This window comes from Diplotaxodon limnothrissa, linkage group LG4, assembly GCF_057381915.1.
Source record: "Diplotaxodon limnothrissa isolate DT_005_m linkage group LG4, D_limnothrissa_male_GT1.1, whole genome shotgun sequence".
Lineage (NCBI taxonomy): Eukaryota > Metazoa > Chordata > Actinopteri > Cichliformes > Cichlidae > Diplotaxodon > Diplotaxodon limnothrissa.
Genome location: NC_140599.1, coordinates 3637974 through 3710062, shown reverse-complemented (window position 1 = coordinate 3710062; position 72089 = coordinate 3637974). Strand labels below are relative to the sequence as shown.

Genomic DNA, 72089 nt, shown 5'->3' with positions numbered 1-72089 from the left:
CCTCTGCAGTCTCAGATATTTTTGCACATGTGGCTACATTTTCCTGGGCGTGTACTATATTTATGTGGTACTGAACAAGAAAACAATCCATGATGCAAAATTAAACCAAAACATAATAAACTCAAAATACTGGGTCCAACAGGCCCAGAACCGTGACAATTAAGGCAAGGCAAGGCAAGGCAAGGCAAGTTTATTTGTATAGCACAATTCAACAACAAGGTGATTCAAAGTGCTTTACAGAGACATTAGAAACAAGAACAAATAAAAAGCATGATTTAAAATTGATTAAAACAAGCAAATAAACTAACTAACTAATTAACAAACAAACAAACAAACAAACAAACAAACAAACAAACAAACAAACAAACAAACAAACAAACAAACAAACAAAACAGTATATAAAATCAAAACAGATAAAATCAGAACAGTAGATAAAATCAGTAGTTAAATGTAAGTTTTGAAATTTAAGCTTAAAGTGTGGATTTGGTGCTTTATTCAAATGCAGCTGAGAACAGGTGAGTCTTCAACCTGGATTTAAATAAACTGAGTGTTTCAGCTGATCTGAGGCTTTCTGGGAGTTTGTTCCAGATATAAGGAGCATAAAAGCTGAATGCAGCTTCTCCGTGTCTGGTTCTGACTCTGGGAACTGATAAAAGACCGGATCCAGATGACCTGAGGGATCTGGATGGTTCATACTGGGTCAGGAGGTCATTGATGTATTTTGGTCCTAAACCATTCAGAGCTTTATAGGCCAGCATCAGAACTTTAAAGTCTATCCTCTGACGGACAGGCAGCCAGTGTAAGGACCTCAGAGCTGGACTGATGTGGTCCACTTTTTTGGTCTTAGTGAGGACTCGAGCAGCAGAGTTCTGAATGAGCTGTAGTTGTCTGACTGATTTTTTTAGGTAGACCTGTAAAGATGCTGTTACAGTAATCAAGCCTACTAAAGATGAATGCATGGACTAGTTTTTCCAGGTCCTGTTGAGACATCAGATCTTTTATCCTTGATATATTCTTGAGGTGATAGTAAGCTGATTTTGTTATTGTCTTAATGTGTTTTTCTAAGTTTAGGTCTGCATCCATCACTACACCCAAATTTCTCGCCTGGTTTGTGGTTTTTAGATGTATAGATTGAAGTTCTCTGGTGACCTGTAATCGTTTTTCTTTGGCGCCAAAGACTATTACCTCAGTTTTGTTTTTGTTTAGCTGGAGAAAATTGTGGCACAACCAGTCATTGATTTCCTCAATGCATTTACCAAGAGCCTGTACAGGGCCTCGGTCTCCTGGTGACATTGTGATATATATTTGTGTGTCATCTGCATAGCTGTGATAGTTTATTTTGTTGTTGTTTATAATCTGTGCCAGTGGGAGCATGTAGATGTTAAACAGAAGGGGTCCCAAGATGGAACCTTGGGGAACTCCACATGTGATACTTGTCTGCTCAGATGTGAAGTTACCTATTGATACAAAGTATTTCCTGTTTTCTACGTATGTTTTGAACCAGTTTAGTACAGTTCCTGAAAGACCTGCCCAGTTCTCCAGTCGTTTGAGTAATATGTTGTGGTCAACTGTATCAAATGCTGCACTGAGATCCAGTAAAACTAGGACTGACATTTTTCCACTGTCTGTATTCAGACATATGTCATTAAACACTTTGGTCAGAGCGGTTTCAGTGCTGTGGTTCTGTCTAAAACCTGACTGGAAGGCATCGTAGCAATTATTCTGTTTTAAGAAGTAACTGAGCTGTTGGGAAACTGCTTTTTCAATGATCTTACTTAAAAACGGGAGATTTGAGATCGGCCTGTAGTTGTTCATTTGTGTCTTGTCAAGATTGTCCTTTTTCAGTATAGGTTTGATTACAGCAGTTTTTAGTGATTCTGGAAACACACCTGATAATAAAGAAAAGTTGACGATCTGTAACAGGTCTGACTCTAAAGTCTTTGAGACCTTTTTGAAAAAACTTGTTGGCAGGACATCTAAACAGCAGGAGGAGGAGTTCAGTTGACCTAAGATGTCCTCCAGGTCTTTGCTGTTAATAGGTTGAAACTGTTTCATGGTGTTTAAACAGTTTTTTGGTGGACACAGTACATATCCTGGATCTGCTGTTGATGTACCAATTGCTTGTCTAATTTCTTGGATTTTTTCAGTGAAGAATTTGGCAAAGTCATTGCAGGCCATGGTCGAATGAAGTTCAGCTGCCACTGACACAGGAGGGTTTGTTAGCCTGTCAACTGTAGAAAATAAGACCCGAGCATTATGGCTGTTTTTAGTGATGATGTCAGAGAAGTAGGACCTCCTTGCATTCCTCAGTTGTAAATTATAATTGTGAAGTTTCTCTTTATAAATGTCATAATGAACCTGGAGGTTTGTTTTTCTCCATCTGCGCTCAGCTTTCCTACACTCTCTTTTTTCTTTTTTCACCAGTGTGGAGTTTCTCCATGGAGACTTTTTCCTTCCAGAGATAACCTTCACCTTAATGGGAGCAATAGTGTCCATTACATTTAACATGTTAGCATTGAAGCTATTGACGAGCTCATTGACTGACCCTCTGGGCAGGTCAGGTGTTAATGGGAAGACCTGGTTAAAAATTGAATGGTAAATGGCCTGTATTTGTATAGCGCTTTTCTAGTCCCTAAGGACCCCAAAGCGCTTTACACAACCTGTCATCCACCCATTCACACACTGGTGATGGCAAGCTACAATGTAGCCACAGCCACCCTGGAGCGCACTGACAGAGGCGAGGCTGCCGGACACTGGCGCCACCGGGCCCTCTGACCACCACCAGTAGGCAACGGGTGAAGTGTCTTGCCCAAGGACACAACGACCGAGACTGTCCAAGCCGGGGCTCGAACCGGCAACCTTCCGATTACAAGGCGAACTCCCAACTCTTGAGCCACGATCGCCCCTTACGCCCCTTATTACATCAGGACTTAGTGTAGCACAGATAAGTCAAAAGATGTAGACCAAAAACAAACACCCATTACAGAGGACATAAATGAATTGGCTGGTTTTCAGGAGTCTATCCCACAAATCAAGTCAAAATAACTTTGAAGGCATCAAAGAAGAAAACACAAAAAAAGTCTTTACTCAGGTAATATTCATTCTGTGTGAACGCCGCTCATGCAGCTGTGCTGAATTTGTCTAAATGCACATACAAAAAAAATTGCATGAAGTTCAACAGTGCACTGGAAAAAAATCCTCTTTGCTAAATTAAATCTGATAAGCACAAGTTAGTTCATTGCATTTTTAAAGCGACATTGCTCAATACTCATTCAAAAGATTATTATCATTTTTACATGACACAGCATTTTCTTTTCCAACTTTTATTGAACTTCTGACATTTTAATATGGGTACCACTGGGAATAATCTCAGGGAAGTGTCTCCTCCCCTCTCTCGTCCTGGCTGTATCGTCTCTTTGGCTCAGGATTGTACGCCTGTTTCTTCTTCTTCTGCTTGCCTCGGTTCAACTTGGACTCCTTCTTTTGCCTTATCCCCTCTTCCTGGTACACCATCCATACTCACATCTGTCCAGCCTTCCTGATCACTCGTCCTTGGATAAATTCAGATTGAACATGTGTTTTATGCTTATATGATTAAATGATTATATGATTTAGTTTTGGATGTTAACCGCAGGTTTCAGCCTATACTACAGCCCAATACAACGTGAAATGATACACATGAACTGATTGTTTCTCTGCCCTTCATGTACATTTATGTAAATGCTATTTTTCATGATTTGTGGAGCTGACTACACTTACCTTTAAGCCATTCTCAGAGTGTGACAGTCAGCTGTCTGTGCTAAAACAAGAAATGCCTGCAGTGCATAGCTTTCACAGTGTATACTTAAAAGATGCTCTTGCAGAGCACTCAGAGTCACTTGCTGTTCACAAAAAGAGAACGCAGTTTGGAGAAAAGCTGTGTTGATAACATCATGGGACATATTTAGAGATCATATCAGTGTTATAGCTACTTGGTCAAAGCCCTAAGCTTTAGCTTCTTTTAATAAACAATATTTATCATGTCCAAGACCAGCGGAGATCCTCCCTGCGATGGGATGGTGGGAGAGGGAGAAGGCCTCAGATATTGTTGACCTGCCTGTTGATTGTGTCATCTGAGCTTTTGTCTATTAACTGCTGACATTTTACTTTCATGAAATCAGCATCCTCAAAGACAACTAGCTTTCATAATGGACTTCGTATGGCACATCAAATCCTACTTCTTCTCTCAACGACTTTCTAAATGGAAGTCGTTACAACACTGATCTAACCCTGAAGCCTTAACATGTCATCAAGATGATGTTTAAAATGTGAACACTTTGCTTTTGCAAAGCACTGGCCACGGAAACAAGTTTTATCGGTTTTGTTTTATTATTGTTTATTATTTAAATCTGTTTAAATCTTCTGTGTGTCTGTGTCCATAATATACCTTTCTCCTGCTTTTTTTTGTTTCACTGTAGTTTGCAAAGATCACAGAGGGCATCATGATGTCACACGGCTGTTTTCTCTGCCTGTTGCTTTTAAGTGTGAGTGTTCTCTTTGCAGTTTTACTCTATTTGCTTTTATATAAGTGCTGTAAAATGTGCTCTTGGTGATCCGAACTTAATAGTTTCGAGAGGAGCGCGAATGTTTTTAGTTTTAATGTTTTGTTGATTACTGTAACTTCTGGTTTTATTAAAAAGCTATGAGACCTAAAGTACTCATTAGTAATTTTTTTGGTAGCCTGTCCTCCTTAAATTTACATCTGCATTAGTTTAGTTTATATAGTGTTATACAAGTTATGTTCATTATATGGTGGTAATTCTGTCCGTCTAATTAAACAACCTTTTGTCTACCAGGTAATCCTGATCGAGCCATCAGAAGCAGGTTGTATGGACCACTTCACAAAAAAAGGATTGGTAAGAAAAAAACATGTTCTTTTCCCTAATTATTATAATTTCTTAATAGGCTGATCTCTAATGCTGGATGACAAGGCTGCTAAGATAAAAGGTAATATGAGGATGATATAAATCAGATTTGGGTTTTGGGATCAGGCTTTTGACAACCTGCAGCCCTCTGGGAGCCTCTAACCCCAGCAGATTTGTGTGTTTGTATATTTAACTCTCTTTGGACATGTTGCAGTTTTAGTTGTGATGATCACTCACTAATAATAAACAAATATATAACTAATGATGTCCTTTGCTTCTTTACCATCTCTCTGTACTTGGAAGGCAAACGCATCAAGTGAGCTGCCAGAGAATATTCCTGTCAAAATAATGAACAAGTCTGAGGTAACTTTGTGAAACATTGTTTAAAAACTAGAAAATGTCCAAATGTATTTAAGTTTATGTTGGAGTGACTTATATTTGGTTAATGATAAATGTGCCCTTCTTTCATTGCAGGACATCATTGTATGTAGTTTAACGGAAGCTGAAGACTGTGATAACAGCAAAACAGAAAATACCTGCTTTCTACGGGACTGTTTTAAGGACGAGAATAACATGGCAAGGAAAAAAATCTCTTCTTCTTCAAGTTTTGTTTGTTTTTTCCTGCTCAGGTTAAACAAGGAATATATCTGATAAACATGTTGTTTGTCCTGCAGGACTATAAACCGCCATGTAACGAGGCGGATGAGAACATCAGTGTCCCTTTCTACCACTTCATGTGCTTGACAAATATAGCCAAGGGTCTACGAGGTATCGCCTCATTTTGATACTTGTCTAACATTCAGCTGTGGTTAGTTTAAAGACTTGCTGCTTGAATGTCTTTGTGAGAAGCAACACTGTGACACCGACTGTTGTAACGAGCTTAGACGTTTTAGAAATTCAGAGGAAGAAAAGGAGCAGGTCTTCCTCAAACCGTAAAATGTGGATCTCCTACAATAAACCTAAAATGAACTTCTGGTTCTTACTGCTAATGTTTTTCTTCTTTTCACCAAAGATAAAACAAAACCACCTGAAGTCTGTGAAGTGTACAGTAAGTACACACACACACACACACACACACACACACACACACACACACACACACACACACACACACCATGAACAGAGACATTCAAAACATCAAGACTTTGTGTGTGGGTGTGTGTGATGTGTATCCATGCTGCTATTGTGTCTGTCAGTGTGGATGTGTGTACAGGTACTGAGACCTACATCCACATTTCCTCTTGTTTTGTTTCGGTGTGCTGATTTTAAAATTCACAACTTGTTGCTTGTATTTTTCTTTCTTTTTTTCTTTTTTTGTTTAGAAAAAGTCTGTGGGGAAGATTCTGCCACCCCAGGTAGGAAACACATTTTATTTATAGTTTTGTCACAGTTTTACTTTTCTCATTGTTTTTTACTGGAAAGCACTTTGGTCAAAGATGATTTTAAAGTGCTCCAGAAATAAAGTTGGCTTGGACTGGATATTAATGCTGAAACAGTACATGTTTGTGTTTTGCTTCTAGCTGATGTTAGATCTTATAAATCACGCCGACTGCCGCACTACTGCTGTTTCCCATCTTAAAATATACTTCAGCTCTTTTTGTGTAATAGCTTTTGCATCTTATTTATTTCCCCACTTTCTTGAATCAGGCTTTCACTCAACATTTTTTTGCTACTTCATGCATTCTCTCTGACTTCCACGTTGTGGACAGACTGCTGCTCTTAGTGCAGCTTTTCAAGTAAATATCACTTTAAAGGTACAGGACAGAAGATATACAGATATACAGAGAGATGTTTTCTCAAAGAAGTCAGGACAATTTACTTTACAAAAACAAAAAACGCCCAAATGACCCTCATATGGCCATAAACGTTAAATTCGACCAAGATTAGTCATTAAAAGCAGAAAAACTAAAACACATCTAAAAGAGGACACACATACACGTACAGTGCTACTGACTGTCAGGTTAAAATTGTTAAATGTTGTCATTGTGTCACTTAAATTTGTAAGACTTAAATTTGTAAGTCTTAGTTCGAACTATATGATTAAAGGCATTCTCTTGTTTCTGACTCCCCCCCCCCCCACACACACAGTTTTTTTAACCTTTTGTGACCATGGGGGGATTTACAATGGGTGTTTGTGTAAACTGTGTGTAACAGAATAAAAGGCTGCTATGGGGTGATGGTTCTTTGAAGTGGTCTGAGACTGAGGGCAGAAGGGCTGCTCTGAGATCCTTCCCTTACTAGCATGTGAAAAACCGGTTGAACTGTTCGTCTTGCTTCCTTACTTCGTTAACGGGAATACGTTTCAAAACCAGTGGGGCCTGTGGAAGCGCAGACCAGACACTGACATTTTATTGCAAAAGACGAATATTTCACCTTTTTTTCAGTGCTTGACAGCTGCTGTTGTCTTTCTATTCTTTGCCCAAAAATGAGATTAAACGCAGTCAGACTCCATCCATTCAAGAAAAATGTTTAAAGAAACCTCCAAGGGTTTTTTTTTTTCGTAAAAAATATTTTGACTTTAAAGAAGCTTTGAGTTTCACACATGGACAAAATACATATTTGATCATATTTACTAAGTATTATCTGTTCAGATTAACATTTCAATGACAATTCAAGTTTTGTTAGTAAGTTTTTCTTTGTTTTGTGCTAGAGAACACCAAACTGTTGTCAAATAGCTAAATAAGCATTTTGTAACAGAAAGTTCTAGTTTTTTAAGGATCTGGTCTCTTCGAGTGGACAACAGTCATTTGTAAAACAGTGTCATGTTTTAAATGTACTGGTCAGTGTGCAACCCTTCACAGAAGGGTCCTCTCTGTGATCCCTACAGACAGTTACAGTGGGGCAAAAAAGTATTTAGTCAGCCACCGATTGTGCAAGTTCCCCCACCTAAAATGATGACAGAGGTCAGTAATTTGCACCAGAGGTACACTTCAACTGTGAGAGACAGAATGTGAAAAAAAAATCCATGAATCCACATGGTAGGATTTGTAAAGAATTTATTCGTAAATTAGGGTGGAAAATAAGTATTTGGTCAATAACAAAAATACAACTCAATACTTTGTAACATAACCTTTGTTGGCAATAACAGAGGTCAAACGTTTACTATAGGTCTTTACCAGGTTTGCACACACAGTAGCTGGTATTTCGGCCCATTCCTCCATGCAGATCTTCTCGAGAGCAGTGATGTTTTGGGGCTGTCGCCGAGCAACACGGACTTTCAACTCCCGCCACAGATTTTCTATGGGGTTGAGGTCTGGAGACTGGCTAGGCCACTCCAGGACTTTCAAATGCTTCTTACGGAGCCACTCCTTTGTTGCCCGGGCGGTGTGTTTTGGATCATTGTCATGTTGGAAGACCCAGCCTCGTTTCATCTTCAAAGTTCTCACTGATGGAAGGAGGTTTTGGCTCAAAATCTCACGATACATGGCCCCATTCATTCTGTCCTTAACACGGATCAGTCGTCCTGTCCCCTTGGCAGAAAAACAGCCCCATAGCATGATGTTTCCACCCCCATGCTTCACAGTAGGTATGGTGTTCTTGGGATGCAACTCAGTATTCTTCTTCCTCCAAACACGACGAGTTGAGTTTATACCAAAAAGGTCTACTTTGGTTTCATCTGACCACATGACATTCTCCCAATCCTCTGCTGTATCATCCATGTGCTCTCTGGCAAACTTCAGACGGGCCTGGACATGCACTGGCTTCAGCAGCGGAACACGTCTGGCACTGCGGGATTTGATTCCCTGCCGTTGTAGTGTGTTACTGATGGTGACCTTTGTTACTTTGGTCCCAGCTCTCTGCAGGTCATTCACCAGGTCCCCCCGTGTGGTTCTGGGATCTTTGCTCACCGTTCTCATGATCATTCTGACCCCACGGGATGAGATCTTGCGTGGAGCCCCAGATCGAGGGAGATTATCAGTGGTCTTGTATGTCTTCCATTTTCTGATGATTGCTCCCACAGTTGATTTTTTCACACCAAGCTGCTTGCCTATTGTAGATTCACTCTTCCCAGTCTGGTGCAGGTCTACAATACTTTTCCTGGTGTCCTTCGAAAGCTCTTTGGTCTTGGCCATGGCGGAGTTTGGAGTCTGACTGTTTGAGGCTGTGGACAGGTGTCTTTTATACAGATGATGAGTTCAAACAGGTGCCATTCATACAGGTAACGAGTGGGGGACAGAAAAGCTTCTTACAGAAGACGTTACAGGTCTGTGAGAGCCAGAGATTTTCCTTGTTTGAGGTGACCAAATACTTATTTTCCACCCTAATTTACGAATAAATTCTTTACAAATCCTACTATGTGGATTCATGGATTTTTTTTCACATTCTGTCTCTCACAGTTGAAGTGTACCTCTGGTGCAAATTACTGACCTCTGTCATCATTTTAAGTGGGGGAACTTGCACAATCGGTGGCTGACTAAATACTTTTTTGCCCCACTGTATAGATGCAAATCCCAGGAGATCAGCAGTTTCTGTAGTACTTACACCAGCCTTTTAAATTACCCTTCTATTCAAACTAAATATAAGTAGTGATATTGAATTTTAAATAATTAATTTGGAAACAGTCTAGAATTTCCCCAAAAATGTAATTTTATGACCGCTAACATAATTAACACATGAAAAAAAATAGCTACAAACTCTTGTGTTTACTCAATCCACCTCCACCAACAGCACCACCAAAACCTTCACCGACAACACCAACCATTGAAGCAACACCATCAACAGCACCAGCCATTGAAGCAACACCATCAACAGCACCAACCATTGAAGCAACACCATCAATAGCACCAGCCATTGAAGCAACACCATCAACAGCACCAACCATTGAAGCAACACCATCAACACCACTGCCAACAACACCAACCACTAAAGCAACACCACCAACAGGACCAGCCATCGACGCAACATCATCAACAGCACCAGCCATCGAAGCAACACCAACCATTGAAGTAACAACAAAAAACCCAAGCACAGCATCAACAACAAAAACAACAGCACCATCAACGACATCGTCAACAACAAGTACAACAGCAGCATCATTCCTGGTGAATTCACGTAAGTTACGTTAATAGAACTTTATTTGATGTGTCATGGAAAATATATTGTAATAGTTTTAGTTCAAATAAATAACTTAAGTTTAACAATGATTCTGAAAAACTCTCCACATGGACGAGTAGAGAGTCTAATCTGATAGGCCAGCCACCTTTGGAGCAAGCTCATTACCACTGCTTGTATTCGGAGTCTCGATCTTCCAGTCACAATCCAAAGCTCATGACTGTAGGTGAGGGTAGGGACTTAGATTCGCTTTTGTGTTCAAGTCCTGGTCCAGGTTCTGGGTGCAAACTACACAGTGTTCAACAAGACTATTTTCTTTTTAACAGGCCTTGAAAAATAGTCAGTAATCACTGTTGGCCTCTGAGGTTTTATTACAACTATTCATCTGCAGCATGTTTTAAAGCTCCGTTTTTAAAACCTTAACGGCAGCTGAGGATCAGGAATTATATTATATCCAAAACCATGCAGCAGTATATTAATGACTAACCTCGTATTGTGGATAGATTATATCAGGTATTCTCCTGGCTGAAGTTTGGTCGTCTTTCATCCTTTTTCTGTTATGTGATTGGGATCAGGGACCCGATGTTTTGTATTGTTTTTTTCACTTTTATTGGGGGGGGGGGGGGATTGTTCATCCTCCAGCATTACTGTGATAATGTGTTTATATTATGCTATCCATAGGCTTGCTGGCATATAACGGTGGCTGGCTACAGAGCTAACTTCAGTAACCCTACAAACTTTACTGCTGTTTATTTTACTGTCTTTATATATGTCTGAAGCGACAGCAGAGCTGTACATTTTAATTTTTCAAAAATCCCTCAGTAAGAACCTGGTGTATCATCTTTAGATGGAAACTAACCATCTACCCTAACCCTAACTCCCTGCTAACTTCTAACTCTGTTAAATTTCATATTTCATAAATTTCATAAATCCTGTTTTTAAGGGATGCCTGGATGTTAAGCTTTATTGTTTCATCTAGTAGAGCAGCCACACTGATCATTATATTGAAGATGAAATAATTTAGACAGATTTTAACTCTCAGTGAAGCCCGCAGTATTTGTTTGAGTTTGGCAGCTGAAGAGAAGTTTGGACCTGGAAACATCTAATGATGTGAGATCTTATAGGAGGATATGATGATTAGTCTCCGGAGTGTCGGCCAGTGAGCACAGCGCCCACTAGAGAACTTCAAGCCACCCTCATGAAGTCTGTTCCTGATTTTGTGGTCAGAGACATTCACACCAGTGACCTGCTGGAGGTCATTTTGTAGCTCTGGCAGTGCTCATCTTGTTCTTCCTGGCACAAAGAAGCCGATACCTGCCCTGCTGATGAGTTAAGGATCTTCTCTGTCCCTGTCCAGCTCTTCTAGAGTAAAAACCTATCTCCCGGATTCTCCTCCATGCTCTTGAGATTGTGCTGGGACACAGCAAACCTTCTGACAATAACACGTATCCTGGATGAGATGAACTGCCTGTGCAACCTCTGTATCCATATCGCCTCATGCTACCAGCAGCCAAATGCAAAACTAGTGAACAAACAGTAAGAAAAGATGAGAAGGGAAAAGTGTCCCCCACATGTGAAACCATTATCTCTCATTGCTGCCCTTGTAGTGCACCAGTCGTCAATTTCTTTAACACTAAAGCAGATGAAACTGATCCACATCCCCCCTCTGGTACTTACAGCTGAACAGATCAGTTTAACTAACTTGATGCTGTACTCTGATTTAAAAACTGTTCCTTGCGATTGTACTCATAGTCTTTCCTTTCTCCCATAGGTTCACAGGGAGGAATTTGTAAGTTTTTTGAATATACTTTTGATACTGAAATTAAGAGTTACTTTAATTTGCAGTTGTACTTGTATAGTTTTATCCATCCATCCATCTTCATCCGCTTTGTCCGGGGCCGGGTCGCGGGGGCAGCAGCCTAAGCAAAGAGGCCCAGACCTCCCTCTCCCCAGCCACCTCCTCCAGCTTATCCGGGGGAACACCAAGGCGTTCCCAGGCCAGCCGAGAGATATAATCTCTCCAGCGTGTCCTGGGTCTGCCCCGGGGCCTCCTCCCGGTGGGACATGCCTGGAACACCTCACCCAGGAGGCGCCCAGGGGGCATCCTTGTCAGATGCCCGAACCACCTCAGCTGGCTCCTTTCGATGTGGAGCAGCAGCTGCTCTACTCTGAGCCCCTCCCGGATGGCCAAATTTCTCACCCTATCTCTAAGGGAGAGGCCAGCCACCCTTCGGAGGAAGCTCAGTTCTGCCGCTTGTATCCGCGATCTCGTTCTTTCGGTCACTACCCACAGCTCGTGGCCATAGGTGAGGGTAGGGACGTAGATCGACCGGTAAATTGAGAGCTTCGCTTTTACACTCAGCTCCCTCTTCACCACGACGGACCGGTGCAGCGTCCGCATTACTGCAGCTGCAGCCCCAATCCGTCTGTCGATCTCCGGCTCCCTTCTCCCATCACTTGCGAACAAGACCCCGAGATACTTGAACTCCTCCACTTGGGGCAGGAACTCATCCCCGACCCGGAGTGGGCACTCCACCCTTTTCCGGCTGAGAACCATGGCCTCAGATTTGGAGGTGCTGATCCTCATTCCCGCTGCTTCACACTCGGCTGCGAACCGTTCCAGTGCGAGCTGGAGGCCCTCACCCGATGAAGCCAACAGAACCACATCATCTGCAAAAATCAGAGATGAGATTCTGAGGCCACCAAAGCGAAAGCCCTCCGCCACTTGGCTGCGCCTAGAAATCCTGTCCATAAAAATTATGAACAGAACCGGAGACAAAGGGCAGCCCTGGTGGAGCCCATCACCCACCGGGAACGAGTCCGACTTATTGCCGGCAATGCGAACCAAGCTCTTGCAACGGTTGTATAGGGATCGAATGGCCCGTAGCAATGGGCCAGACACCCCATACTGCCGCAACACCTCCCACAGGATACCCCGAGGGACACGGTCGAATGCCTTCTCCAAGTCCACTTGTATAGTTTTAGTTCATTTTTATTGTTTATTAATATTTTAGTGTTTATTTGGGTTGATACAATTATATATATTAACAAGATTGCACTGGCATTATAATTAACATTCTATAACAAGCTATGTACTGAAAGAAACAAACCGCAATACTCTCGACACACGTTTAGTTTGCAGATGTTCTCATACAGTCTTTCCTGTTTTTTCATAGGTTCAGAAAAAGAAACGGGTAAGCTTGTGTTTTTTGTTTATTTATTTATTCTTTGCTTCAGTAAAATGTATATTGACAAGTTTGTTGTAGTACCGACATTCCAAAAGAGCCCAAGTCCTCATTTTCTTTTTCAGGTTCCAAAAACTGATAAAACAAATACAGAATTCAACATAATTGTTTTAAAACAACCATATAGCATGTACGATATTTATTAAATGTGTGAATCTTACAGATTGGCCACACTATAGAAAACAAGACAAAAATTAATAGTTCATGCACTTTAAAAACTTTATTCATGCATAAATATGTGTTATCAAGGGAGTGTTACTTTGAAAATTAATACATGTTCAACTTCTTCTCAAACAGGAAGTGACATCCAAAAGATTTTAATAGGAGTTCTTATCATGACGAACATCATTGTCCCCATGGCAATTTATCTGTACATGCGTAACCAGATTCAGCAGGTGAGTGGCAGCTCAGATGTGAATGTTGCTTAATGCAGGGATGTAAGGATGTTCAACTACACATTTAATTTAATACAATAAAGCAGGACAGCAAATGCTGATAAAAATAAATAAATGTGTAAAATTCCAGATAAAAGAGGGTAATTCCATAAATTTACCAACATTTCCTGTTTAAAAAAACAAAAAACAAAAAAACCCCACTGAAAAACAAAATGATTGAAGACTCCGGTTAGAGTCTTTGCCAGACTGATTCTGGGCCCTGGGCCGTGTGTGTGATACATGTGGCTTAAAGAATGGCGTAGCAGCATGTACCCAGACATATATGGGCTCACATTGTGGTCATAAATATTTTGTACTTGTAAATCACAATGTGTAGTTGTGGACTGAGTACTTTGTAAACCAAAATATCTGAAAATTTTATGTTTGTGATCGATGAGAATTTATGAGTTTGTAAAAACTATTTACACAAGTTACAAATATTTTTGTTGAGGTCTGGCTACAGATACAAAGCAAAAAACTATGTGTAAAACTGCTCTCAAGGCTGTGTGTGACTTTCAACTTGCAGTTATGAAGTTTGACCCGGTTCCTTTCAGCAGATCGGTCAATGTCATGTAACAAATTTAACAATCCAATCAGATAACAGATGGGTGGGCTTTACTTAGCCTCAGGCCCTTGAAGGGTAAATGCCCTTTCATGTGCCAGTGTTTTCCTTCATCACCACGAATGAAAACATTTTGTGCGTGTCTGAGTTCGGTAAATTTTTTGAGTCACAGGTTTATGTGTTTATACAGACCCAGAGCCTTTTCAACTGCTCACTTCAGGGGGAGAGCAGTGCTGTGGAAACAACAGACTCCTCACTAGTCGGGACAGTTACAAAGCTTTCTTCATTATGAATGAGCGATACGTGTTTTATTGAACATTTCAACATAATACAACACAAATTCTTGTAGAGGATATAAAGTAAGAGAGGTACATGTTTTGAAACGACAAGGAGCAGGCGCATCTAGTACACGAAGAGCTGCTGCAAAAAAACGACAGCGGCCAGCGCAACAAATGTTGGATCCTTCACTCTTAGTTAGCGATGAGTGCAGCGCATGCCGTATCTGTTGTAAAAGGGCCTTTATGCTGCACCGTGTGACTCACAGCAAAGGTCCCGGGTGAGCCCTGACTTTGTGTTAACGTAATACTAAAGTAAATAATGGTATTTCTGACTGGTATAGCACAACTTTATCTTTCCAACAGCTACCGAAAGTTAAGGGACCTAGCTTGTATGAGCCTCATGGGATATTAATATAGAGATCCTCCAGCTTCAAACTGTATCACCCTTCCAGGACCTGAAGCTCAGTAAAGCTGAGTAAGCCAAACTCATCTGATTTCTGATTGTCATGGCAACCACAAATTTAACAATCCAAAGACCAATCGACTTAAACGAATTTGTACTTGCAAGTTGAAAGTCACACGCAAGCGAGGGAACTTGAGAGTTTTACACGTAGATTTTTGATTTGAATCAGTTTCTGTGAGAACATGAGTATGACAGAGTGTTAAACCTTTTATGTAATAGCACAAATTTGTCACATTGATGCGGAAATGAAGGTTGACCATGGCTTCTGTTTCATTTCTGCTTCAGATTCCAAACTTGAGGGAAGAAGTAAGAATGACAGAGATGCAGGTATTTTTGTAGAATGTGGATGCTAACTCACTGTAACTGAAGCACAGAGGATTAGGATACAACTAAACTTGCAGTTATTTGATAGTCTTACTTAGATATTACATTTCATTAATAAGAACAACAGAAGTGATTTATCTGTTTCTTAACATTGGTAGAGAGTCAACTTTGTGTTAAACCCTGGTCTGCGTGTTTTTGCTTTAACAGTATTATTTTCTTCTCTTTTTAGCAAAACACATTTCCCAGGGATGTTGAAGAGGGTCCCATTTTATTAACGGTAATTTTTACTGTACTACTACTTTCATAAACGGTGCCTGTAAAAGACTTAATGTTTCAAACACGTGGTTTCCTTGACTGATGAGACCAGACAAGACCCGAATGGAAACACAGCCTTGACTGATTTGATATTTGTTCCCACTAAGTGTGCTTTTTTTTTTTTTTTTTTGTCAGCAGAGGTCCAGCTGTAACTACAAAAATCTATTTTTCCAACAACTGTAGGTAAAAAAACAAAACAAAACAAAACTGTGTCTGCTTATGTGCTCGATACTGGACTTCTCTCAGCTGGGAAGAAACGCACAGATCACTGGGTTAAGTTTCCTTTGTGAGGAGCTGATTAAAAAAACGTTAGACAAAAGTAGCATTTTCTTATTTTTTGTGACTAACAATTTCATGTTGAAAAATAATCTACCTGTTTTATTTTGCATTATTGTGAAATTCAGCAATACACCATTCAGAAATGATCACCAGCTGACTTTTGCAAGTCTTTCTATTGAGTCTGTTCAAATATGGGTTTCTGCAGGAGTCCCCAAATTTCCACAACATCTTTGCCAACGACGTGAAAAAAGATTTAGGCCACATGACACAACACGGATATTTTGTTTGATGCGTGTCTTTTGGACTTCACATTCATTTTAACTGGCTTTTTATTTTTTTGTAACTTGACTCTCACCTCTGTTTCTATTGTAACTGGTCTTTAAGTGATGACATGATGAATCCTGCTAATGGGCCCAAACTACTCTGCATTTAATAAGGCTGTTGATCAGAGATGATCACAAGCTGACTTTTACTATTATTTTTTACTAGTGTCTGTTTAAATATCTTTCTTTTACATATTTTCAACTAGCAAGCACGCAGACATTTTTTTAAATGTCCCAAATTACAGATCCAGGTTTATTTTGATGGCAAGAAAGGCCACTGAAAATGTTAGTATGTAGTATGTAAAGTATGTGTGATATTTAAAGCTAAAATTCTACAGAATTTGACACGAATGACTCTACCAGTTTGGTCAAGGAGAGGGTTCAGATATCCAGCCATAAGACCGTTCTTGGCTATGAAAAGCACTTGGTTGATGTGGCTAAAGGACATTTACATTAATATTAATGAGGGTGGCTGATCTATATATTGGAGCACGCATGTATAATTCTGACACAGTGCGGATTAGAGAAAGTCCAAAATAAATTCAAACTTGTGCACCAAATACTTGTTTTCATAAAGTTATAAAAGATGTACGCTTTTATAACAGTCCAAAGAAATCACGGTGTGAAAAAGACTTTCAACGCAGTCATTTAGTTTGAAGCATGTCTTTTGGACTTTTTATTTTAAATGTACTTTCACTTACTGACTACCTCTATCTCTATTGTATTGTCTGATACATGGAGGTCTAAGCAAGAAAACTACTCAGGTTTTGGGAAAAGATCACAGTTCAAATACACAGCCCAGGATGCTCCATTTGAAAGCTTACCCAAAGATATGGACTACTCAGTCAGATCTTTGGGACTGATAAGAGCTGACTACAGTCACTCTGCCACAGAAACCTCCATTAAAAATTATCAGCCATGCGTTTCGCCAGTCAAGCACACACTTGACTAAGTGCTTTTCTCTTTCTCTTTGTCATACAGACGCCCGAGAGTTCCATCATCATAAATTCACCTGAAAACACCATAATTTAAAGCCCTTGCCCAAATAGAACACACCATTAGAAGTTCTGAGCTGCTGAGAATCTGGATAAATCTGGATATGAGGATCTGCCTTACACAGATCTGGACTTACACAGTCCAGGTGAAGTAAAGGTGGTCTGTGAAGGCCTCTGCGCCCAAAGGTGGATAAGCTTCCAATGTGAAGAAGAGTGGGACCAAACAAGCCGCAGCATGCCTGTTCATGTAACTGCTCTGCATTCGCACATCAAGATTGTTTTCTGTCCGCCTCATGCAAAATGTTTTACTGCTGTGCTGGTTTTAAGTGACCAAAGTCTTACCAGAAGAAGTGCACTGCAGAAAATCTGTTTTAACACGAACAATAACGAGTTGGTTTTTTGTCATATTTAGAATAATTTTAAACACAAAGACACAGATTATGCATGTAGTCAGTAAACATATATATGTGTGTGTCTCTGTGTGTTCAAGTGTTCCACTGTGCAGACTACTATATTTAGTGCGACTGCAAAAGAAAAAAGTTACGTTTTTATGGCTAATGGACTAATTGCCTCTGTTCATGTGTGCATATTTGGGGAAAGGTTTGGTGGCTTTTTTTCTATTCCTTGTATGTATTAAGTATGTTGTGATAAAGCTTCAGCTGAAAAGCTAAAAGTGCCTAAAAAAAATTAAATATTATTATTTTTTTATTGCACAATGCACATTAAGCGAAGCCACCATAAAAAATTGAACTTTTACCTTTTTCTAAGCCAGCTGTGCTAGCTTTACCCCTAAAATGTGATCTTATCTGTTAACAGTTGTTCTAGATAAGTTCTCACTGTACAGTCCTCATACATCCATCGAATGTGTTTGTGTTTCATGGAAGTATAAATAGAAAATTACCTACCGCAATGCTTTTATTATTTTCATAAATCACTGCAAAAACAAAGAGATGTGAAAAAAGCGGTCTTCTCTGCACGTTTTCATTTTCATACTGTCACGTTATTTCACTCTTATATATGGTAAATGGTCTGTATTTGTATAGCGCTTTACTTGGTCCACTCTTGTGTATGTGTAATTATCCCACATATCTGTCCCTCACATATGGAAGACTGTAGACATTGTTCTGTGTTTTCAGTTTTTGGCTTTTGATGCATTTGTGGAATATATTTTAGTTTTTGTTTATGTAAAAATTTTTATTTTTATATATTTTTTAAGCCAACCACTTTATTTATTGTGTTTGTAATAGAGACTGAGTAGGAGTTTTTTTGTTTTGTTTTTGAATGTGTAGATGTGAGTTTAGACAAGCATCTATGATTCCCATACATACTCCTTGGTGTGGAACAAAAATGTCCAGACTGAAAAGAGAAAAATGTAAGCAGATAATAGAACGGACCCGGTGAACATATCTGAGCACAGGAGCCAGACTTGTAAAGTGTATAAAAAGCTATATTTAAAACCAAGTAATAAATAAGAAATGAATAAAAAAGAAAAATCAAACAAAAACATTTCTTTAATTGAAACAGTCACATTAAGGATTCATCTACACCAGGGGTCCCCAAACCCCGTCCACAAGGGCCGGTGTCCCTGCAGGTTTTAATAATAATAATAATAATAATGGATTGGATTTATATAGCGCTTTTCAAGGCACCCAAAGCGCTTTACAATGCCACTATTCATTCACTCTCACATTCACACACTGGTGGAGGCAGCTACGGTTGTAGCCACAGCTGCCCTGGGGCAGACTGACAGAAGCGAGGCTGCCATATCGCGCCATCGGCCCCTCTGGCCAACACCAGTAGGTGGCAGGTGAAGGACACAACGACCAGGACAGAGAGCCCGGGGATCGAACTGGCGACCTTCCGGTTACAGATGCGCTTCCCAAACCCCTGAGTTTTAGATCTCACCCTGGGTCAACACACCTGAATCACGTGATTAGTTCATTACCAGGCCTCTGGAGAACTTCAGGACATGTTGGCTGTATCCCAATTCAGGGTCTGCAGCCTTAAAGTACGCAGCCTTGACGGTCCACACGGGCCGCGTACTCAAAGACTGCTAAGGCTGGAAGTGCAAGGCTTCTGAAATGGGACGGTCTAGCCTCCGTTGCGCTGCCCAGGTTGCCTAGCAACCATGACACTAACTGCTGGAAACGTTTCATACAGCTTTGTTTGACAGAAATGAAGGAGAAAATCTTTTGTTCATTTGTTTGTTTGTTTCTACATGAGCTTTGATTTGATAAGTATCTGAGGCTGAGACCACAGGACTGTGAAATCATGATTATTGGGCTTCACTTCTGTACTGAACAATCATTTAAGATTAGCTAGTAAATAACAATTAGCTAATGTTGTTCATGAGACTAAAGTCATCTCACTTTGGTGATGCAAATATAATAAGTTATTATTTCAATCATTATTAGTTATTACAGCAGTGAATGAACTCTGTTTCAAATACTGAGCTTCAGTATTTATTTATATTTCCTGTCACCTTAAATCTTCATTCAAAGACAGGTTCCTTTGACACTGTATGTATAAATGTATTATATATAAGAGACTGTCAAGAGATGCATTCTTAAACACTTTTTCAGTTGAGAATCAGAGAGGAGAAACACAGTTTTACTTGTATACAAGGGCAGCACAGAGCACTCGCACTGAGAGTGAGGGCTCTGAGACTCGCAGCTCTGTGACTGCCCTGGTCTTTATTTATATATCGGTGGGTGTTTGTTCCTTACATTGGAATGGTTGGTTTCACCCAAATGTATCAGTAAGCCTAAATTTGGTCAATGGCTGCACTGCAAAAACAGCTATACTTGAAACACGCTAAATATTCTTAAATCTGACAAAATTTTCTTGTTTTGAGCAAAAAAAATCTGCCAATGGGGTAAGCAAAAGTTGCTTGACTAGAATTCTTAAAACTAGCAAATTAATCTAACTGCCATATGCCTTTTAACTAGACAAAATTGTCTAAAATGTATGCTTATTTGAAGAAAATGTGACTTATTATAAGTAAAAGACACTTTGATATTTAGAAAATATGTACCTAAAATGAGTATTATGCTTTCTTGAACAAGCTGTTTTCAAGAATTATTTGCTTACTTTAAGATTCTACACCTTAATTTAGATTTTTCACATAAAAAAAACACCTTACTATAGGACAAATTTTCTTAAAACTGAATTGTTTCTTTCTTGATTGAGCTAACTATAAGAATTATGTTTCGACTCTGAGAACAATAATCAGCAAAAATTCCTGAGAATAAGACACCATCTCTTCAAAAAGCTACTAAAAATAAGGGAATTCATGTTAAATTAAGACAGCAAAAGCACTCTTAGTTTTTGCGCTTTTATTGACACAGCAATGGGTCAGTAACTCACTGAGGTCTGTTCCAGGAGAATCATGTCTAAAATTATACATTTCAACAGGGTACTGTGTAACATGGCCAATATAAGAAGTGCATATTCCAGATACTCTTAACATGAATAATAACAGTATAACACACTCATGGCTGGTATCAAAAATAAATTTTGCTGAAGCTTAAAACAATCACTATTTCAAATCCTATATTACATAACATTTTAGAAGAACAAGTTTAACGACCACACAAACAAACATGTGTTTTACATTTGAACAACTTTTCTAAAGAAAAAAAAAACAACCTCACTGACTAACACTGAGTCTGATAAACAAGGCAGATGGAGTCTGTCATCTGAGAGACTCACTCAATGAATGACTTCCACTCACCAAGCGCCTTCTTGTAAGAAGGGGTTGAATCTCGGTCATGGATGGAGTCTTTGAGTATTTCAGTTTGCAAGACAGACAGCAGCGTGGAAATGCACTTTGGATATGTGAGGTGGAGGGCATAGTAATATGCCATCAGATAGAGCAGTCCCTCATTAAGATCCTTCCGGTCAAAAGTGCTCACCGGTGTGGTTCCAACAGCTATCATGCAGTTGCCTTCAGAGACAAGCAGAACTGGACAAGCCAGGGGTCGCTGACGCAGGTAACCTTCAGGGTCTTCTGAAGTCTACATGACAGAAAAAAAGAGGATTAGAACAAGACCGCAAGAAACACAATTTTTGAGTTTCATTAGAGTTTAAAATAGATCAACTTTTTTTGTAGGTTTTACTAACATCAACATGTTATGGGGATCTGAACTTTAAGAATATTTGACTGACTCCACAGTAAAATATATAAAATGAAAACATGAGTAACTGCAAAATTCAACAATATATACACATAGAATATTCCAGCCTTACCTTTAGGACATGGAAAAAAGCCTCACTACAGATGCCCAGCTTCTTAGGTGGTACTGTGCTGGAAGGGAAAAGCACGGGAAGGGCTCTGAACACAGCTGCTGCATGTTCCACTGGTTTGAAAAAAGAAAAATAAGACAGGGCAACACCATTAAGCATTGCAAATAATGTAATCTGCAAAGCATAAATGTAGACAAATCAAGATACTGTAGCATTACCTCCATCCAAAGTTTTTGGCGGCTTCATAACTTTCTTCATGACACCATAAAACTGCACCTTCGAGTAGAAGATTTCCCATCTATCCTTCATCTCAGAAATGTATTTCAAGTTGGATGGTTGAATAATTCTCCGCAGCTCATCAAGGACCTGAAAAATACAGACAGAAACCCAACTGAGATAGATCTGTCTAGCTCTGTATCTGGTCTTGACAATAAGTGATAACAATTTAAACATGAGGGCCAGTATTTAAGAAATTTGAAAATCATATCAAAATGTCCCCAAAGGAATAACAGGATGGCTAAAAGAAATAAGTGCGGCTTACATGATCCAGTTCTCTGAAACAAGGATATGCCTCTAGTATCTTCACTGCTCTGTCCTGCTCCTTTATAGCATCAGAGTTAATGAATTGTCTTCTAGACTCAAACTCCAGGTTCAGCAGTTGGGTAACAGCAGCTTTGTTTGGTTTTTTGGGCTTGTATATTTCTTGAAGTGTATTGTAGTGTCTTGCCTGGGTCTTTTGGCTGTCAAAGAAGTCAGCTGAACCAGCTAAACACACAGAGCAGAGGTGTGCAAATCATTTATTGCCACAGTAAGGCTTTATATATATGTTATTGGTGCAAAACAATAAAACAAAAATACCAAAATATATCTGTAAATTAGATCAACAAATTAACTAACCACCTATCTTAAAATTGTTCATTAATCCTGTGAAGTTGTCACTATTAAATGGAACACAAAGACTCCAAGATAAACAGTGAAGTAATTGTGTTCCATTGTTAGCAGAATTTTTAACAAAAAAACAAAAAGTATCGTCCAAACCACATTTACACTCAGGCTGTAATAAGAGGGTGCATCATATTATACTTACATTCTTCATCACTGCCATCCTGGTGGTGCACTGGGGTGCCCATAGATCTAACTGGTGATTTATCTAGAATAATAGTTGATGCACTGGACTCCCCACTGCTGTCACTTTTTGCAACGCTTTCATTCCCATCCTTTCTTGGCTTCTTCGCAGGAGGTTTTTTGTCTTTCCTTGGACATTTGACATTGGAGAGTCTCTTCATTAGCTTTTTATCAACATGCTCCAAACAGGTACAAACGGTAAAAATTAAAAGATGATAAGATACATCACTCATGATTAACACAGAGTGATATTGAGCAAATGCTACTTACCCACTCACCACACGTTTCTTTAAGCATTGGGTAGTACTCCATTAATCGCTTTGCCATGGCATCAACCTCATGTTTGCTGGGGTATCTGGAGTCGTCAGCTGCTCTTGCTATCGAAATCATGTTTGTCATGGTGTTTCTTACGAGTCGACAAAAGAGTTCCTTTGACAAAGGTTCAGCACACTCTGTCCCCAGCCGCTTCTTTTCAAAGTAAGAATGTCGAGCTTGCTCAAGTTCACTGTCTGTGAAGACTATGTACTCTGGGTTGGACATAGTCACAAACTTAGAAGTGCTGGGTTCCTCTCTGGAGAAGTCACCATCTCCAGTAGTTGTTAGCGTTTTTTCAGCAGCAGTCTTGTTCTAAAATAGTGTACATAGGGCTAATTTCACATAAAATTGCACAAGAACTTTAGGTCTCTAAATATGAAAGAAAGTACAACAAAATATCAGTAAAGTGTTGAACAATAAAAAATATGTATATTTAACAAATGTGTAGGCCACTTGATTTAAATCAAAACTAAAGAAGATTCTACTGTCTATCTGTTAAGTGAGTATTGGTGGAATTACTTGAAACTGCATAAAACAAGCTGGTGTGTTCTCAGTTTTATCACACAGCGATAGGACAGAACTTACTTCTTCACATTTGTGCACTGCAAGCCATAGAGCCCGACGCCTGAGGAAATGTTCAGGACCAGGAAACAGATCTTTGATGTCATCTCGTGAAAGTGATGAGAGCAGGTCTTCTCCAACATTTGCTTCTGCAATAGGAGTTTCCAATTATCACTACATTGCATCATCCTCATGTGCAAGCCAGCTGACAGCTTTGCTTGGGTAACAAACAGGATACACAAGAAACATAATTTAATATTTACCATTTAAAAACAATACTCTATTCCATTATATTCCCTCCTGACTGCTCCACAGGTTCTAAATTACCTTCCTCCCATTGACTGGAAAAAGTATTATATTTGTGATTCGCTTGCACCTTCCGTCCACACATAAACGGCGTTTTTGGTCACTGAAAACGGAGATTTCTAAAAACGCTTGCCAGGGTGGATATTTTCGAAAACTCAGTTTTTGCATATACTGTAGGTGCGGATGAGAAAAACGGAGAAAACGTAGCGTCAAAGGTGTGGGCCTTTTTTGACGTCACACTGTGCGCTGCGTTATTGTTTCGGTGAAATGAATTTCTACAATACTGTTACTGTTAATTGTACTCTCTGCAGTGTTTAAATGCTTACATATACACACACAGTTACTGTCCCTACACACATAGGACTGGGTTCTGCTTCTATGCCCCATCTTTCTTTACTATTTCCCACCGAGGCTTCTAGACTTCTGATTGGCCAACATGAGAGTGAATGAGAGTGCGAGCTGAGCTCAATCAGCACTCCTCCCTCGTCACTGGACCTACTGATACCTGGTGAAACACCCCTTACACTCGTGAATCTCTGCTGGTCTGGGCTTCAAGCTCTGCTTTCTTGCAGTGGCTCTGATGAATCCAAAATGGTCTCTCTGCAATTTTACAGGCTGTGGGTGTAGTCAATGACACTTGATAAGAACCCAATCGCCTGGTTTCAACCTGCAAGAGACTGGAGAAGCGTCGCACGGCAGTTTATTGTTCAAAACAATATCCCTATTTTCTAGTAGTTTTGCCATCCATTCTGCCAGAGTTGTTTCTCTGACAGAGTTGTCTAGTGGTTCACACTTGCATCAATTCATGCATCTTTTCACTGAGTTCTGATTCAAACTATCTCACTTCTGATTCTTTCCAAAAATTATTTCACATGTAACAATTTGTGTATGTGTGTTTTCTATTCATTAATGTAATTGTTAGTTATTTTCTCTCTTTATTTTACCTTCTTTTTGTTTACCTCTTTGTTTGTGACGTGGACATCCCTAAACCATCCTGAGTTCCGGCTTCAATTTCAACCCAATTTTACCCTCTATTCTCGCAGTCGAACTCGTCTGGGCTTCACCTCTCACTGGTCCCTGTCCCTCTCTTCACAGTGTCCTGTGTGGCCGTCAAATCTCCAACAACACAGTCTGTTTCTTCTCTGTTTCTCTTCAGTATTTTCTTTTTAGATTAAGTCCCAGCCTGGCAAAATATCACATTCAGTGCCTTTAAACAGTTATGTCACACTGTTCTTACCAGCCTCCAGTTCACCGTGCATTTTCCATCACGCGGTTTCTTCCATCCTGCTGCTGGTATCGTCAGTTGCACTGTCTTTTTGTCTGCTGTTAATTCTTCAAGTCCACGATGTTCTGTCGGTCTTCATCAGGAGATTAACTGTCCTATGAGCTTCTTCTCAGGATCGGGACAAGTGGGAGGTCAAGCTGTAAAATTTTAAGCCAAAATCTGGCCTTGTCACGGACCCGGTTCCGGGGACTCGGGGTTCGTGAACAGTGTGGACCTTTATTGTTATTAGTGTATTGGATGTATGTTTGCTGCACTGTGCTCTTGTGTTCCATGCTGGTGTGTGTACACGTGTGTGTGTGTGTGTGTGTGTGTGTGTGTGTGTGTGTGTGTGTGTGTGTGCGTGCGTGTGTGTGTGGCTGGAGGATGAAGGACAGCCACCTGCAGGCTTGATGGGTGTGGCCCTGCCAGCTGCTGGTCACGCCTAGCTTCCCACACACCTGCTTTTGATCAGGATCGTCGGGGGAGCTACTTAACAGAGCGATGGAGCTTCCTCCGGTGCAGGATCGTTGAGTTAGACTCCACGTCAGTGTCTCTAGTGTTGTTAAGTGTATGCCTGCCGGAGTTGGTGCCATAACGGCTGTGTCTGTTTTTCCTCAGGAGGACAGCGGAACATAGGACTGCAAGACACACGGGGTGTGTGAAGGCACAGGGGCAGAGAGCACGGGATACCAGCACTTGGGAGAAGACACGTCACGGGAGTCGAGGGAGCACTTTGGAGAATTATTGTGTGGTGTACATTTACCTCACTGTGAATAAACGCACTGCTTGAACTTTGAGCTCCGCGCCTGGGTCCTCCTTCCCCACATCCCCACGGTCTGCCAGCCAGACCGTGACAGACCTATTTTTCCTCCCAATTCTGTTAATCTTACACTGTTAATCTTTTGCCTCTGTACTCATGTTTTTAGGTTGAGAAGACTCCACCTGTATTGACACACTAAAACATGTAATTAATATCATTTTATTACTTTCTAAGACATTCAGTCTCTAATTCCTCTGTTTTCATCTTGCAACGTCTGTCACCAGCTCACAAGCTGTATTCAGACTTCCTGTTTGACACACACACACACACACACACACACACACACACACACACTCTCTCTCTCTCTCTCTCTCTCTCTCTCTCTCTCTCTCTCTCTCTCTCTCCCTCTCTCTCTCTCTCTCTCTTCTCTCAGACTTCCTCTTTTCCCAAGAGTATTTTATCAAACATACTTTGAAAAGTAACTTGTGGGGATAGGTTAATTGGATAATCCAAATTGCCACTAGGTGTGAATGTGTGAGTGAATGTGAGTGTGAATGGTTGTCTGTCTCTGTGTGTTGGCCCTGCGACAGACTGGCGACCTGTCCAGGGTGTACCCCGCCTCTCGCCCTATGACAGCTGGGATAGGCTCCAGCACCCCCCACGACCCTGAAAAGGATAAGCGGAAGCGAATGGATGGATGGATGGATACTTTGAAAAGTGAAAGAAAAACAATTTAAGCCTCTAATAATTCTCACATCACACACCAAAATGGAAAACCTAAAACACACCAGCATTTATTGCTGAAGAGAGGTTACTATTGAAAGTAATATATTGGTCTTAGGTATGTACAGTGCACTCAATATATATCAAAACTCAGTCAATTACTATAAATATAATGCAAAACTCAAAACTTTATTTATAGCCCCCTAATAAACTTAAACGGCGTCTTAAATACACGCATTCAACAATGTTCACAGCACCATTTTTGAAACCAACGGTGGTTTAAGCAGTTCACAGCTTCCACATTTGCATTTTCACACACACTCTGAACATAGCATCAGTCCTTTCACTCACTGTCAGCTGACAGACTCCCTCCACATAAGAATCTCTTATATTATATTACAAGGACGTCCAGTAATTACAACAACAATTATCAGGCCTGACATACTTAATTCCGAAAACCTACACAATTTTGACTAATTTAAATTAACCATCCAACAGATAAAAGTCCAACTTTTTTGTGATCAATTAACCAGTATCAGTTCCAAACTTTCTCTGGCCTCATTTAAACCCTAAGTGAATTTAAAAGCGTCGAACGCCCAAGGTCCAACCTCTGCTGCCCAAAAAAGTGCATATACCGTTCCAAATGGCAAAGTGATCCAATCACTAGCTATTTTTAACCAAGGTCCCAAGTCATTGGCAGGTGCTACCTGGGATAATCCTCACGCCGGAGGGTCCTTTTACACGTCTGTAAAGATAAGATACTAAGATACTTTACTTTAATTTGAAACAACAATCAAAAGTCCACCAGAACTATTTGACCGATGCAGGTCCAACCTTATGATCAATAGGGACTCAAACACATAAAAATGACCAATTACCTAACATCCTAAACACACATTACTTCTTTTTCCTCTTTTACCATGAAATACCATATCCCTTTTAACCCAGTACTGTCATTCTCCAAGTTTCATTATCATTACTTCAAAGTTTCTCATTGCTTCAAAGTTTTACTTTATTCTCAAGAATTTAGTTTTACCACTACTGAGCCAATTTGATAGTTAAGATCATCTACTCAGCGAACAGATAATTTAGAATTCATCCAATATGCACAGATTTGCTTTTTCTCTGAACAGGTTTGTGCCTACCTTTAAATCTTTTTAGGCCAGTCTTCTGTTCGCCTCGTATCAGATCCAACCTTCGGCCACATTTGTTTTCTCTGTTACACGAAGAACCGGGCGGAAACACCAAATATTAACCCCGATTCTTTTGTCCCCATGATAGAAGAGAGAAAACCCGACTCATAGTGGTCAAAACATTTTATTTTTCTTTTTATTCAATCATCTTCCGGAAGAGAGAGACCCCTGCACAGCCCAAATGCCAGTTGCAGGATCTCTAACATTAGAATTTTTGTAAATAAATAACCTTTTCTGCTTTAAAAACTTTCCTTTTGTGATGTACTGGAGGAGAATGGTGGAGCAGTGCAGCGATGCAGCTTTTCAGGAGTGGAGACGTTACAGTTATTTTTATGGTACAAAACGGCGAGTGCACAATGGCACAGTGGAAACTGTCCGGTACAGAAACAACCACATTATACTGCTAACACAACTCCTTGCAAAGGATCTGCAGTGACCGCAGCTTATCACAAAGTTAGATAAGAACCCAGAGTAATGATAACACTGAATAACCCCAGCCCCACAACCAGACCCTGTTGTTTACTGGTGATTTAATGAGCTCAACTCCCACCATATTCTAGAACACAAATATGGCCTTCATCAAATCAGGGAAGATGTACAGAAGGAAGATCAGACGCCAACTAGGAAGAAGCAGAATAAAAGCAACATTGGCTTTCCTTCTGTAGTAGGTTTGTCCAAGGATCTCCTGAGTATGTTTAACAAGCATGGCATTCCAGTGCACTTCAAACCCAACGACAGCTGCAGGACAAGGTTCACCCCATGGAGTGGTGAAACTGAACTCTGCTTTCCAGCTTTCCAAAAAATGTGGTTAAATCACAATTCATATTAATTTGGGATTTAAGAAGATGGAGACTTACTTTTTCACATAGTTTCAGTTTTCAGTTTCAGTTCTATTTGTCATATGCAAGTTAGCACAGGGTCAACATCGCAATGAAATGTATTTGACGAGCAGAAGACAGTCACTCAGCAGAATGGTACAGTAGAAAAAAATAAAATAAATTAAAATAATAAAAAATAAATAGAAAAATAGTAAGAGCAAAATATTAATAAGATGTAGTAAAAGAAAAAAGAGATTTGTAGCCCTCACCTCAGTAGTGATGAAGTGCTTTGAACGCCTGGTCAGAGACTTCATCATTTCTTCACTACCAGACACACTGGACCCACTACAGTTCGCTTACCGTCCAAATCGTTCCACAGACGATGCCATCTCTCATCTCCTCCACACATCACTCACTCACTTGGACACTAGAAGGGGGAATTATGTTAAAATGCTCTTCATAGACTACAGCTCTGCATTTAACACCATAATTCCCTCCACACTCACCACCAAGCTGGAGCATCTGGGACTCAGCTCATCTATGTGTCAGTGGATCTCCAACTTCCTAACTGGCAGACCACAGGCAGTAAGGATGGGCGGACATGTCTCAGCCTCCACCACTCTCAGCACTGGAGCCCCCCAGGGGTGTGTTCTGAGCCCCCTGCTGTACTCTTTGTACACATATGACTGTGTGGCCACTACCAGCTCCACCACCATCATCAAGTTTGCTGACGACACCGTCGTGGTGGGCCTGATCTCTGATAACAACGAGACGGCCTACCTGAAGGAGATTAGGAATCTGGAGAACTGGTGCCAGAGGAACAACCTCCTTCTAAACGTCAGTAAGACAAAGGAGCTGATAGTGGACTTCAGCACTAAGCAGGAGAGGAACTACCAGACCCCCGTCATCAACGAGTGCCCAGTGGAGAGAGTGGACAGCTTCAAATACCTCGGAGTTCACATCACGCAGGACCTGTCATGGTCCTGTCACATCAGCACCGTGGTGAAAAAGGCCCGACAGCGTCTCTACCACCTCAGACGCTTGAGAGACTTCCAACTGCCCTCCAAGGTGCTCAGGAACTTTTACTCGTGCACCATAGAGAGCATCCTGGCGGGAAACATCTTAACCTGGTTCGGGAACAGCACCATGCAGGACAGACGAGCTCTACAGAGGGTTGTGCGGTCAGCTGAGCGCACCATCCGCTCCGAGCTCCCTGACCTGCACTCAATCTACAGCAGGCGGTGCTGGACCAAGGCCAGGAAGATCGTGAAGGACCTCAGCCATCCCAACAACAGACTGTTCTCTCTGTTGAGGTCAGGAAAGCGATTCCGCTCCCTGAAGACCAACACAGAGAGACTGAGGAGGAGCTTCTTCCCGCAGGCGATACGGTCTCTCAATCACACCACCACACAGTACTGACCCACACATATGGTTCTTACACACACACTGGACTTTCTGGACTTTGGTTTTGCACAACACTGGTCACTATATTCTTCATTTCCGGTTAATACTTGTACAGCTGCTGTTATTGTGTATATATTTATTTATATTTAGATTTCTTCATACATTCTTATATAGTTCTATATTGTGTATTGTGTATTTTGTTGTAGTTATTTTATTTTCAACTTTAATTTATATATTTATCTTTATCTTATTCTTCCCAGTTAAATTTACCCTTCATTCTAATTTGTGTTGTACAGTTATTTCATTTTTAACCTTAATTTATATTTTATTCCTTCCTAGTTAAATTTACCCTTTTTAATTTTTCATATTTATTTCCTATCTTATTCATAGCCTTTTCCTTTTTTGTTCTCTTTAGGTCACGAGCAGTTGTCCAAGCATTTCACTACATATCGTACTGTGTATGACTGTGTACGTGACAAATAAAATTTGAATTTGAATTTGAATTTGAATTTGAGATTTTCAGTTAACTGACTAAATATATATATATCTACAAGGTGGGCCATTTATATGGATACACCGTAATAACATGGGAATGGTTGGTGATATTAAAGTCCTGTTCGTGGCACATTAGTATATGTGAGGGGGCAAACTCCTCAAGATGGGTGGTGACCATGGATTGTCTATGGTGTGAAGATACGAGATGTGCAGCACCTGAAACTACGGATACTGGATGCCTGTGCTGGCATTTTTCCTGCGGTGTTGCTATCAGTGTGTGAAGAGTGGGAGAAGAGGGTTGCATTGACAATCCAACACAATGGGCAGCACATTGAACACATTTTATAAGTGGTCAGAAACTTGTAAATAACTCATGAAAGAATAAAGTTACGTTGAAACCAAGCACACCATTGTTTTTCTTGTGACATTACCAATAAGTTTGATGTGTCACATGGCCCTCTTCCTATTGAAAAAACAAAAGTTTTGTCCAAGATGGCCGACTTCTAAATGGCCACCATGGTCACCGCCCATCTTGAGGAGTTTGCCCCCTCACATATACTAATGTGCCACAAACAGGTCTTTAATATCAGCAACCATTCCCATGTTATTACGGTGTATCCATATAAATGGCCCACCCTGTATATACAAATATATGTACACACTAGTGATTAAATAAAGAAAATCTTAAATAGGAATGTAAGGGGGGAGGGGGGCCAGATGGGATATTGCACAGGAATGAGCAGCAGTACAACTAAACAGTACAAAAGTCTTTCTTTTTTGTGGCAGTTGTTACAGTATTGCACTTTTTAAAAATATAAATATCAACAAAGTGGAGTGACCAGTGCAGATTATACCGAGTACTTGTGAAGGGTAGCTTCTGAGTGCGTCCTGTGGAGTGTGTGTGTGTGTGTTTAAGTGTTGTAGTGTCGTATGGCTTGATGGTAGAAACTGTTTTTGAGTCTTGTAGTCTGAGCAGACAGGCTACTGTAACGTCTGCCAAATGGTAACAAGGAGAACAGCTGATGTGCTGGGTGGCTGTGGTCCTTGATGATGCTGTGTGCTGTACGGAGGCATCGCTGGAGATAAATGTCCTGAATGGCAGGAAGCCTCGTGCCAGTGATGTGCTCTGCTGCCTTCACCACCCTCTGTAGTGATTTACGGCTGCTGGCAGAGCAGCTTCCGTACCAAACTGTGATGCAGCTCGTCAGCAAGCTCTCAATTGCACACCTGTAGAAATTTGAGGTGATGTTGGCGTGCATGCCAAACTTCCTCAGCCTCCTCAGGAAGTAAAGCCGCTGGCGAGCTTTCCTGATAGCAGCGTCTGTGTGAAGGGTCCAGGAGAAGTCCTCAGTGATGTTGACTCCAAGGAACTTGAAGCTGCTGACCCTTTCGACCTTGACACCGTTGATATGGATGGGCTGGTGTTCTCTGACTGGGCGTTTCCGGTAGTCCACTATCATCTCTCTAGTTTTGCTGATGTTGAGAGTCAGGTTATTTTCCAGGCACCACTCGTACAGCGCCATCACCTCCTCTCTATAGGCCGTCTCATCATTGCCTGTGATGAGACCTATGATGGTTGTGTCATCCGCAAACTTGATGATGATGTTGGACACGTGTTTAGCAACACAGTCGTGTGTGAGCAGGGAATATAGGAGGGGGCTAAGCACACAACCCTGTGGCGTACCTGTGTTCAGGATGAGTGATGAGGAGGTGTGCTTACCAACTCTCACCACCTGGGGCCTGTTTGTGAGGAAGTTTAGAATCCATCTGCAGATCGGTGTTCCCAGCCCAAGGTCGACGAGCTTCGTGGCAAGTTTTGAGGGGATGATGGTGTTAAATGCCGAGCTGTAGTCGATGAAGAGCATCCTTGCATATGTATTCCCTTTCTCCAGGTGAGTGAGGGTGGTGTATGTTGCCAGGGCGATGGCATCCTCTGTGGCTCTGTTTGTCCGATAGGCAAACTGAAGAGGGTCCAGTGTGTCAGGGAGGGAGGAGCAGATGTGACCTTTGCCCAGCCGCTCCAGGCACTTCATGATGACGGATGTCAGTGCAACAGGACGGTGGTCATTCAGACAGGAGACCACTGATTTTTTGGGAACGGGAATGATGGTGGATGCTTTGAGGGACGTGGGGACCACTGACTGCCTCAGGGAGAGGTTGAAGATGTTGGTGAACACCTCTGCCAGCTGGTCGGCACACACTCTGAGTAGCCGGCCTGGGATGCCGTCTGGTCCTGGAGCTTTGTGAGGATTTGTGAGGACTGAAAATATAAACGGACCGTCTGTGGTGAAAGGCAGAAGAAGCCGTCCTTCAAAAAGAAAGATTCCCTCTGCTACGTTTGAGGAGTTGTCACCAGTGTTAGACACACTTCAAAAACACAATAAAGCAGTGTGTTTGTCTGGATTGGAGAAATACTACACATCACACACTGTACAGTCATCCACATTACCACTGTCTCTGGCGTGTTTGCACAGCACAGGTGCACAGTCCCTTGGCCTTACCGAGCTACAACTGCACTGCGTAAAGTACATAAACACAGCTAAAGTAACTGAAGAACAGGCAGAAGCTATTGAGGTACGCACAAGACTGCAACACAAGAGCCCAGAATGGTATGTTTGGCGTGCTGGGAGGATCACAGCTTCAATGATGCACGCTGTGTTTGCCACCACTGTAGAAAAACCCGCCATTACTGTGGTTAATCGTGTTTGCTACCCTGTTAACTCTGTCTGTAATGTGCAAACAACTTGGGGACTGGAGCATGAACAGGATGCTCGACATGCCTACACCCAGACAATGTCAGCATGTCACAACAACCTACAGGTCCGTATGTGTGGTTTTCTTGTTAACATGGCTTTTCCTGAAGTAGGAGCATCTCCTGATGGACTAACCACGTGTGAATGCTGTGGGAAGGGGTGCCTATAAATTAAATGTCCATTTAAATACAGATGTGACAGCATTCAGCAAGCGTTGAATGCACATGACAAAGACTTCTGCCTCGAGTTGACAGCAAAAGGACTTAACTTGAAGAAGACACATCGCTTTTACTCACAAGTGCAAACACAGGTCTTTGTGGCCAACGCAAAGCACTGTGACCTCGTGGTATGGACACAAAAAGACATGGCAATTTTACGCATCTTCCCAGATGTGCACTTCTGGGAATCACATTTAAAGAAAGCTCAGGATTTCTTTCAGAAGGTGTGCCTTCCTGAACTTGTAGGAAAACATTTCTCTAAGCGAAATGCAGCCCCGAGTGGTCACAACGTTTTTTCTTCTGGTGTCTAGTTTTTTGCCAGAAGTGCATTGAAATATGTATAACTTGATTTCAAACGTGCAGCACTTACCATGTACCAATTGTCAAAGTGTGAAATAAAGAGTGCAAAGCAGTTATTTGTTATCTTGCTTTTATTATAACGTAATTTTAGTGAAACAAAGAGTTCAAAGTGATGATAAACTTTCGCTTATAGTATACAGGTACAGAAATGGTTACATAACGCAATGTCAATGTGTTCATACAGTCACACATACAAAAAACTAAAAAGGTTTTCCTTTTTTAAACAATTATTAATTAACAAGTACAAGTCTCATGTGTGCCTGGTTTCACTACCACACTGGGGCACATGTTAACCAAAACACAACACACCCTCACAATTTTATCAAGGAATGTAACGTCTTCACCCTCACATGGAAGAAGAGAACGGATTGGCATGGTAGTATGTAGCATTTTGAATTTGTTGCGCAAACTGCCAATTACTCGTTCAACATGGATTCTTAGGTGTGCAATGGCTCGTGTATTTTCTATGTCCTTGGCATCTAGTTGACAGAAGCCCCTTGTAAATGCTGGGATCTTTACCTCCGCACACATCATTCCCACCGCATCTCTGATGTCAAAGCCTCTGTCAGCCAAAACTACATCCCCTGGTAACAGCTTGTTAAGTATGCCACATTGCTCTGTGATGTGTTTATCTGATGACGGCCCCCCCACCCCTTAGAAATGAATGAAATTGCACCTTGTGGAGTAATCCCGATCAGATATTTCATGGTGTGTGTACCCTTGTAGTGTGAGTACGTTTGAGCACGAGCCTTTAAATTAGATGGTCGTTCTGTACGAATTTCAAAACAGTCTACAATGATGGCTACACGATTTCCAAAAGTGTCCGTAAATTCTGGTGGCATTGTTGCTTGCAAACAGTGCCTCTCTGGCCAGTGTACAAGTATTCCAAAGCGGGCATACAACACGTCAATTGTATCAGAAAAGACAGAAGAAAGAGTTTTGTGGGAGACTTTGAATAGATAACTAAGATGCTGAACAGGAAGATCAAGTCTAAGTCGCATAAGTGTGAGTAAAAGCATTTGGAAATGTGACAGTTTCTTTGATGCTGGTAGGAAAGCTTTTACATTCTCGAGCATGGACATAAAAATAGCAAAACAAGTAAAACCGGTGTAATATTTCACTTTTTCCGTGTCACCCTTTAAAAAGTTTTCATTCAGCTCTGTCTTGTCCAACTTTGATTTAAGCTTTCTGTTCTCCTCCAGCAGCCGGTTTATTTCTGCTCTGCTCTGTACACAGCGCACACAATCATTTGTCAGTTGTTGATCTTCTGTCTGTTTCTCTCTGATATCAATGTTTTCTGCATCTGCACCCGTTACCTCTGCTTCTACTTGTCCAGCACAAATTTGTCCCTCAGCCAAAATAACAAGGTTGTTATGGTGTTGCTCTTCTGTGGTGTCCATCTCTGGCTGCTCTTCTGTGGTAACTTCTGCTGAGGCTTCACCTTCACACTCTGCTGCTCCATTGTCAAAGCCTGTCCAATAAAAAGAGTGCAAATACACAAGAGAAGTTTTAAATGGTTTATACATTAAGGCCGTATGAATACTCAAAAATGTTTGTGTTAATTGACTAAGATCAACTTTTAAAATAAGAGACTGTGGCTGGGGGTGCGGTTGTCGTTTACCTCCAAATAGTACTTTATTTTGTTGACGTTGTGTTCGCCTCCTGTGACGGTCTGAATGTGATGTTCGGGTTTCGGAGTGCCCCATGTGTAGCGTTGGTACCCAGTCTGGATTTGTTTGATCCATTTCATAGGCAGGCTTCCCTACAGTTGTGCGAAACAATTAGCGAATCGTTACATAGCACATATGTCTGCAAAGTCACTCCATTCGATGTTTGATCGCTATTTCTATAACTTCCGAGACCACCAACGGTAATATTATTCAGCTATAAAGTGTGATAAGAACATATTTAGAACTTACCGGAATGAAAATGTCGTGAGCACACCCGCTGATATCTGGAGACGTAACAGAACTTGATATCAACTCGTCTCACGGCTGCTATCCAGGCTAGACGCCTTCGTTTGGTAACATCCGATACATGAGCTCCTTCATGTTGCTTCCAGGTTGGGAAAGCATAAAAAGACAATCCAACCTTATTCCCGTCCGGTCGTAAGATCGAACATTGCAGCCGAGCACACAGCAAGTACGAACCATGGCTATGCTATCGCTCCTAGCTTAGACCCCCAAAATGGCGAATCGGGCTAAAATCCTTTCCACGCCCACCCCCGTGACATCACGCTCCAAAGCCCTATTCTGTGGATTTTTCTTCCACCACTAGGGGGACTCTAACCAGAATTAGAATAAAAAACAAGATAGATGAAAAATCAATGCAAAGAAGAATACTGTAACGTTCACAAGAACCAGACGGTTGGGGTCTCAGTTTGTCCGTTTATTCGGCACATAAGCCAGCGGGTTGTTAACTCAGGGGGAAGCGCTCTTGAACTACACCTCTCTTCAGCCTGGCACACACACAGAACAACCAGGTCCCCCCACCCCTTCCTGTACACCACCCTCACTACTTCCTGCAGCCCAACCAAACACGAATCTTAAAGCAACAACAACAGTGTGCAGAGAAAACCAACATGTCACTGTCCAGTAACACTTAACCATCGTTACACTGCCCCCCCCAGCAATAAGTTCCTCGTCCCCGAGGGAACGACACAGTCTCTGAGGCGGGGCGGTAGCCTACGTTCCCTCCTTGACCTCCTGAGCCCCTGAGGAGGACGCGGAGCTTCGGGGCTTTGGGGTGAAGAGTCCGAGGGGGGGGAACGCAGCCCCGGTCGGGGGCCCCTCTGAGCAGGGTCATGGATGCTCTGTACACGTCCCTCCGGAAAGGAGGGGAGGGACTGTCCTCTGTAGGGGGCCATCCGGTCTCTGTGCAGCGCTACTATCCTCCCCCTAGGAGGCAACTGCACCCTGTAAACAACCTCCCCCACTCGCTCTAGGACGCTGCAAGGCCCCACCCAGCTGCTATCCAGTTTAGGACACCATCCCTTCTTCCTCTTTGGGCTGTAGACCCACACCAGCTCCCCAGCACGGAAGTGCCTCCCTTTAGTGGTGATGTCGTAATTCCTCTTTTGGCGCAGGCCTGCCTTCGCCAGCTGCTCTCGGGCGTAGGAATGTGCAGAATCCAGCCGGTCCTGCAGCTTCCTTGCGTAGTCCCGGCCCGGTGGTGCCTCTGGCGCGTCCGGGGGTTTCCCAAAAGCCAACTCTGCAGGAGTTCTCAGCTCTCTCCCTAACATGAGCAGGGCAGGCGTACATTGGGTGGAGTCCTGCACTGCCGACCTGTAGGCCATGAGGGTAAGGGGAAGATGGTAATCCCAGTCCCGTTGGTGTTCTGAGGTAAGGATGGCTAGCTGCTGGGCCAGCGTCCTGTTAAACCTTTCCACCAGCCCATCGCTTTGGGGGTGAAGTGGGGTGGTGCGGGTTTTCTTAGTCCCAAGGCGTTCACACATGGCAGCAAACATCTGGACTCACAACTCCAACAGTTTTATCGCCGATCTCCGACTCATCCCAGAGATCTCCAGAACACCGGAGGCTGCCCACTCTCCCCGGCCGGGCGGAAGTGCACGCAGACGGCGCCGAGATCGTAAACAAAGGCGAGGTAGGCGCGGAGGGCTACGGGCTAAGCTAAAGCTAACACCACACCGGCTGCCTTTACCCAGTATTTTCCTCGCCAATATCCGTTCTCTGGCAAACAAAATGGATGAGATACGGCTCTCCATCTCTAACAACAGACGGATTATGGACTCAAATGTCATGTTTTTCACCGAAACATGGTTGAACAACAGCTGCCCGGACAATGCTATCGAGTTAGCAGGACGCCACACACACCGAGCCGACAGGCTAGCAGATGACTCCGGCAAGACCAGAGGTGGAGGTTTGTGCATTTATATTAACAATGCTTGGTGCATGAACTCCACTACTACTGAGAGTCACTGCTCACCTAATGCGGAGTTTCTAATGGTCAAATGCAGACCTTATTATCTCCCCAGAGAACTCACTTCAATCATACTCACTGCCGTGTATATCCCCCCCGACGCTAATGCTAGGTTAGCCATGAAAGAACTTTCTGCAGCCATTAACAAACACCAGAACAAACACCCCGAGGCTGCTTTTATTGTTGCTGGCGACTTCAACCACACCAACTTAAAGACAGTCCTCCCCAGATTCCACCAACATGTCTCCTGCCACACCAGAGGAGACAAGACTTTAGACCATGTGTATTCCAACCTGGCTGGAGCCTACAAAGCCACACCCCTCCCCCACATTGGACAATCGGACCATCTCTCCCTGTTCCTCACACCTAGGTATTCACCACTCATCCAACGTGTGAAACCTGCTGTGAGGACAATTAAAGTGTGGCCAGAGGGGACAGACGCAGTGCTCCAGGACAGATTTAAAAACACAGACTGGAATATGTTCACCCACACAGACCTGGACCAGTACGCCTCATCTGTACTGGATTACATCTCCGAAACCACAGACAGTGTCACCACCCAGAAACGGATCACCATGTACCCCAACCAGAAGCCTTGGATGAACCGGGATGTTCGTCTCCTCCTGAAGGCCCGCAACACCGCCTTTAGGTCAGGAGATGCACACGCCTACAGCACAGCCAGGGCTAATCTAAAGAAGGGCATCAAAAAAGCCAAACACCATTACAAAAAGAAGGTAGAAGAACACTTCTCCAACTCCAACCCCCGACGCATGTGGCAAGGACTCCAGACCATTACAGACTACAGGACCACCAAACCCTCCCCCGCATCCTCTGATGTCTCCTTCCTCAACGAGCTCAACAACTTTTATGCTCGTTTTGAGCGAGGGAACCCCACAACCACAACCAAAGCAGACATGACGCCAGACCACCAACCTCTGACTCTCTCCCCCACCGATGTAGGAGCGGTGCTGAGCAGGATCAATGTCCACAAGGCTGCAGGTCCAGATGGCATCCCCGGGCGTGTTCTCAGAGCGTGTTCTGGGGAGCTTGCAGGAGTGCTCACAGACATATTCAATCTGTCCTTGGCCCACGCTGTGGTACCGGCCTGCTTCAAATCCACCTCCATCGTCCCGATACCCAAAAACTCCAACCCATCTTGCCTCAATGACTACCGCCCAGTAGCACTCACCCCCATCATCACTAAGTGCTTAGAGCAGCTGGTCCTAGCACACTTCAAATCCTGTCTCCCCCCCACCCTGGACCCCCACCAATTCGCATACCGCCAGAACAGGAGCACAGAGGATGCAGTCTCCATCGCACTGCACTCTGTCCTCTCACACCTGGACAACAACAACACCTACGCCAGAATGCTGTTTATAGACTTCAGTTCAGCATTCAACACAATCCACCCCTCACAACTCATCAGGAAACTGACAGACCTGGGCATCAGCTCCCTCATCTGCAAATGGTTACTGGACTTCCTGACCAACCGCCCCCAACATGTCCGGCTGGATAACCACTGCTCATCTACCATCACAATGAACACCGGTGTACCACAAGGCTGTGTGATGAGCCCTTTCCTCTACTCCCTCTTCACCCACGACTGCAGACCTGCTGATGGTTCCAACACCATCATTAAGTTTGCAGATGACACCACGGTGATTGGCCTCATCAGTGACAACGATGAGGCCGCCTACAGGGAGGAGGTGGATCGTCTGGCTGAGTGGTGCGACACAAACAACCTGCTGCTTAACACCGAGAAGACCAAGGAGCTCATCGTGGACTACAGGAGGAATGCTGACCCACATCCACCCATCCACATTAAGGGGACGGCTGTGGAGCGTGTGAGCAGCTTCAAGTTCCTGGGAGTCCACATCTCCGAGGATCTCACCTGGACGACCAACTGCTCCAAGCTGGTCAAGAAGGCTCACCAGCGCCTCTTCTTCTTGAGGACCCTGAGGAAGAACCACCTGTCCTCAGACATCCTGGTGAACTTCTATCGTTGCACCATCGAGAGCATCCTGACCAACTGTATAACAGTCTGGTACGGGAACTGCTCTGCCTCGGACCGGAAGGCGTTGCAGAGGGTCGTGAAAACTGCCCAGCGCATCGCCGGAGCACCACTTCCTGCCATAAAAGACATCTACAGGAAGCGGTGTCTGAAAAGGGCTGGGAAAATCATCAAAGACCCCAGTCACCCATCACATGGACTCTTCACCCTCCTGCCCTCTGGGAGGCGCCACAGGAGCCTCCGGACTAAGACCACCAGGTACCGGAACAGCTTCTTCCCCACAGCTGTCAGACTCCTGAACTCTGCCTCCTGACATCTGACCCACGTTAAACTCATGGACTGAACATACACACACCCACAATGGACAACTGTACCCTCAAACACACAATAATAACATGGACTGAACCACCACTCACAACCACTAGCACTTTATATAGCCTCTGTAGAAACTATCTACACCCTCACTTATCTTAACTGCACTACTGTATAGCTCTGTGTAAATAATCATTCTGTACATTCAATAATCTTTAATCCTACAACTGTTTACAACTTGCATAGTTCCCATTTCTGTATAGCTGTATATCTCAGATTTCTGTAAAGTTATTTATTTCATATTCTGTATAGTTTTTCATATTTATATCCTGTTCATAGCCTGTACATAGCTTGTACTCACTACAGCCTTTACATACTTAGTTATAGAATATTCACAACATACTTCATACCGTGTACATTATAACATACCATAATAGACCCATTTCTGTAGTATACTTACATATCTATACTATTGCTAATATATATTGTAATATATCTATATCACTAAAGCACTTCTGGATGGATGCAAACTGCATTTCGTTGCCCTGTACCTGTGCATGTGCAATGACAATAAAGTTGAATTCTATTCTATTCTATTCTAAATACCTTGGACTCAAAGTTACGCCCCTGGTCACTGTGGAGGGTCTCTGCTGTTCCAAAGCGGCTGAACATCCCCTCCACTAATACATCAGCGACCGTCTCAGCCTCCTGATCTGGGATGGCGTATGCTTCCGGCCACTTGGTAAAATAGTCCATGGCCACAAGAACATAGCGGTTTCCTCTGTCTGTGCGAGGAAATGGGCCCATGACGTCCACAGCTACTCGCTCCATTGGGGCTCCTGCTGGTTGCTGCTGAAGCTGAGCCCGGGACTGGTCTTGTGGCCCTTTGTGTGAGGAACATGCATCACAGCTGCGGCAAAAGTCCTCCACATCCCTCCGCTGTTGACCCCAGTAATAGCCCTGGCGGAGGCGGCGAAGAGTCGTGGAGACCCCAAAGTGGCCAGAGCCAGTGCTCCCATGGCAGGCTCCCAGCACAGCTGACCTCAGCGACCTTGGCACCACAACCTGCCACCTCTCCTCCCCCGTGGCAGGATCCTTCCAGGCACGCTCCAACACCCCCTCCTTCAGCCTGAGAGCTGCGAACTTGGCCCACAGCCCCCTGGTACAGATGGAAAACCCAGTGACCTCATCCCAAAGGCTCCCCCTTCTCCAGCCACTGCAGGACCGGCAGCAGGTCTGTGTCTTGTTCCTGCCGTGCCCTCCACTCCGCTGCATCCACCACCAGAAGAACCCTGCAGGCGAGCTGTGCTGCTCCGTCTATTGTCGTGAGTTCCCGCTCTATTTCCTCTCGCTTCTCACAGTAACGGCAGCCAGCTGCAGCACATGGGCGGTGAGAGAGGGCGTCTGCGTTAGAATGGTGCGTCCCTGCTCTGTGCTCCACGGTGAAATTGAAGGCTTGGAGCTCCTCCAGCCAGCGAGCCACCTGTCCCTCTGGCTCCCTGAAAGACATCAGCCACTGAAGGGCAGCATGATCAGTTCTGACAACAAATGCTGTGCCGCACAGGTAGTATTTAAAGTGTCTCACCCCCGCCACCACAGCCAACAGCTCTCGTCGTGTGACACAGTAGCGCCGCTCACTCCTGTTCAGGACCCGGCTGAAGTACGCCACCATCTTCTCCCCTTCCGGTCCAACCTGCGACAACACCGCTCCCAGCCCCACATTACTTGCGTCAGTGTCCAGGACAAAAGGCAGGGCGGGGTCAGGGGGGGCAAGGACTGGGGACTCTGTCAGCGATCTGCGGAGGGTGTCGAACGCCTGCTGACAGTCCTGGGTCCAGATGAAGTCACGGTCCTTCTGCAGCAGGTGGAAGAGTGGTGCGGCTATGGAGGAAAAGCCCTTCACAAACCTCCTGTAATAAGACGCCAGTCCTAGGAAGCTTTTGAGCTGTTTCTTGTCTGCTGGTGTGGGCCACCCGGTAATGGTGTGAATTTTTTCCTCCAAAGTGCTGATGCCCTCACGACCCAGCTTGTGGCCCAGAAACTCCACCTCCCTCCTCATGAAGTGGCACTTGTCGGGATGCAGCTTCAGGCCTGCAGCCGCCACCCTCTCCAACACTTGTCTCAGGGCATCCAGGGCAGCATCAAAGGAGCTCCCGTGCACTAGAAGATCATCCAGGTAAACCAGACACCGTTGCCGTGGGACGCCAGCCAGCACACTGTCCATGAGCCTCTCGAAGGTCGCAGGAGCGTTGCAAAGGCCAAAACTCAGGACTTTGAACTGCCATAGTCCCCTGTTAGTGCAGAAGGCTGTCTTCGGTCTGGATTCCGGGGACAGTGGCACCTGCCAGTAGCCACTCCGCAGGTCCAGGGTGGAAAACCAGGAGGACCCGGCTACTAAGTCGAGGGACTCATCAATCCTGGGAAGGGGGTAAGAGTCTTTCTTCGTCACTTTGTTGAGTGGTCTGTAGTCCACACAGAAACGCATCCTAGGACTTTTTTTCTTAGGCACCATCACCACCGCGGAGGCCCACGGGCTATCAGATGGTTCTATGATGCCCGCCTTCATCATTTCACACAGCTCCCTGTCTGCAGCCTCCTGATGAGCCAGGGGCAGGCGGCGGGGGCGCACTTTAATAGGCTGGGCATCCCCGGTCTCAATGACGTGCTCTACCAAGTGTGTCAAGCCAACATCACTTTCTTTCAGGGCAAAAATGTCACTAAACTCTTTTAGTACCTGCCATAGACTCTCTTGCTGCTGTGGAGTCAGCCCCTCACAGTTCTTTGACCAGATACTCCTCACTGCTGAGAGCCTCTCCTCCTCCTCCTCCTCCGCTCGCTGTTCTGCTGGCGGGTCTGCAGGGGTCTCTGCGGTGGAGGTGGACGCCGCGGCAGATGCTGTGCAGAGCGGGGGAGGAATAAGCGGCACCTTCTTCCCATCAGGGAGTACGAGGAGGCCTTTGCCTAAGTCCAGTACACCACCAATGGCTCGTAAAAAATCCAGCCCAAGGATGCAGGCGTCCTGCACGTCAGCCACCCAGGCAGCATAAGACACACCGAGGTCCCCCACCTTGAACTGGAACACTCCCTTCCCTCTCATTGGGGCCAGATCACCGGTCACAGTCTTAAGTTGCACGTTAGTCGGTTGTACAGCAGCTCCGGTTGGGACAATATCGGGTCGGACCAGCGTTGCATTGGATCCCGTGTCCAGCAGGGCCGTACAGGACACCCCCGCAATCGTCACTGGAACATGGCAAAAGCCGCCAACCTGGGTCCAGCCCACAGTGATGGCCGCACCGGGTGGAGGTGGCGGTGGTGTGGGGATGTTGTTCTCCCAGGCCCGTGTACTCCTGCCTACACGGGCCCGTGGGCGTTTCCCTGAACCGCTGCAAGCTTGGGGCACTGCCTGATGAGGTGTCCGACTCGTCCACATCCCCAGCAGCTCTGAGGTCGGCGGTGTGGGCCAGCCCGAGGGGAAGGCGACTGCAGCGAAGCTGCCTGCACCAAACTGCACAGGCCCGCTGGCGTCTCCATCTGTTCCACAGGTGCCGACACAGCCCTCACCACGTGTGCGTCATCAGCGCCCCCAGAGGATCCTGCAAGCATCTCCCTCTCCAACGCTAGCTCCAGGGCTGCACTGAGTGTGGCCGGCCGAGCAAGCTGAGTTTGCATACGGAGCTCTTTAGGGCTCAGGGCCTGCAGGAACTGGTCCCGAGCTAACTCCGCCTGCACTGATGGTGGCATGCTGTCATACGCCCTCCGGCAAAGGCACTCGACTTCATGGGCCAAAATGCGGAGGGGCTCACCTGGCAATCTGCGTCTGTTGTGGAACTCCGACCTCAGCAGCACTGGTTGGTTATACTGCCCGAAGTGCCTCTGAAGTGCTCCGACCAGAGCATTATAATCTCCCCTCTGCTCCTCGGTCAGCAGCAGCAGGCATGCAGCTGCATCCTCACACAGGCACAAAGCCAATTGGAGAGCTTTATGTTCCTCAGACCAGCCAGCTGCAACAGCTAACAGCTCGAACTGTGCGATAAACACTTCCCATGGCGTCTTGCCACTGAACTTAGGCGTTTTTATATTCGCTGCCGCTTGCTGGGCGCCACCATGTTTGTTTACATCACGTGACGGCGCGCCAAACGAGGTCGACTCCTTCCCGCCGGAATCGCGGAGGCTGTGCGAACAGTTCCCGAGCCTAGTCAAACCTGGAGAAAATCCAGCTTCGGCAGACAGCCGCAGCGCCGTTTCCCTCACTCCATGGGCAGGCGAGCGCGGGCGAACCTCCCTCTCCTCCGTCTCCTTCTTAATCCTGCCCGGCAACATCCTCGTCTCGTAACGGCAAGCGTCGCCAGCAACAGGGTGTCGGGCGTTCTGGGGTTCTTTTTTTCTTTCTTCACTTCTGACACCAATGTAACGTTCACAAGAACCAGACGGTTGGGGTCTCAGTTTGTCCGTTTATTCGGCACATAAGCCAGCGGGTTGTTAACTCAGGGGGAAGCGCTCTTGAACTACACCTCTCTTCAGCCTGGCACACACACAGAACAACCAGGTCCCCCCACCCCTTCTTGTACACCACCCTCACTACTTCCTGCAGCCCAACCAAACACGAATCTTAAAGCAACAACAACAGTGTGCAGAGAAAACCAACATGTCACTGTCCAGTAACACTTAACCATCGTTACAATACACTACGGTCGCAGCAGATGGCCGCCCCTCCCTGAGCCTGGTTCTGCCGGAGGTTTCTTCCTGTTAAAAGGGAGTTTTTCCTTCCCACTGTTGCCAAAGTGCTTGCTCATAGGGGGTCATATGATTGTTGGGTTTTTTTCTCTGTATCTATGAAGCGCCTTGAGGCGACTTATTTTGTGATTTGGCGCTATATAAATAAAATTGAATTGAATTGAATTGAACTACTTTTTCTTTAGCAGATAGAACACGCACAACAAATTACTAACTAGTAATTATTTTCAAATCCTCGCCCCTTCATCATGGAAACCACACGAAGAAGTTCGTATGATGCAAGTTTTAAGTTGAAGGCCATCGATCTTGCTATCCAGGAGGGAAACCGCGCTGCTGCACGCAAGCTTAGCGTCAATGAGTCTATGGTGAGACGTTGGAGGCGACAGCGGGAAGAGCTCATGCAATGCCAAAAGTCGAGAAAAGCTTTCAGAGGACATAAAAGCAGGTGGCCTGAACTTGAAAATGTCCTGGAGGAATGGATGAACACACAGAGAGCAGGTGGCCGAGGTGTATCCACTGTAAAGATCCGACTGAAAGCCAAAACAATCGCCCGCGAAATGAATATTAAAGATTTCAAAGGTGGGCCGTCATGGTGTTTCAGATTTATGAAATGTAAAAACCTGTCCATCAGGGCACGGACCACTCTCTGTCAGCAACTCCCCCCTGACTATCAGGAAAAAGTTGAAAACTTCCACAAATTCGTTGAAAAAAAGATACAAGAAAACTCCATCGGACCAGACGACATAATCAATATGGATGAGGTACCTTTAACATTTGATCTGCCTCTGACCAGGACCGTTAACAAGACAGGTGCATCATCCGTGTTGTTGAAAACAACAGGCCATGAGAGGACGCACTTCACCTGCGTTCTGGCATGCACGGCATCCGGACAAAAACTTCCACCAATGGTGATTTTTAAGCGCATAACTATGCCGAAAGAACAACTCCCGAAAGGCATAGTGGTCAAAGTTAACACCAAAGGGTGGATGATAGAAGGTCTAATGAAGGAATGGTTAACGGAGTGCTATGGGAAGCGCCCGGGAGGATTTTTTCACCGGAAAAAAGCACTGCTTGTTTTGGATAGCATGAGGGCGCACATCACAGATTCTGTGAAAGCAGCAATCAAGAAAACAAACTCCATTCCAGCTGTGATTCCTGGAGGTACAACAAAGTTTTTGCAGCCACTTGACATCAGTGTAAATCGGGCATTTAAAGCTGCACTACGAGTTGAGTGGGAGACTTGGATGACAAGCGGTGAAAAGTCATTCACAAAAACTGGCCGCATGCGAAAAGCATCCTTTTCTGATGTCTGTCAGTGGATCCTAACAGCGTGGAGTGCTGTGAAAGAATCCACCATCACCAATGGGTTCCGAAAGGCTGAACTGCTGCGCGAAGAGAGCGGTGCACCTTCAGAGCCAACTTGTGGCGCTGTCACTTGGTGTTCGCTCGCTCTGCGGTAGAGTATCACTTCCTGTTCCTGCTCAAACACAGTGGTGTTTCTGAGTAGCTTATTTGCTTAGCAATTTAATTAACAACTTTTAAATATATTCTTCTTTCATAGTATAATTTTCACGTGCTTCATCCGAAGCACACTTTCTGTGTACTCACTACCTAATTTATAGCCAAAGTATTCACTCACTGTCTCTGTACTGTTTCGCTAGCTTAGCTTAGCTCGTAGCCGACTCGTTAGCACCATGGCTACTTCACCTGTCCCTCCTGCACTTTCTTGCTCATTGTGTCAGATGTTTAGTTACTCCTCGGCCTCCTTTAGCAGTAATGATATCTGTAACAAATGTAGCATATTTGCAGCTCTGGAGGCCAGGATTACTGAATTGGAAACTCGGCTTCGCACCCTTCATTCACCTGTAGCTAGCCAGGCCCCTGTAGCTGGTGCAGCCGAAGATAGCATAGGCCCCGCTAGCTGTTCCCCGGCAGACCCCAAGCAGCTGGGGAAAGAGGGCGGCTGGGTCACGGTGAGGAGGAAGCATAGTCCTAAACAGAAGCCCCAGGTACACCACCAACCCGTTCATGTGTCTAACCGTTTTTCCCCACTCGGTGACACACCCGCCGGGGGTCAAACTCTGGTAATTGGTGATTCTGTTCTCAGACATGTGAAGCTAGAGACACCGGCAACCATAGTCAATTGTCTTCCAGGGGCCAGAGCAGGCGACATTGAAGGAAATTTAAAACTGCTGGCTAAGGGTAAACGTAAATTCAGTAAAATCATAATTCTCGTCGGCAGTAATAACACCCGGTTACGCCAATCGGAGGTCACTAAAATCAATATTGAATCGGTGTGCAACTTTGCTAAAACAATGTCGGACTCTGTAGTTTTCTCTGGTCCCCTCCCCAATCAGACCAGGAGTGACATGTTTAGCCGCATGTTCTCCTTAAATTGCTGGCTGTCTGAGTGGTGTCCCAGAAATGATGTGGGCTTCATAGATAATTGGCAAACCTTCTGGAGGAAACCTGGTCTTGTTAGGAGAGACGGCATCCATCCCACTTTGGATGGAGCAGCTCTCATTTCTAGAAATATGGACAAATTTATTAAACCCCCCAAAATATGACTATCCAGAGTTGGGACCAGGAAGCAGAGTTGCAGTCTTACACGCCTCTCTGCAGCTTCTCTCCTCCTGCTACCCCCCCCAAAAACCCATCTCCATAGAGACTGTGTCAGCTTCCAAAAAGACAAAAAACAAACTAAAAACCAGCAACAAACGACTTAAACATAAACAATTACAAAGAAAGAACAATACATTATCCACATCTGAACCAAAGAGTAAAACAGTGAAATGTGGATTATTAAATATTAGGTCTCTCTCCTCCAAGTCTCTGTTAGTACATGACTTAATAATTGATCAACAAATTGATTTACTCTGCCTTACAGAAACCTGGTTGCAGCAGGATGATTATGTTAGTTTAAATGAATCAACACCCCCGAGTCATTCTAACTACCAGAAACCTCGAAGCACAGGCCGAGGGGGCGGTGTGGCAGCAATTTTTCACACCAGCCTATTAATTAATGAAAGACCAAGACTAGGGATGGGTATTGATAAGATTTTAACGATTCCGATTCCATTTTCGATTCTGTTTAACGATTCGATTCCTTATCGATTCTCTTATCGATTCTTTTTTTTTAAAAAGGAGAACACTAAAGTCGATTAGCTTAGAACTGTGTTTTATATCTTCTCTTTGAACAAGATAGAAATTTAGGAGTAACATGGCCTTACAAACCCAACAGTGAGATCTTAAGAGATCCAGCCTACGGCTCTTCAATGGGGTGTCACAGGGTCCCCAGGAAAAAAATGTATATGTAAAATAATAAAATAAATATTCTCCTGTAGCAATAACAAAGTTTAACATAAATTATTCTGTAGCAATTACACAAGAATATCCAGTAATGTCCCTGCCTACAATTAAACACATTCACTTACCAAAGTGAAATCGGGGGCATCTGCTGTGGCAAATGGGTGCAAGCCTTTGACCACAAACTTAGACACTGCTGGGTGACATTCGTCTATCCTGGCCTGAAAGGAGACGCTACCGGTAGACTGCAGCGAGAACTGCCAGCATCTGAGCCAGCCAGACTCTGTCTCTCTCATCATGGTTATCTAAATGCAACGCACAGTAATAGCAGGTTTTGTAATAAGGTAAATCGCGCTAACATAATATGCAATGCTAATTGATTAGTTACCTGCAGTATTAACGGGAGAGGACGTGGAAACGCTACCGCTGCTGCTGGGTTGAGCTTCGCTAGTCCGGAGCGGATCAAAAACACGACATTCGTTGAAAGCAATCGCGTGTTTTTTGAGCAAATGCTTTTGCATATTCGTAGTGTTTCCTCCCTTTGATGAAATCTCTACTTTGCAAGTATTGCACGTTGCCCTGTTGTCATCCTTTCTCATAAAGTGTAACCAAACTTTTGAGCGTTTGTGCCGCTCAGGCGCCGTGTTTCCTACTGGGTAAAAGACGCTACTCAACGTGATGACGTCATTCGGGGCAACTGGAATCGATAAGGGAATCGTTTTTAAAAGTGGCAAACGATTCCAAGGAATTGAAACAGTGGGAACCGGTTCTCAACAAGAACCGGTTTTCGATACCCATCCCTAACCAAGACAGACTTTTAATTCATTTGAAAGCCTGATGCTTAACATTGTCCACCCCAGCTGTGAAACTCAGAAACCAGTCTTACTTGTTATCATCTATCGTCCACCTGGGCCTTACACAGAGTTTCTGTCTGATTTCTCAGACTTTATATCTAATTTAGTTCTGAGCTCAGATAAAATAATTATTGTGGGTGACTTTAACATCCATGTAGATGCTAAAAATGACAGCCTCAACATGGCATTTAGTCTGTTATTAGACTCAATTGGCTTCTCTCAAAATGTAAAAGAACCCACCCACCACTTTAATCACACTCTAGATCTTGTTTTAACATATGGCATAGAAACTGAACATTTAACAGTGTTTCCTGAAAACCCTCTCCTGTCTGATCATTTCCTGATAACATTTACATTTACAATAATTGATTACACAGCGGTGGAGAGTAGACTTTATCAAAGTAGATGTCTTTCTGAAAGCGCTGTAACTAAGTTTAAGAATATAATCCACCCACTGTTATCATCTTCAATGCCCTGTACCAACACAGAGCAGAGCAGCTATCTGAACGCTACCCCAACAGAGGTCGATTATCTTGTTAATATTTTCACCTCCTCACTACGTACGACTCTGGATACTGTAGCTCCTGTGAAAACTAAGGTCTCTAATCAGAAGTATTTGACTCCGTGGTATAATTCTCAAACACGTAGCCTAAAGCAGATGACTCGTAATCTGGAGAGGAAATGGCGTGTCACAAATTTAGAGGATCATCATTTAGCCTGGAGAAATAGTTTGCTGCTTTATAAGAAAGCCCTCCGCAAAGCCAGAACATCTTACTATTCATCACTGATTGAAGAAAATCAGAACAACCCCAGGTTTCTCTTCAGCTCTGTAGCCAGGCTGACAAAAAGTCAGAGCTCTTGTGAGCCAACAATCCCTTTAACGTTAACTAGTAATGACTTCATGAACTTCTTCACAAATAAAATTTTTATCATTAGAGAAAAAATTACCAGTAATCATCCCACAGATGTAATATTATCTACAGCTACTCTTAGTACCATTGATGTTAAGTTAGACTCTTTTTCTCCAATTGATCTTTCTGAGTTAACTTCAATAATTACTTCCTCCAAACCTTCAACGTGTCCTTTAGACCCCATTCCTACAAAACTGCTCAAAGAAGTCCTGCCATTAATTAATTCTTCGATCTTAAATATGATCAACCTATCTCTAATAATCGGCTATGTACCACAGGCCTTCAAGCTAGCTGTAGTTAAACCTTTACTCAAAAAGCCATCTCTAGACTCAGCAGTCTTAGCTAATTATAGGCCAATCTCCAACCTTCCTTTCATATCAAAAATCCTTGAAAGAGTAGTTGTCAAACAGCTAACAGATCATCTGCAGAGGAATGGTTTATTTGAAGAGTTTCAGTCAGGTTTCAGAGCTCAGCGCAGCACAGAAACAGCTTTAGTGAAGGTTACAAATGATCTTCTTATGGCCTCTGACAGTGGACTCATCTCTGTGCTTGTCCTGCTAGACCTCAGTGCAGCGTTCGATACTGTCGACCATAATATCCTATTAGAGCGATTAGAACATGCTGTAGGTATTACAGGTACTGTGCTGCAGTGGTTTGTATCATATCTATCTAATAGACTCCAATTTGTGCATGTAAATGGAGAGTCCTCTTCACACACTGAGGTTAATTATGGAGTTCCACAGGGTTCAGTGCTAGGACCAATTCTGTTTACATTATACATGCTTCCCTTAGGCAGCATCATTAGAAGACATAGCATACATTTTCACTGCTATGCCGATGACACCCAGCTCTATCTGTCCATGAAGCCAGATAACACACACCAATTAGTTAAACTGCAGGAATGTCTTAAAGACATAAAGACCTGGATGGCCGCTAACTTTCTGCTTCTTAATTCAGATAAAACTGAGGTTATTGTACTCGGCCCTGAAAATCTTAGAAATATGGTATCTAACCAGATTCTTACTCTGGATGGCATTACCTTGGCCTCCAGTAACACTGTGAGGAACCTTGGAGTCATTTTTGACCAGGACATGTCCTTCAGTGCACATATTAAACAAATATGTAAGACTGCGTTCTTCCATTTGCGCAACATCTCTAAAATTAGAAATATCCTGTCTCAGAGTGACGCTGAAAAACTAGTTCATGCATTTATTACTTCCAGGCTGGACTACTGTAATTCATTATTATCAGGATGTCCAAAAAACTCACTGAAAAGCCTTCAGCTAATCCAAAATGCTGCAGCAAGAGTACTGACAGGGACTAGAAAGAGAGAGCATATTTCTCCTGTTTTGGCTTCCCTTCATTGGCTTCCTGTTAAATCCAGAATTGAATTTAAAAGAGGTGTCAAGAAAGCTTAATATCTCAAAAAGTATAAAACTTATAATCACCAAAAGATATAGCTGGCATTAGCAGAAGGAGCAGAACAGTTTAAAGTTTGAATGGTGAAAATCGGCTGAAAACTGAGGGAGGAGTTAACCAGCAAAGGTCGAAGCATGCCTCATGGCATTCACACAATAATTCAACAAGACCCACACCTAGCTAGTTAGGGTTCAAGCTTCCTCTTCAATTACCATTGATCATTAATAGGGCCCGCAATAGATTTGTCACATTATCCCCTTAAAGCACATGTTTTTAGAGAAATCATTGTGACACAAATATTTAGATTCTTGTTTCACGATGTGCATGAACTCAAAATCTTTAGAGTTTCATATTTATAAAGTATCGCAAGAATACATTTCTCCAAAAGTTGATTCTGTTCATCTGGACGTAGCGTTTTGTGGGAAAAACGTTTCGTCACTCATCCAAATGACTTCTTCAGTCTCAGCTGACTGCAGGTTTCTGATCTTATAAACAATACATTTGCATAATGACTGAAACCAGTCCACTGAAAGAACAATGGGCTGGGAGGTCAGTTCCTTAATCTTAATTATGCAAATTCTCATGACCATTGATCAACAACCACTGACCACAACCCACTGATCAATGGCCATGAGTGCCATTCACAGAGAGTTGGGGAATGGCTGCAATCACAGCATTGTAAGATGGTGACAGATGTACCCTTAGGCCCCCTCCTCGATTCAGAGGTGGTCTTTCCCTTTTCACGTAAATGGCCTCCTTGACTCCGCCCTCATACCAGCGTTCCTCCCTGTCCAGGATGTGTACATCCTCATCCTTGAAAGAGTGTCCACTGGCCTGTAGGTGTAAATAGACTGCAGAGTCCTGGCCTGACGAGGTAGCTCTTCTGTGTTGTGCCGTCCGCTTCACCAGAGGTTGTTTGGTTTCCCCGATGTATAAATCCTGGCAATCCTCCTGGCACTTAACAGCGTACACTATGTTACTCTGTTTGTGTCGGGGGACCCGATCTTTGGGGTGGACCAATTTTTGGCGCAGCTTGTTTTGGGGTTTAAAAGCCACAGAGACCTGGTGTTTAGAAAAAATGCATCTCAACTGCTCCGATACTCCTGACAGGTACGGGATCACTACAGGTTTTCGCTTGGGCAGCGGTTGTCCTTCTCTCCTGGATCGGCTGGAGCTTTCTTTAGGAGCCTTTCCTGCTTTGACAAAAGTCCAGCTGGGATAACCACATTTACTCAGGGCCTTCCTGATGTTCTTCTGCCTCCCTGGCTGCTGTGTCAGTGGGGATGGTGTTCGCTCAGTGTTGTAGCGTCCTGATGATGCCCAGTTTGTGCTCCAGTGGATGATGAGAGTCAAACCTTAAATACTGATCCGTATGTGTAGGTTTACGGTACATACGGTCAGCTTTTAGATGTCCCCCATTACTGATGGAAATCTCACAGTCTAAGAAGGCTAACCTGCCACTTTTCATATCCTCCCTGGTGAATTTGATGTGTCGGTCAACCGAGTTAATGTGATCCGTGAAATGTGAAACGTCCTGAGATTTGATTTTCACCCAGGTGTCATCCACATATCTGAACCAATGGCTTGGTGGTGTTCCAGGGTAGGATAGCAAAGCCCTCTTTTCCACTTCTTCCATGTACAAATTGGCCACGGTGGGTGAAACTGGGGAACCCATGGCACACCCATGTTTCTGCCTGTGGAACTGACCCCTGTATGTGAAGTAGGTGGAATGAAGACACAGTTCCAAAAGCAAACACACTTCGTCGATGCTAAGACCATGGTTTCATCTGCCTCCATGATGACATCTCTCACCTTCTCAACAAAATCCAGGGTGTCCTGGATGTGGTGTTCAGAGCTGCCCACCAGCGGGTTGAGGATTGAAGACAGAAACTTGGAGATGTTATAGGTGACAGAGTTGATCATGCAGACAATCGTTCTTAAAGGTGCACCCTGTTTATGTATTTTCGGTAAACCGTACAGGTTTGGTGTAGACTCTCCTGGGTACAGCCTGTGGTATGAGGTCCGGTCAATAGCCTTGTCTTGTTCTAACTGCTTCAGACAGCCTATCACCCTCTTCCTGTAGCCACTTCCTGGGTCTCGTTTCAGGGGCTCATAAGTATTTTCATCACTGAGTAGTGACAAAATTTTCTCATGACAGTCTTTCTGGTTTAGCAATACTGTGCACCTACCCTTGTCTGCCGGAAGGATGATAATGTTGTTGTCATCACTAAGTGATCTGAGTGCCTTCCTCTCCTCCATGGTGATGTTGGATGCTGGGGGCTTTGCATTGCTGAGACAGGCCGAAACTTTCATCCGTAGTTGCTCTGCAACTACGGAATTGCTGTTACGAATTGCTGTTTCTGTGGCTGTGATCAGCTCCACTAGCGGGATTTGTCTCGGTGTGACAGCAAAATTCAACCCTTTAGCAAGGAACTGACCTCCCAGCATCCTGGGAGGAAAAAGTTCAATCTGATCTCCGAATCAACAAGCCTTGCCTGTTTAAACTGAATGCCAGTTCCGATTTCTTAGTGGGCTGGTTTCAGTCATTATGCAAATGTACTGTTTATAAGTTTTGGGGAAACCTGCAGTCAGCTGAGACTGAAGAAGTCACTTGGATGGTGACGAAACGTTTCTCCCACAAAATGCTACGTCCAGATGAACAGAATCAACTTTTGGAGATTTACTTACCTGGGGCCCGTTCTTCGTACCTCGCTAAGTAGGTTAGCTGGATTAGATTGTTGACGATTTCGCGTGATCCTGGATCGTTCGGTTCTCCGAAGCTCATCCGGGACTTGCTGTCATAGCAACAGAGCCGTAAGCGTAAACCTGCTCAGGAGCAGGCTTACTTTATGTAAACAGGATTAGATCGCGGCCACTCAGGTATGTCCGCTTCATTTATACGAAAGCAACAGCAATATTCCACCACTGTTTCACCATAAATAAATAACATCAATGTAACTAAAGATAATGCAGCACTTGATCCTTTTATTGATGTCACACAGATACATACAGGTCATTTCCTAAAAAAAGGGAAATGTACTATTAACAATCTATTACATGTATGTGATTATTACAGATGTAATTCATATTTCAGAGTAGTAATTGTAAATTACTTCGTGTAATCAAGATGAGAGACCACGGCTATAAAAGCGAAGGTGGATTTGGGAAGCCTGTCGCAGGCATGTCCTGTCCGTTTATGCGAGCCACCCATTGTGGAAGGTGCAAGATTGATAAGGAGAGTTTTCAGAATCCAGCGTATATTGCGGGATAGACAGGATCCTTTAGCTCAGCGCGACAGTGTGCTCATTGAAAGATATTGATATTCCCGTGAGGGTATTATTTACTTAACCAACTTGTTGACGAGGGGGTGCAGGACCACCACCTGTCTTTTTTTTGCTCTGCCCTTTTCTTGGTTGCTGTTATGAACAAACAAACAGATTATTCCAGGGTCTCTTTCCTAGAGACTAAAAGCAATATAAGTGATAAATATTACCATTCTGTAGAATATTCTTATATTTCCCTTTTACTTGTTCCCATGTTCTAGTGGGTCCTGTTGTGGCTCTAATGTGAAAGGGGATATAATATAACATATTATAATATAATACACCTAAACGCGTAGTAAGGGTGTGCTGGGAACGTCTAGCAGAGGCCCCAGTCCGCGAGATCTTCAACGCACACCTCCGGCAGAGCTTCAACAGCATTCCGAGGGAGACTGGGGACATTGAGTCCGAATGGACCATGTTCAGCGTCTCCATTGCCGAAGCTGCTGCATTGAGCTGCGGCCGCAAGGTGGTTGGTGCCTGCCGTGGTGGTAATCCCCGAACCAAATGGTGGACACCAGAGGTGAAGGGAGCCACCAGGCTGAAGAAGGAGTCCTATCGGGCTTGGTTAGCCTGTGGGACTCCGGAGGCAGCCGACAGGTATCGACAGGCCAAGCGGAATGCGGCTCGGGCAGTGGCTGAAGCAAAAACTCGGGTGTGGGAGGAGTTCGGAGAGGCCATGGAAAAAGACTTTCGGACTGCCTCGAAGAGATTCTGGCAAACCGTCAGATGTCTCAGGAGGGGAAAGCGGTGCTCTACCTGCACTGTGTATAGTGCTGGCGGAGCGCTGCTGACGTCGACTGAGAAAATTGTCAGGCGGTGGAAGGAATACTTCGAGGACCTCCTTAATCCCACTGACACGTCTTCCGAGGAGGAAGCAGAGTCTGGGGATGAGGGGAATGACCCGCCAATTTCCGGGGGCGAGGTCACTGAGGCAGTTAAACAACTCCTTGGTGGCAGAGCCCCTGGTGTTGATGAGGTCCGCCCCGAGTTCCTGAAGGCTCTGGACGTTGTAGGGCTGTCCTGGTTGACACGCCTCTGCAATGTTGCGTGGAGATCAGGGGCAGTACCTGTGGACTGGCAGACCGGGGTGGTGGTCCCCATCTTTAAGAAAGGGGACCGGAGGGTGTGTTCCAACTACAGGGGGATCACACTCCTCAGCCTCCCTGGGAAAGTCTATGCCAGGGTGCTGGAAAGGAGAGTTCGTCCGTTAGTCGAACCTCGGATACAGGAGGAACAATGCGGTTTTCGTCCTGGTCGCGGAACACTGGACCAGCTCTTTATCCTCTCCAGGATACTTGAGGGTGCATGGGAGTTTGCCCAACCAGTCTACATGTGTTTTGTGGACTTGGAGAAGGCATTCGACCGTGTCCCTCGGGGTGTCCTGTGGGAGGTGTTGTGGGAATATGGGGTGTCTGGCCCGGAAAAGGGTGGAGTGCCCACTCCGGGTCGGGGATGAGTTCCTGCCCCAAGTGGAGGAGTTCAAGTATCTCGGGGTCTTGTTCGCGAGTGATGGGAGAAGGGAGCCGGAGATCGACAGACGGATTGGGGCTGCAGCTGCAGTAATGCGGACGCTGCACCAGTCCGTCGTGGTGAAGAGGGAGCTGAGTGTAAAAGCGAAGCTCTCAATTTACCGGTCGATCTACGTCCCTACCCTCACCTATGGCCACGAGCTGTGGGTAGTGACCGAAAGAACGAGATCGCGGATACAAGCGGCAGAAATGAGCTTCCTCCGAAGGGTGGCTGGCCTCTCCCTTAGAGATAGGGTGAGAAGTTCGGCCATCCGGGAGGGGCTCAGAGTAGAGCAGCTGCTGCTCCACATCGAAAGGAGCCAGCTGAGGTGGTTCGGGCATCTGACAAGGATGCCCCCTGGGCGCCTCCTTGGTGAGGTGTTCCAGGCATGTCCCACCGGGAGGAGGCCCCGGGGAAGACCCAGGACACGCTGGAGAGATTATATCTCTCGGCCTTGGTATTCCCCCGGATAAGCTGGAGGAGGTGGCTGGGGAGAGGGAGGTCTGGGCCTCTTTGCTTAGGCTGCTGCCCCCGCGACCCGGCCCCGGATAAAGCGGATAAAGATGAATGGATGGATAATATAATATAATGTAATATAATATTGGATAATATAGTGTAATATAATAAATCTACCCTACCGCCTACTGGTGTTGGCCAGAGGGGCCGATGGTGCAATATGGCAGCCTGGCTTCTGTCAGTCTGCCCCAGGGCAGCTGTGGCTACAACCGTAGCTTGCCTCCACCAGTGTGTGAATGTGAGAGTGACTGAATAGTGGTATTGTAAAGCGCTTTGGGTGCCTTGGAAAGCGCTATGTCAATCCACTCCATTATTATTGTTATTATTAAATTACTTACGAGTTTAATTTGTCAGCAACTTTCTGCCAGCCCTCTCTCCTTGCTTTTGCAGCCTTTGCAGTGTTCCCTTGCGTTCTGATTAAACTCTGAAACTCCTAAAATCCCTCACTCAACAGTTCTTGCTCTGCTGCCGAAAAATACCGAGCGCGCTCCTTCGACATTTTCGCCGACCAATCAGAGGGTTGCCGATCAATGTTTCTACTATCGATGCGTAGCCCCTTTTACGACACCCAGTGATCTCACATTACTTCATCCAGCTGTACTAATCGTCAACAACAGGTGTGTTCGGAGGACCGGATTAGCGAGCTCACGGTTAGCGCGATGATTTGGTCTTGGATGTGTCATTTGATCTTGGATGTAGTAAGCGACGTACGAAGAACGGGCCCCTGGATGATTGAGAATGCATCAAGACGAAAACAAACGCTGTTGTGACAGTGATGTACACTGTCTTATTGGTATATGTATGATTTCTATACATTTTACATCAGATAAAAACTTTGATTGTAAGATTCAGATAATTATTTATTAAAAGCGAAACATTTTAAATGACAATAAGAAAGAAAAGTGTTTCTTTGTGTCCCTCTTTCCCTGTTAATGCCCTACCTGCCCCCCTGGCAAAACTTTGCTAGACCCGCCCCTGCACAGTTACCAGCTGTCAGCTACAAAGGATCCTGGTGTTATTTGTCTCTCAGAAACAGTTCATAACGTCCCTTCAACTCATTCATGTCACCTAAAAGGTAAACCTGTTTCTCCATCACCTGTTCAGCTCTGATGATTCAGTAAGGACATCTCCTGGTTTCATCTTCATGTTTCCCTCTCACCACATATCCAGACCAATATCATGACCAGCAGCTTTACAGCTGTGGCTCCAGCAAACAAATAAATTCTAACTAACAGCTGATCAAGCTTAAACGTGCTGCTGTTGTTTAGCGCGACATCCATTGGTTTCCTCTTTCAGGCGCAAAGTGGGCGATAAACAAGCAAGAGAGACGGGACTTACGTTAGAAAAGCCGATCAGCTGATCATTGATCAGTTTCATGATTAAAGTAGCAACAGGAGAGAGAGAATGAGAGAAGAAGAGGCAGCTGCAAAGACGCAGAATAACTCCAGCTTTGTGTGTTTTTCATTGTAGCTGAAGTACGGGGCAAACTGTGTTCCTTTTCACCTCAATACGAAATGCGTAATATTTTCTCTGAATACGAGACGATTCCGTTTTTTACAGGACAGTTAGCAACTCTACTAACTAACCTATTAATAAAATAAAGTTCACTATCAGTAACATCATAGCACCCACCGAGCTGTATAGAAACATGCTAGCTAGTACGCAGTACAAGTTATTGATTGATTGATTGATTGATTGGTAATTTATTTCAACATGTGAACAATATACAAGTACATTTAGAAAAGAAAATGAGAGAGAGAAAAAATACTATACAAATTACATACAAAAAAACCCGTTCTGATTAATTTACATGTTGAAAGGGAGTGGGAAGAAGTAAACACTTATTTAATCCCACCCCTTTGCCATAAATTATCAGTTAATATTTAGTCAGCTTCCATACTGATATAATTTGTAATAAAAATAGTGAACAGATTTCTGATATACTATATACTATAATAGCACATCATGAGTTTTTTGTTTGTTTGTTTTTAAATAGAGACATTCACTTAATTTAAATATTTTCCTTTTCTTTATAATTCGAGAAGATCATATTTTTTTTTAACTGTTTTATGTTTGGACATTGCTTTAATTCTATATTCAGACTGTTCCATAGTTTCACTCCATCAACAGAAACACAAAAGCCTTTTCTTGTAGTACGTACTGTAGCTCTCTTCACGACAACACAGACACAGGTCGGTTCTTTGAAATGGGCGTTTATTACTTGGGCCTTCTCTCCTCAGCTTCACCATCACCAGTACGCCGATACGCCATTACGCCAATACGCCGTGAGAACTGGTCACGAGCGAACAGTACAAACCAATTAGCAACTTTACAGTACACATATTAAGTCCAAACACAAATAAAAAACATTTCTCAAATGACAAATACCTCGTTGGCTGCTTGTTCTGAAAAGAGGTCCTTAAGTCCTTGTATTGCCCTTTCTTTTAGTAAACTTTTAGCTTAAAATCGGTTCATGAGAGACATCTGCTCCCTCGCAGTCCATGAAAAGTCTCGTGTACTCTCGTTAAGGGTATTCTCACGAGACACTAGCTCTTACACCTTACACATGTACATTTCAAATAAAGACATTTCAACACAAACTATATATATTCATGAAATTATGTAACTTATTATAAATCAGTCATCTACATCATGAAATCCACACAGAACATTTTAACAGCATTTACACGTACCTTCATTGTTTTGAAGTTACAAAAACCCCTTAAATTATAACTTCCTTCTTTCAAAAAAAATATACTCTGAATATTACCTGGCAGTTCTTTATTTTTTGCTTTGAATAGAATTTGTGCTGTTTGGAATTTCACTAGATTGTCAATTTTCAATATAATTTTCAATATAAAAAAAAATAAGGCAGCACGGTGGCATGGTGGTTAGCACTGTTGCCGCACAGCAAGAAGGTCCTGAGTTCAATTCCAACATCAGGCCGGGGTCTTTCTGTGTGGAGTTTGCATGTTCTCCCCGTGTTTGCGTGGGTTCCCTCCGGGTACTCCGGCTTCCTCCCACCGTCCAAAGACATGCAGCTTGTGGGGATAGGTTAATTGGATAATCCAAATTGTCACTAGGTGTGAATGTGCGAATGAATGTGAGTGTGAATGGTTGTCTGTCCCTGTGTGTTGGCCCTGCGACAGACTGGCGACCTGTCCAGGGTGTACCCTGCCTCTCGCCCTATGACAGCTGGGATAGGCTCTAGCGCCCCCCGCGACCCTGAAAAGGATAAGCGGAAGCGAATGGATGGATGGACAGTGCAAAAATAGTGAGTTTGTATGTTCCTGTAACCTACAGTGTGGATGATTCGAATTGCTTTTTTTTGAAGAGTAAAACGTGAATGTAATGTGGTTTTATAGTTATTGCCCCAGACCTCTGCACAATAGCTTAAGTATGGTGAAACCAGTGAACAGTAGAGAATATGAAGTGATGTTCTGTCGAATACCTGTTTTGCCTTGTTTAGTACTGCAATGCTTCGTGATACTTTGGAATGAATATATCTTACGTGAGCTCTCAGTTAAGTTTTTCATCTATTATTACCCCCAGAAATGTATTTTCACTGACTCTTTCAATATCAACACCATTTATTTGAATCTTTGCATTTGTATTTAAACTACTATTTCCAAATGACATAAGTTTAGATTTATTCAAATTTAATGATAATTTATTTTTATCAAGCCAGAACTTCACTTTACTTATTTCATTAGTCATATCCTCCAATAAATTCTGCAGATCATCACCAGAGCAAAAAATGTTTGTATCGTCAGCAAAGAGAACCATTTTTAATACTTTGGACACTTTACAGATGTCGTTAATGTACAAGTTGAAGAATTTTGGACCCAAAACTGACCCTTGGGGTACACCACAAGCAATGTCCATACATAAGGAGCAACCACCATTTATTTTCACAAACTTTTTTCTGTCACTTAAATAACTCCGGACCCAATCTAAAACTACCCCTCTGACACCATAACGTTCCAGTTTTCTTATTAACTAAGTGACGGTTATTGTAACTGACTGCAAAAAGTCAGCATAACAAAAATAAACTCCACCTAAACTTGGTTTATATCTGACCAGATAGACTGCAGGTCATAACTTCTTACCTGAAGTTCAGTTCACCTGACACTCGGACCGGCAGCCGCCTCGGGTCTCTGCTCCTCCTGCCTCCCCTTTCCCTCATCCACCCGCTGGCCTCTGTGGAAGCTCCGCCATAGCCACCACCAAACAACTGAGTTATTTTCACACATCGGCCAGCATCTGGCCAAACCACCACCTTTCATTGTTTATACCTTTACAAAAAACAAACAAACAAACAAACGAAAAAACATCAGCCCATAAATGCCCGGTATGCATGATGGCTAGTCCAGCTATGACAATAATGCTCAGTGGCTAGTGGAGCTAAAAGCAGATCACAGCATCTTCCTGTGTAAAAAGAGTTGGACTGCACCAGGCCCTGATATGATTCATAACAACTTGCTAAAAACGCTAAGTGTATTTCATAAGGGTCTGGCAGATCAAACAAACCATCTGCTATTGGCTCAATAATTGAGTGGGGTCTAGCTACTGCTAGATAGAGCAGCCACTGGCGATTGCAATCATATGACCCCCTATGAGCAAGCACTTTGGCGACAGTGGGAAGGAAAAACTCCCTTTTAACAGGTCTGTGAAGGTTCTCAGTCATCCAGGTCATTGTAGTCAAAGGAGCTTGCAAAGAAAAGCGTCTGGACTTTAAGTTGCTTGAAGATGTTTCACCTCTCATCCGAGAAGCTTCTTCAGTTCTAAGGTCAAATGGTGGAGAGTCCCAGATATAAACCTAGTGGGAGTTTCCCCCCAAAGAGGGACACTCTTTCGAGGATGCCAATGTTCACCTTTTGGACAGAGAGGACAGATGGTTTGAAAGAGGAGTGAAAGAAGCATCTATGTCCACTGTGAGCGACCATCTTTGAACAGAGGCGGGGTTTACGACACCAACTGTCTGCCATCTATAATCCAGTTTTGAGATCCCTCCCCAGACACCTTAACGCCCACTCACATCCTGGGCCATCTGACCTCAGGAATTCGCATGATAAGGTGGGGCCAGGTTTCACAATGAACACACCCGAAACTCTGGCTGATTGGGACACACACCCAGTTTCACACCTTGGCTCAGGCGATTTGAGGATCATCAGGGGTCCTTTTGTCCCTCTGTGGGGGGATACTCCCACTAGGTTTAAATCTGGGACTCCCCACCATTTGACCTTAGAACTGGAGAAGCTTCTCGGATGAGAGGTGAAACGTCGTCAAGCAACTTAAAGAAGTCCAGACGCTTTTCTTTGCAAGCTCCTTTGACTCCCTTTTAGGCTCAGGGAGGGGCGGCCGGTTGGGGCGAGAGAAGGAAAAACAGGATTAAGACGTGCTGTGGAAGAGAGACAGAGATTAATAACAGATATGATTCAATGCAGAGAGGTCTGTTAATACATAGTGAGTGAGAAAGGTGACTGGAAAGGAAAAACTCAATGCATCATGGGAATCCCTGGCAGCCTACGTCTATTGCAGCATAACTAAGGGAGGATTCAGGGTCACCTGATCCAGCCCTAACTATATGCTTTAGCAAAAAGGAAAGGATGATGTTTGTCATTTGGCAGATTACAGCTTTGGGAGTGGTGGTAGTGATGTAGACATAGTGACTGCTGATGATGAAACAGATAGCAAAACAAATCTGCACTCCATTATGGCTGTGAAACGTGAGCTGTGCCAATCATTTCCTGTTGGTAATGTCTCTTAAACTTAGCAAGAGATAAGGATTTCAGGTTTACACAACACACTGGAGCATATGATCCTGTAATTGGGATTTCCTGGAATCTATTTTTTGATCCTGTACCTTAAGTGTGTTTATTTGATTTTAAACAAATACTGACTAAATGTGAGGTTTGGTTTATATGCTGCGACAACACTCATCGCTGTTGCCTCTGAACGTTGTCTGTCTCTCTCCAGGTGCCAACATTTGGTACATTTGCATTGGTTAAACGGCATTTTTGACTTCCTTGTTGGTTCAAACTAGCCAATCAAGCAAAGGTAGAAAAGCCTGACAACCCCCAAACAGCATCACATTGGAAGGTCTTTTAGGCTAGGAGCCAGACCCAACCCTCAGGATGTTTTCTGTAATACTAAGTTCCTTATCAAATCCTAATATCCTGTATAGCTGGCAAATAAAAAGTGGAGGGTCAACACCTTCAGTCGAGGGTGGTCAGAATCAGCTAGTTAAGGTTACATTTAAATACTGACTTGAACTTTGACCTTAAACAGATGAAGTGGTATTTAAGCCTCAAGAAGGGGACTTTTCCATACACTTCAATTATTGTTCTGTCAGACAGTAATGTTGCCTTTTAAGTTTGACCCATGTAATGACAGCCTTAAAAAAGAATTTTTTGTTAAAGCCTTTGTGTAGAATTTAAATTTCTGACTTTTGTATCACTGGCTGCAACAAAAATGTATTTGTATCTTACACACAGTCTTTTTGTGCTGGTAAGCCTTAGGCTATGCCACCAACCAAGTGTGTGTGTTGTATGATTGCTCTTTTGTGTCGTTGTCCTGTTCTTGCCGGTCTATTGCCATATCTGCCTTTCTCTCATCCTCAAGCTCATTCTCCCTCAACTATCTCTCTCTCTCTCTGTATGTGTGTGTCAGTGTAGGGCAGGGGTCAGCAAACGTTAACACCCAAAGAGCCATTTGGACCCAGTTTCCATGGAAAAGAAAACACTGGGAGCCGCAAATAGTTTTTGACATCTAAAATGAAGATAACACTTTTTTTTTTTTTTTACCTTTATGCTTTGTATAAACAACTAAAGTGTGTTGCTTATGAAATACACGAAGTGCTACAGAGAAAATTACATTTTATTTCTGGAATGAACACATTTTGAACTAAACTAAAAATACAAACAAAAACGGTAGTGAGGCGTCATCCTTATCACCTTTGGGATTTCGCAGCCTGTAGCGGAGCCTTGATCTGAATTTTAAAAATAATTTGAAAAAAGCAATATGCTGCTAAAAAATGAAAAATAAGTATTTGCAAAATATCTGCATGAATACTTATTTTACGTGGTTAATGTGTGTGGCAGGGCATAGTCTGCAGTGCCGCTTCAGGGGAGGTGGACGCACCTGAGCGGCATCTGCAATCAAGCCTCGCCGGCTTAAATTCTGTGCTCTCTCTGCTGTTGTGTTGGTATGTATCAGGCTGTGAGCTGTAAAACTACAGCTGGCTGTGTGAAAAGTAGTCAATAAAGGAAAAAAACATGTTCATGCGAACATCGTCGGGTCTGCCGTGGTATGTTGACAAGGGGACTTCTGCTCCCGACCGTCTGCGCACAGCGTCTGCAGACCGGGGCTGTACGAAGTCACTAGTAAGCTGTCATCTGTGAGGTGTGAGCGGTGTTTGTTTTTACCACTTGGCCTACCTGGGGTTGAAAGTCTTGATAAATGCACAGCATTTCAGCGGGTATGGTTTATGCGAGTGTGACGCTTATTTTGAGCGATGAAAAATAATAACATAGTTTTATTTTTATATTTCAAGATCACAATAATCTTCCAATTTAGAACTACAAGTTTAAAAAGAACTAACGCAAATAAAATACACTTCAGTTAAATACTTATAATTTTTTTCCAAACCACGTGGAGCCGCAGTATAAGGACTAAAGAACCGCATGTCGGTTGCCGACCCCTGGTGTAGGGACTAACGCGTTATTAAGTAACGCGTTATTAAGTAACGTGTTACAGTAACTACGTTATTGTTGTAGTAACGAGCACGGTAACTAGTTATTATGCCAAAATCAGGAACGCGTTACTTGTTACTGGGATTTAGATAGGGTCGTTACTCGTTACTTTGTGTGGTGGCTATCGCGGAGCTTCCACAGATTCAGTAACATTAGCAAGTGGTGGAGGCCAGCAGGTGGATGAAGGAAAAGGGAGGCAAGAGGAGAGACCCGAGGCGGGCGCTGGTCCGAGTGTCAGGTGAACTGAACTTCAGGTAAGAAGTTATGACCTGAGAGAGTGATATTATACCCCTTTCGTCAAAAAAAGTGACAGGTTACTTCCGGAGCTCATTAATTATTCATGAGCTCCGGAAGTCCGGAAGTAATTAAATTATTCATGAGCTCCGGAAGTCCGGAAGTAATTAAGTAATAAAAATATGATATTCATAAAAATATGATATTCATAAAAATATAATTGATTATTTAGAAAGTTTCTTATATATCAAAATAGCATTCTTTTATTTCTTTAAGCAATTAAATTTTTATTTTTATTTTTTTTATGCTCAAAAAACGCCATCTGGTGGCGGGCCAGTGTGTGTGCGCGCGCCCGCGTGCGCCCGAGGCTGTGTGTCTGGGCGCGCGGGGGCGCGCCCGTGTCTCCGGACCGTGCTCTCTCGGGCTCCGTGCTCATGTGTTTAAAAATGTATTAAACCATATTAAAATTGTTTAGTTAAACTTGTGCTTTTGTAACGTTCAGTATGGCCACAAACACATGCTGCATGCCTTGGGGGAAAACTTTATTTAGATTTATATGTGTCACGGACCCAGTTCCAGGGATTCGGGGTCCGTGAGCAGTGTGGACTACTATTGTAGTTATTATTATTATTATTATTATTATTATTATTATTATTATTATTATTATTATTATTATTATTATCATTATTGTGGTTGTTGTTATTATGGTTGTGTCTGCTGTCCTGTTTTTCCGTGTTGGTGTACTGTCAGGTGTTTAGGGGTGTGTGCTTGTGTATGTGAGGGTGCGGTCGTGGCAGGCACTTTTAGGCCTGGTGGGTGTGGCCCTGCCAGCTGACCGGTCCCACGCAGGAATCCACACACACCTGGCGCCGATCAAGCCTCGTCAGAGGAGCTTCAAAACAGTGTGGCTGAGAGCTCCTCGACGCTGGATCGTTGAGTGACGTCCCGTCAGTCTTAAGTGTATTGTGCAAGGTTAGTGCAAGTCTACTGTTAGGTTTTGTACTCACGGCTGCCTTTGGTATGCGTGTTTCCTCAGGAGGAATTGTGGCGACCAGGAGGCAGCACACGGAGAGTACACAGGGAACGGAGACAGAGCACGGAGCACGGGATAAAGGAGAAGACACGGAACGGGAGTTGGGATCGCACGGGGGGATTTATTGTTGTTCGGATTGTCACCACTGTAAATAAACACTGTTGCACTGTAGAGTCCTGCATTTTGGGTCCTCCTTTCCCCACATCCCCACGGTCTGCCAGCGAGACCGTGACAATATGCATTTGTAGATTTAGAATAAAACTCATACTCAGAAAAAACTCGCGATCCCCTAACCCTCCTTAGATACATAAGCAGGGAAAACTCCTTAAAAAACCCTCCGCGATTTCTCCAAAACCCTACAATAACTTGTTAGGGTACCCCCTCTATTCCCAAAACCTTATATTCGATAACAGGGAAAATCCTGAAAAAATCCTTAGTCTTTTTTCTCAAATTCAGCGCCCCGCGGCTCCCTTCATGCTCAGCCAAACAAAGCCAAAACTCCTTTTAAAAATTTCTCCGCGATTTCTCCAAAACCCCTAGAATAACTTGTTAGCTACCCCTCTATTCCCAAAAACCTTATATTCGATAACAGGGAAAATCCTTATTCTTTTTTCCTTCAAAAACTTCCCTCTTACTAGCAAGCTCTAAAATTCAACCCACACTCTAAGTTCTACCTCGCTCTTAATCTCCGATCCACAACTTCTTGCAGAGCACAATTTTTTCCTGCTTGTTCGCTCCCCGCTCTGCTCCCTAATGCGCTGCTTACCTCGTTTGAAAATTCCCCCCTTAGACCAACTCCGCCTCACTGCGCCCCGCTGCCAATCACATAACCCTTGCACCGCTCCCTTCGCACCCCGGTTAGCCAATCCACTCCAGGTCCCGCTGAGGTTAAGACTATCTTCGAACCCCCAGAACACATCTGACTTCAGACTTATCAACAACTGGAACCGCTCAGACTGCTTGCGAGTTCGCATAGGGAGCGGCCGATTTCAACAGCAACTTGCGTCTCTTTCCTTATCCGCATATCATTCGGTAAGTGTTAATCTTCCTCTCTAACTACATTTTTGCATTTTCCTTTTTACCATTCTGTCAATCCTTTCATTTAAAAAAATAAATAAATATCACAATGGTTTGTAACAGGTACAATACACCATCCATCCATCCATTCGCCTCCACTTATCCTTTTCTCAGGCTCGCGCGGTGCGCTGGAGCCTATCCCACGTACAATACACTTTAAAATATATATAAGCTCCACTTTTAACTCCCGTAAAAGTTTATACATTACATGTCTACATCACCTATCATGGCCTCATCGGGTATCTCATATCATCTTGTTATTGTTATGTTATGCTCCTTTGATATTTTGCTAGTTTGCGTGTTTTAAAACTCTTTTTGTTTTTCTTTATATTTTTAGACCCAGATGTGTTAACCTGATCCCTGCGAAACACCAGCTCTGCGTGGATTTTGACCGCGAGTGACCGGATGTTGTTTCCGGCCTGAGGTTGCCTGAAATGCCGTGAGGCTCGTTTGAAAGATTGCGCCCGAGACCAACTCCGCCTCCAAGGCATGCCTACCTTTAGCTGCCACCAGTGAGATATCAGAGCCGGGCTCCACATATCCAATCAGGAGCACGAGCAAGACAGCTTTTGCAGACTCTCCAGAAATATACAAGTCCTTACCAACTGCTCTGCAACCCAGTGTTTCTGGTCCCCTCACTAACATCGCTTTTTGAGATATTTTTTATGAACCACCAAAAAAGCAATTTTACCCCACAGACTGGGTCTGAGGGCAGCAGCGGGGACAAATGATTGTAATGAAGCGACGGACATTTCATGGCTGGTCTTGCATAATCGTGAGTTATTATGTCATATGGTGATAAGTACATAGTTTTGCAAGAGGCATACAAGCACTGTGGAAAAAGTAATCATAAAACTGTTTTTGTGAACACCCTACGTTATGCTTTAAAAAATGTGATACATGTAATGTGATCATCAAAGAACATGATTTAAAAAAAAAAAAAAACTTTTATTCTTATGCTTTTAAAGTATGTCAGATTATCTTAAAACACTTATTTGTATGTTATAATGTTTTTCTTACACCATGTGTAATTTTTATAGACACCTTATTCATTGTATCAATGTGTAATTATGTATCTTTGATAAATAAATAAAATATTTAATCTTGTATTTGTGTACTTTCTGGTGATTCAATAAAAAATTAGTCACATATCGCTCTGATAAACACAGATGGCTGAAAGAAATGTTTGATGGAACAAAGGAAACAAGTGTCTTGCTGCTAAACTTTTAAGTCACCATGGTTTAAATGAGAAAGTCTGTATGTAAAACATGAAAAACTCCATATCAGTGATATCTACAAAGGTGTACTCATTTCTTTGTAATGGTACTTTACTGTTCCAATGAAACAAAAAGAAAATCTCATTTTTAAAGTACATTTTTCGGCCATCCTGACCTATTTTCAGGGGCAAGAATGTTGATGTTAGACTGTGTTTTAAATCAGGTTGTGATCTTAAACTAACTATCACAGCACTGATTTCAGTTGTAATGTCAATTAGAATCCCAATTTGGCTTTTCTCCAGTCAGTGTTATGGTGAAATTTAACTTGTTCTTTTGTGTAATTGCACATGGCCCAGCAAAGGACCCCTTAGTAAACTGTACAGCATAAGTTTTCAATTCACTTTTGTCAGAAAACTTCACAGTATGAGAAGTTACAGCACAGTTTCTCCAAACGTGTGGTTCTTTTTCAGCCAGCGTGCTTTTAGAGCATCTACATTAGCTCATGTAGTAAAAGTACAATCAGTAAGTGTACTTTAACATTTGAGATTCCGAGTCACTCTTGCTTAGATCATGTGAACTATATCATGAACCTTTTTTTGTATAATGCATTAAACGTGTTCAAATCAGTTTAGTTAAAATAAATTGAAAATAATCTAGAGACAAGCAACTCCTTTTTAGCTTCTGTTATGCATTTACCTCTCACGCGTTAAACTAAATGTTAGTGTTCTCAGAGTTAACATGTCTCATGTTGCCATGTTGTATTTCTAATACCCAGCCTCAGTGTTCGCCCTGTTGACCCTCAAATCCAAACACCAATGATCTAGATATTCACAAAATTCATAAGGAGATTCTTAAGGTCTTAAGTTTTGTTGTTTTTATGTTTTACAAAAAAAAAAAACTTCACATTTTTTATATTTTTAAACGAAAGTGACATGCAAGGATATTTTTCTTTAGTGATGTTGCTTCAGCAATCTCAAATACTAATTATTCTGGGAATTTTTATGGTCAAACTATGTGATTTTCCAAATGTGTGTGTGTGGAGTAAAATGACCTTGTTCTTATGATGTTGTCACCGTGAATCATTTAGGATTAACAACACAAATTGTATCGATAGCAGAAACAGTCTTATAACTTATAATTCTCACACGTTACCGCTAGTTTTACAAACGCAGTCTTCTTCAGCTCTGTTTATGTAGCTTTTATGAAACTGATTTTCCATAGTACAAGTAGAATTTAATTTTTCTTTGCTCTCCAGTATAAATGCAATAATTTGCAGGCTTTTTACTGAAACTCTCACAATGCAACACTCAATGCTCAGAGCTTCATATATCAACAGCTCTGAAAATATCTTCTTTTTTAAAGTAATGTAGGACAGGATCTCTCACTCTCTGTGTCTCAAAAAAACCCAACTAAACTGGCAATCACCACTAAACAAATGAAAGTAGTTTATGGCTTTTTTATCAGCTGCATTTCTTTCATTTATGTATTGATCCCATTGTTTATTGGTAATGCTTTTAGGTCACTGTTTTAGCATGTCTGCCTCACACTCCATTTAAACAGTTTAACAGATAGTGGGGTCTGGTAAGGAAGTTGGGGGGAAGCAGACAACTCCACAGGAAGAGTCTTTTTGTCTTTTCTCCACTGTAAAAGATAGCAAGGCAGTGTGAAACTTTCTTTGCGGGAAAGACAAAACTGAGAGCCATGCTAGGCTCAGTGAGAGACTCTGCTCACCCTCTGCCCCAGCGATGGCAGTCCCTCACCAAGCTCGATTTCTGTTCTTTGTCTTGATTAAAGAATGTTAGCTACCGCTCATCGCTTGTCTGCAGGCTTTATTAAACGGAAAACTTCCACAACAACCTCTAAACAGTGGTTTATGGCTTTTTGTCACCTGCAACACCATGTAACACTTGGATGTTAGATTCTTTTACCAGTCAGTGTTGTTAGCCCCAACCCCCAGGCTCCAGCTGTCTGAGCTCTAACCCTGGCTGCCAAATGTCCCCCTGAGGCCTTTGTGCCTTTTACCACCAGACTAAGTTTGTAGTCCTATCTACTAATATTATTTTATTTTTTTATTATAGCACAAGGTTCAGTTAGGTTACTACTTTGACTTCCTCAATTTGAGCACATTTCTGACCCGATACTTTATCAAGCTTTTACTCGAGTGTTTTTGACACTAGCAGCTGTACTTCTACTTAAGTGAAAATTGCCTGCAATTTTGCCACCTCAGTTGCCACTTTTCTGGAGTTTGTACACTTTTTATATTGAAACGTTCAACGTTTTACGTGTTATCCTTGATCACAGTTCTAAACAAGTTAACTTTCTTCACTTCAAAGTAACCCAAAAAAGAAACTATATGTCCAGTTCTCTTTACTCCAAACCTGGTTTAAGGCTATGCTGTTGTTGTGATATGGCCATACAAATAATATTAAGTTTAATTAATCTTTTAAAAAAATGGCTGCTTCATGGCTACCTGTTCAGAGAATTTGCAGACTTTTATGGAAACTGTCACAATGTAACACTCTCACTGTCAAAACAGGGTTGATCCATGTTTCTATGAACACTGATTAATATATCAACAGCTCTGAAAATCCTTTTTTTTTTTTAAGTAAAGCAGAACAGGATCTCTGTATCTCTAAAAATCCCAACAAAACTGGCAATCACCTCTAAACAAATGGAAGTAGTTTATGGATCTTTATCACCTGCAACACCATGTAACACCTAGATGTTAGACTCTTTTACCATCACATTTGCAAGGGTTTATGTGTTATCCTTGATCACAGTTCTAAATAAGTTAACTTTCTTGACATAAAAGTAGCCCAAAGAAGACAAATATATGTCCAGTTCTTTTTTACTCCAAACCTACTGATCGGAAAACATTATGTGATGCTGGAAGTTTTCATCCTATCCATCTGCAAAACAAGTTTACCTGTAAGCCAACACATTAGACGTAAGCAAATTTGTGAAATTCCTGAACAATGTGCTTTGTGGAGTAGCAGTAGTACTAGAACTAGTACTAGTAGTCCTAGTATTCTGCAGCAACCAGGCTTCAAGAGTGATCACTCTTCTGGCTTTCAAATGGTGAAAACATGTCACAGTCTTAACCGCAAATCAGAAATGTTGGTAAATTTAAAAAGGAATTTAAACGTCAGCTTTGACATAGACACAGACTTTATTAATGCCACACTCAGGAAATTCACATGTTACACATGATTTAGCTCACCTGCTAAATCCCCAGAGCAATAACCACATCAGCATCATTAGCCTGAGTGTTGATCCTCCAGGTGAGTGAGTGGAGTTGAGTGTATGTGTGTGTGTGTGTGATCAGAGGTGAAGCTGCTTTCTGCAAAGTCTCATCAACAACCAGGAAGAGTCTAAAAGCACTAAATATGAAACAGACCATTTACCATACCCAACACTGAGCTCCTGCACAGTCAGATGGAGTGAAACATAATGTCCCAGTGGTGTTCTGTTGGATTTAGCAGGTGAGCGTTGTTGCCAGTCAAAACCTTTTTGGAAACTCTTTACAAGAATCAATGTAATTATTTGTTTTACTTGAATCAAATGTATTGGTTTATATACCTGAAATAAAACTTTTTTTTGGAAACCCGTTACATCAAATAAAACTTTCTTGGAAAAGCATTGCAAGAATCAATCGAGTTATTTGTTTTACCCCATTCAAATCTATTGGTTTCATTACATCAAATTAAATAATTTTGGAAACCCGTTACATCAAATAAAACTTTCTTGGAAAAACTTTACAAGAATCAATGTAATTATTTGTTTTACTTGAATCAAATGTAATGGTTTATATACCTGAAATAAAACTTTTTTGGAAACCCTGTACATGAAGTAAAAGGTTTTTGATCTTGTAAGTTCTGGCTTTAATATTTTCAGCTGATAAAGTGAACTTCATACAAACTCTGTGTTAGAAAAATCAAACTGTGTCTCGTGCGGGTGTATTGTGACATGTTTTCACCATTTGAAAGCCAGAAGAGTGATCACTCTTGAAGCCTGGTTGCTGCAGAATACTAGGACTACTAGTACTAGTTCTAGTACTACTGCTACTCCACAAAGCACATTGTTCAGGAATTTCACAAATTTGCTTACGTCTAATGTGTTGGCTTACAGGTAAACTTGTTTTGCAGATGGATAGGATGAAAACTTCCAGCATCACATAATGTTTTCCGATCAGTAGGTTTGGAGTAAAAAAGAACTGGACATATATT

The 72089-nt window shown here is 43.1% G+C and overlaps 2 protein-coding genes and 1 pseudogene across 2 annotated transcripts in view; 1 reads left to right on the top strand and 2 right to left on the bottom strand.

Annotated features, from left to right (window-relative positions):
* Positions 1 to 17339, top strand: part of LOC146633052 (uncharacterized) — a 200019-nt gene extending 182680 nt beyond the window's left edge. The window contains exons 5-16 of the mRNA XM_085351966.1: positions 4836 to 4895; positions 5208 to 5267; positions 5379 to 5480; positions 5579 to 5672; positions 5917 to 5952; positions 6227 to 6259; positions 9573 to 9956; positions 13133 to 13150; positions 13499 to 13596; positions 15224 to 15265; positions 15492 to 15539; positions 17161 to 17339. Of these exons, the coding sequence (XP_085208092.1) occupies positions 4836 to 4895; positions 5208 to 5267; positions 5379 to 5480; positions 5579 to 5672; positions 5917 to 5952; positions 6227 to 6259; positions 9573 to 9956; positions 13133 to 13150; positions 13499 to 13596; positions 15224 to 15265; positions 15492 to 15539; positions 17161 to 17211 (1026 nt within the window). The 3' untranslated portion in view covers positions 17212 to 17339. The remainder of the gene's footprint in view (positions 1 to 4835; positions 4896 to 5207; positions 5268 to 5378; positions 5481 to 5578; positions 5673 to 5916; positions 5953 to 6226; positions 6260 to 9572; positions 9957 to 13132; positions 13151 to 13498; positions 13597 to 15223; positions 15266 to 15491; positions 15540 to 17160) is intronic.
* Positions 17340 to 20881: 3542 nt separating this feature from the next.
* Positions 20882 to 23084, bottom strand: LOC146633051 (uncharacterized). Its single transcript, XM_085351965.1, has 6 exons — positions 22815 to 23084; positions 22507 to 22723; positions 21961 to 22184; positions 21638 to 21785; positions 21423 to 21532; positions 20882 to 21190 (listed from the first exon to the last, which is right to left on the bottom strand). Exons 1-6 carry the CDS (start codon positions 23082 to 23084, stop codon positions 20882 to 20884), a joined length of 1278 nt encoding a protein of 425 aa, XP_085208091.1.
* A 10864-nt stretch (positions 23085 to 33948) lies between these two features.
* LOC146633050 (uncharacterized) lies at positions 33949 to 35867 on the bottom strand (annotated as a pseudogene).
* Positions 35868 to 72089: the final 36222 nt, after the last annotated feature.

What these genes read in the sequence shown, in the direction of transcription:
- LOC146633051 (XM_085351965.1), bottom strand. Translation starts at nt 23,084, where the DNA reads ATGTCCAACCCAGAGTACATAGTCTTCACAGACAGTGAACTTGAGCAA. An exon ending in GGATGGCAGTGATGAAGAAT is followed by an intron (nt 22,185 to 22,506) that starts GTAAGTATAATA and finishes CTGTGTGTTTAG; the next exon opens with CTGGTTCAGCTGACTTCTTT. An exon ending in GTTTCAGAGAACTGGATCAT is followed by an intron (nt 21,786 to 21,960) that starts GTAAGCCGCACT and finishes TGTATTTTTCAG; the next exon opens with GTCCTTGATGAGCTGCGGAG.